Here is a 55,913-nt window from a genome sequence, read left to right on the forward strand (position 1 = left end):
TTAAAGAATATGCGCTATAACCCGGTACTGTCATTCACACACGAGTTAACTGCTTGTTTGAATTTTACTTAAATCAGAGTCCCAGTTCCTTTTTGCAATCACTATACAAGCATGTCAAAATTGAATTTAAGTTTCTTAAATATCTTTCAGATTTGTTACCCTGGGGGTTTGTACGGGATTGTAGTGATTAATTTCACACCCCATTTGAAAAGATTTGCTCTTAATTCCTCGCTGGTGAAGTAAGTAGCGTTGTCGCTTACAATAACTTCCGGCAAACCAAAGTTTTTTAAAAATATTACTCTCTAAAGCTTGCAACACCATACCTGAATTTACTTTCTTGAGAGGTACGATCCAATTGTACTTTGTAAAGTTGTCCACCATGATTAGGATATATTCATTCAGATCTAGGCAGAGGTCCAAATACATCCATGTAGATTTTCTGTAGTGGACGTATCGAAATGTTTACATGCAGTTCACCACGGTCCCTCCAGTTAGTAGGTTTACTGCTAAGACAAATAGAACACCTTTTAAAATTGGACTTCACAAACTCATTCAGATTAGGATGGTAAAACACCGCTGCAATTTTCCTTAATGTTTTATTAACTCCAAAATGCCCCCCCACTTGGGCTATTATGATAATAATCAAAGACCGCCTTAAACATTGATTGGGGGGAGAACTATTTTAGTGGATTTAGATCTCGAATTTGTATAAAATAAAATTCTTTTTTCTACCCAAAAACCTTTGCGCTCATTATCATTACTAATGTTTTTTAACTGTTCTTGTACAAATCCATCCTTATTCTGCTCCACTTCTAAATCTTTGGGTAAGAAAGGATAGAAGTTATTTACATTACAAGTTATATTTATTACACTATTTGTACACACATTTGCAGCAGAATTATTTGACAGTTCTTTCAACACCTGTCCATTAACCTCATCAGTGTCATCAAACAGCCGTGACAAACAGTCTGCAGTCACATTATCACTCCCCTTAATATGCTTTACAGTGAAAGGAATTGATAAAATTGTTTCCACCCATCTACCAAGTTTCCCTAGTTTAGTGTGGTTGCTCAAGACCCAAGAAAGTGCGGAGTTATCAGTGTACAAGTTAAACTTCCTTACTTCGAGAAATTCCCAGAATTTCTTTATTGAGCACACCACTTCCAGAGCCTCCTTGTGGTAAGTACTTAGTTTCTCTTGATTTTTCAGTAAATTTTCTCGAGTAATAAGCCACAGGTTTTAAGTTCTTATTATTATCTTCTTGCAATAAACAAGCTTGTATTGCCCTGTCACTCGCATCACACTGCAGGGTGAACTCTTTATTAAAGTCAGGAATAGCTAATACAGGGGGATTAGATATCCTATTTTTTAACTGTATAAAACGATTTTTCACACTCTTCGGTCCACCGGAATACTGCACATTTCTTCCTCATGGCGTTCAGAGGAGCCGCTATGTCCGCGTAGTTTTCAATAAATTTAGAAAAATAGGACGTAATTCCTATAAACCGCGCAATGTCCTTTTTGTTTTTAGGTCTCCTACACTGTTGAATATTTACAGTTCTTTCTGGGTCAATTTTTAATTTATTTTCACTCACAATGTGTCCCAGAAAATTTATTTCCTTGTAACAAAATTTAACATTATCAGCATTTGCTGTCAGGTTATGGTTCCTCAAACAGCGTAAGACTTCCCTTAAGTGGGCATAATGTTCATCTAAACCCTTAGAGTGTACTATAATATCATCTAAGTATGTTTAAAACACATTTAAATTTTAAGTGTCCAAGCACTGAATTTAAATAAGCAGTTAAAATGCCACTGCCCACAAGGAGTCCCACAAATGGCAATCTTTTAAATTTATAACTACCGAATGGCACAGAGAAAGTTGTCAAATTTTGGCTTTCATCAGCTAATCTAATTTGATGATAAGCTTTTGATAAGTCTATGATGCTGAAATAGCGTTGACCACTTAAATGCGGGTATAAAGAATGGAGATCCCCAACTGGAAAATGTACAGCCTCAATCTTATTATTTAATTCCTTATAATTTATCACCAACCTTTCTTTTCCCGGTTCCTTCCCACCAAAAAGGCCGGACTGGAGTACTCACTTAGGCTTGGCTCGATAACATCGTGTTCTTGTAGCTCACCGATGATCTCCTTCATCCTCACCATCTTCAGAGGGTTAAGTGGATAAGGCCGCAGTTTGACTATAGCATCATCCTTTAGTTGGATTTTGTACTCGAAATCAAGAGTTTTCCCCAGATGTTCAGAAAAAACTTCAGGAAACTCTTCAATGATTTCTAAAACTTGCTGTGTAGCTTCGGAAACTCCTTATCTTATAATTATGATTTATATTTAACACATTAGAGCTAGTGTTTTGAATTAAATGCACTGACTTGTTCAAGTTAAAATCGAATCTACATACATTGTTTTTTAAATCAATCAACAATCCAAGTTGATTTAATGAAGTTAGCCCCTAAAATTCCACATTGTGATAAGTTATTAATTACTACTAGACTAACCTTCCAGGATAAGTTGTCAATTTTAATTTTAAGATTTACTTCTCCTAGTACATTTAATTTTTGGTTTCCAGCACTAACACATTGTACCTTAGATTCTAATAATTTGTTAACTAAATTCGCTTCCCTTAAATGATTATAAAGTTTCGCACTGATTAAACTTAGTGTACTTCCAGTGTCTAATGAAAAATTTCACATTAACTTTGTTTTCTATATTTTCTATATTATTATATAATGATTGATTGGCCTACTATCCCTGCTTGAGGTGCCTTGTTGTCCCATCCGCAATTTATCCGCATACTCAATATTTTGGCACCTTATGCAGATTTCATCCAACTCTGAGCGAAGTAGGATTTCCCTTAAATATCATTTTATTGCGGGTGTCTGGGTTTAAACCCGTTTTAATAATATCTACGACTTCCCTCTCTGACATTGATGTGGCTAATATACTAACCCATTCCTTAACATCCAGTATAAAACCACTCAGGCTTTCATTGAATTTTTGGGGGCGATAGATCTTTTCAAATTTTAATTTCTTGCGATAACAAAGGGGTACAAAAGTTGTTAACAAATTTTCATGAATAACACTGACGAGTTGTCCATACCCTTTTGCTTCCAAAATTTTTGTCAATAATGGACCTTGGCAATAAGACACGCATATTTCCAGGATTTCTTGATCAGAACATTTCGTTTCATTTTTTAATTTGTTATCAACTTTTAAAAACTCTAATAGTTCATTCACTTTTAACCCGTCCGTGACCTTGAACATTATAAGATACCTTTCGAGTGGGTTAGGCAACTTATTATAAACAATTGAACGATTCTCAGGTACGAAAACATCATTACACACATTAACGGGAATTGGTCCTTTCGTAATATTTTCAAGTGCTACACTTTCATTTTCCGTCTCCAGGTTTGATTCTGATAGTCGGCGTTCTATTTCACTGCATAATTGTTCGTCTAGCTCTAATGATTTCAATGACTCTTCCTGAGCTATTAAAACCCTCAGACATTCTATCAATCTCTTTGATTAAGTTATCCGTTAACTTAAATAAACCCTTCAAGTTGTTCATTCGCCTTATCCAATGAGTGATTTTAAACCTGGCACCGCAAAATTTCCAAATTATTAGAACTCTTAATTGCCTTTTCCACTCGAAGAACCACACACTTCATACATTAGCAGCACATTGCTTATATTCCTCATTGCCACTTAATTTACTAGACAAATTTAGCTTTATTTCCAAAAATGTTGAGGACCTACTACCTGTCTCAATAACTTTCTAAGTTTATCTACAGTGTTATCAGTATTTGTTTCCACACCACAGAACCAAAAGTTCATAAATTAATTCGTCCTTACTTAAAAAAATCCACCGTGAGAGCCATTTTTGGTTAAATAAATTTAACTTAACTATCACAACTTAATTGTACACAACACAAGTTCTTGCCAAAGTTTTCTAACAAAGTTTATAACAGTTTGTATAAGTTTATTAAAAATTCACTGGATACTTTACTAGCAGAGTGGCGCAGTCAATATAACGACTTGGATTGTTGATATTAATATTCCAGAGTATTAATATTTAAATTATCAATGAGACATGCAGGGCCGCATTTACAAATTCGGCGCCCCTAGGCCTACAGACAAATAGCGCCCCCCCCCCCCCCAGAGGACTCTGATTACACTGACGTAGAAATCCAAGTAATTTTCTTAATTACGTAATTTGATGAAATATAATTACAATAGTATAAATATATATATATATATTTATATATATATATTTTTTTATAGGAGTGTTTTGAATAAATAAAAGCAATGAACCAGTTTGCAACATATATTCTAGCTATTGTTATAATAACAGTGGTCATTTGTATGGTGTAAAAATAAGTTTTAAAAACATATGAGTTTTTAAAGTCTTTTATTTTATTTCAATCAAAAAAATAATGAAAAAAACGTAAAATACAGCTAGAAATAATAACATTAGTACACATAAGATAATTTGAAACATATTGTATTTGATGAAAAAATTAATTTTGCAGCTTCGATATAAATACTTTGTACAAGATAAGAAAGTTTGGTGTTTTGGGCAAACATCCAATTGCCGAGCGCAAACACCACCCGCCGCCGCAACTTTTTTCTTTTGTGTACTTTAAAATTTATGTGCCCCCTAAAATTTTGCGCCCTAGGCCTGGGCCTAGTGGGCCTATAGGGAAATGCGGCACTGGAGACATGCAAGACGATATAAAATATTTTTTTAATTAGTAAGCTCCTAGTGAATATTCAGTACAATTTATTACTAAATTTGTTAACTATTAAATATTATCTGGTTTGTCTAAAATAAAAATCACAGTTCTAAATAAAAATAATGGATTTATTTTAAACTGGCAAATTAATAAGTTCAACGTTTCAGAATTTTTATCACTCTATTTTCCACAAAGAATTGACAAACCTTTTTAGTAAATTTAAAAGTTCCTTTGGCAAGAAATAAACAATATTAATCAAATATATCAAACAAAAATCAGAGCTCTCTTCTAAAATAAAATAATAAGGTTTTAAAATAAAAATCAAATACCACTTTGAAATTACTAAAATAAAAATGTTCACTTTCTAAGTACACTCACAATTCAAAAAATAAAAATTTAAACTTCTCTTTACACTAGTTGAACCTTAACTTTCAAGTCTCTGCAATTCAGATTACAACTCTCTCAAACAATTAATGATCAATTAATTTCCAATTAATAATTCACAATTTAAACAGTTCCAATTAAATATTAATAAATTACTAAATTTCCAACTTTCAATTAAAGTTCTTAACAAAGTTCAATTAATTCACTTTTCTTGTAAGCATGAACCAAATGTAACTTTGTATGATTCTATTATGCTCTATTGTTCCTCGAGAATAAGTTATTCAGATTGCTCTGTAGTTTCTATGAATTTAATTTTTTCCTATAAAAAGATAAAAAAATTAATTTAATATCAGATCAGGAAGACTATTTCAATAAAACGTTCAATAAATTTGGCGCTTACCTCAAAATCCCTCTTGGAAAAAAATGTAAGAAACACTGCGCACTGTAATCAACTTAACTCACTAAATGACCAAAAGAAGGGCGAAAATTATGAACGGGCGCTTAAATACTTCCCTTTCCAATCGACTTTGCAGGACATCCGCTGTTTTCTCTCATTGGTCCAGCTGTATCAAACAAGGAGAACAATAGTCGCAACAAGACAAGTTCTAATCAATTCAAGGCAGTCAACCTGCCTTCGTAACAATTTTAAAACTACCCAGTACTAACTTGCCAAAGGATTACATGTTCGCTTTTACCCTGACTTTTCACAATCAAATCTAAAATTGAATCCCAATATTTCGATCCCAAAATTTTTATTTAATTTAAGTTTGAATAAAAAAAAAATAAATCAATGTAGCTTTAAAAACGCTACATTACCCATGAAATGAAAATTTAAATACACAAGTCTTGGAAACCTACTTCGGTCAAAAAGTATTTACTTCTAGCCCTTATACCTACAGTCCAAGATATTTGCAGTACTATTGTAGAATTTACTTTGTTGTCCCGACATAGAAAAAACTGTTATATACTGAGAAGCAGGACTGAGAAGCCTATTACAGCCTAGAAGGAAATCCTACCAACTTCAGGTATAAGGGAAAATACTTATTAAGTTCATGTAACATACCAAAATAATTGTTTATATGATTTTGCATTCTAGATATCTTGTTGTTTTATGAACTTTATCTGGAAAGAATGGATCATTGAGCCAGGTTAGTGATTATTTCTCTGTTTTTCCATAAGCCACTATTAAACTACTGTACACTGCTGATAAAACACTATACTTAATATTTTACAAAATTAAATGTTAACAGTTGTCTCAGCCAATTTATCGAACTTTAAGTTAAAACGTTTAATTAGGTTAAAGCACTCATTAAATATATTCAACGCCACTGCTGAGTCTGCCTTCTTGTCCCGATTAAAAATACAAATAGTCTGTGAAACCTGTTTTGGTTAAAAAGAGGTTCAATTCTTGTCATGTACTTCTGGTTTGAGATATTTTCAGTGCTATAGAAGATTTTGCCTTGTTGTCCAAGTGAAAAAAATATGTATATATGCAGATCTGAGAAGCCTATTTCGGGTAAAAGGTACTTCTGACCATATAATATCAATTATGATGCCACAGTTGAGTTTGCCTTTCTTGCCCCGATCAAAAACTATGTATGCATGTAGCTCTCGAAAGTCTACTTCTTGTAAAAAGCGACTACTTCTAGCTTGTGTAATCTACTTTCGGTCGAAATCTATTTCCAGTGCCTTAGTTGAGTTTGCCTATTTGTTCTGAGCAAGAAAATGTACATACACAGATATTACAGAGAATCTTATTACAGTCTAGGGAGAAATCTTATCTACATAGGAAAAAACTCTTATTAAGTTCATGCAACTTGCCTAAATAATTGTTTATAAGGTTTTGTGTTGTGTACTTGTTTTTCTAATAACTGTAGTCTGGTAAAGAATGGATCAATGAGACTTGTTAGAGTTTATTTCTCTGTTTTTCCTTAAGCCACTGTTAAATGGCATATCACAACGTCAAGGAAGCTCACCAGTATAGAGTACCGTATGTATTCATAGCTTTGTTTATTAAGATTAGTTTTATGTTTAAATAATATTTACAATGCATTAAATGTTTTAAATTCGTCACTGATGCAACATGGAGTAAAAGTTAAATATTAACCTTACATTTGTTATCTGCATTACACTGCTGAACAAGCACTGTACATTTAATGTTTAATAAAAATTTAGATGTAAACAGATGTTTCAGCCTATTTGTCAAACTTCATGTGAAAGTGGAAACAGCTGTTTAGTATTAGTTAAATTTGGATTATAAAACATAAATAGTACATTTTTTCAGAATTCTAAAATATTGCAGGTAACTTTTCTTATCTACCTCTTCTTATAAACCTTTCTTGGATTTCAACAAGTATTTTACAAAAAGAATTAGCCAAATTGGTTCAACTGTTTTCAAGATTAGTGCTTAGCAAACACATGTTTGCGTTTCATTTTTATTTATAAAATTTGTTAATAATGCAAAAGCAACCTTAAAAATAATTTTAGGGTTATATTATTTTGGAATTGAATTGTAACAAAACATAATTTTTCATAAATTATTAAAAAACACAAATACAATATTACAATTGCTGAATCATTTCAGGCTTTAAAGCCGATTAGAAACTTTTTCTCTTATTGTATGGAAAAGAGGAAAAGAATTATTACAACTCTTCAGCAAGATTGAGAGCTCTTTATATAACATGGTTAGTACAGCCACTTTAAAATTAACATCATTCATCATGGTAGAAGTCTGATTATCCAAGTTCCTATTACCCAAGCTGACAGGTTAACTGAAACTATTTTTTTCTTTCTATTTGTAATTAAACTAAATGTATATAAAATTACGTTGAAGATACTAAGTTTGTTTTTAATGTGCTGAGGTGCAGGAAACTGTGGTGCCACTCTGCACTGTTTGGATGGCTCTATAAGTTGTTGTTAGGTCGAGGAGTAATGATATATGGTTAGAAGGAGCCTATTGGTCACAGCTGGGTAGTAAGTCACGTTTACTTACTACTCAATAAAGGCATCAAAGTGGCTTAATTATAGTCAACATTATCAGATGACAGACCAGAATATTACAGAAATATGGTTCACCATCCACAAAATAAAGAAGACAAGTTAACTTTTAAAAGAAGATTGATATTGGTATTGGAAGCAGTTAACATTTATATATTCACTTAAAAAAAGAAAATGAGAAAATCCTTCATTGCATTTAGTATTAAAAAGACTTTTATGTTGCTTCCAGAAGCATGGAATATTCAGGATGGTTGGGGGTAGGGGCTGTTTTCTGTTGAGATTCCATAAGGAGTTATTACAGGTACTATCTCGGTTATGTCACAGTTATGGTAAGACTAGCACTGTACCAAGCCTCATCCAGTCAAAGTGGGCACAGAAAGCCATATTCCCCTGTGTTTAGGCTTTACAAATCCCTTAACATTAAGGGAGTCCCATCCACTCCACAGTAAACAAGACCCATTTACCAGCACTTTTCACCTCATTATCAGAACATTTGCTGTTAGTGCTGGTTGTTGCTATATCCAGTCCTTGCCTATGAATCCTTATGAGATGATTAACTTTTCAATGGTATAAGTTGTTTCCGTTAGAAATCCCTCGACATATGTGCCACCAAACGTCTAAGACTAACAACGCCATTAGTGGCTGCCAAGTAGAGTGTCTTAGAACTAGTGCAGAGTGCAAACCAATGGTGAAGTGATGTTAACATACCCCGTGCACGCGCACACACTTGCCATAATTATTCGTTGGAACCCTTGATTATGAATCCTTCTAAGGCTGTAACCCTGCTGATAAGAGTATGACGATCAATATTTTCACGGATAGTCAGGCAGCACTGTATGTACTCTTGTGTGTTCAAATCCAAACTTGTCTGGGATTGCTATCAAGTCGTTTCTTCCCTTACCAGAATCAACAATGTGACTGTTTGTTGGGTTCCTGGTAATGAGGAGATCCCTGGGAATGAAAGAGATGATACCCTGTCCAACTGGGGCTGAGCATCAATTATGATAGGTCCTCAACTGTTCTGCGGTATTTCAAGGTGTGAATGCTTTGGGGCTGTATCGAAATGGATTCGCGCTGAACATGAGAGAAGGTGGAGGTTACATCCGGGTATGAGAATGAGCAGAATGGTACTACAGTCACCTTCCTCCAGGGTGGTGACTGACTTTCTCTCTCTAAGTAGATTGATGACTTCTCGGGTTATAGGTTTGGTTACAGGACATGGTCACCTGAGGAAGCATCTTTGACAGAGTTGGCATTCTTCGGGAGGATCCACTCTGTAGAGTGTGTGATGAGCAGGAGGAAACTGCTGAACACTTGCTCTTTGATTGTCCTGCAATAGCAAGGGAGTGGTATGCCATCTTTGTTAGTTTGGACAAGGGTAGTGAATTTCCCCAGGAGGACCTGATAGGTTGTTTTTGGCGGTTTGTGGAACTGCTGAAATCGTAGACTGGTAGGCCTCATGGTGTACTTCCGAGGTGCGCAAAAGTCCCTTGAGGCTTAAGTGCATGACAATAGGCCGCCCCATAGAAAAAGAAGAACCCTGCTCTCTGACCCCTGTGACCATATACCCTGTTATGATTCGGAGCATGGGTGCTCAAAAAGCCTGTAAAGTTGGCTTTACAAACATGAGAGACAATCTGCATATGCGATTGAAGACAACCAAAATCTTTGAAAATTGCAATTTAAAATCAACTTAAAAGCAGTGTGTCTATCAGTGTTGTTTCTATTTATTATGTAGAAATGAACCCTGGACCTCATTTTGCTTATTTCAGGATTCAGAATCTTTATTTCTTTCAAATCACACATTACATTACATGGATAAAGAGTGACATGGATCAAATCCTGTACGTAAACCTAATTTATATTTAATAAATTTAAGAATATTAAAATTGAATACCAGCAAATTTTAAATTGATGCAGTCCAAAAATAAAAAATCCAAATTCAACTTTTTTTAACATTTTGAATTTTTTTTACTCATATAATATACACTAACTTTACAAAACCTAATATTATAAATGTGAAAGTGGCTTTGTTTGTTTGTTTTATTTTTACACAAATTTTCAACCAATTGTACTGAAATTTTAGTTGGGCATTCTTAACATTCCTGATATGAGTAATAGGCCTATGCTTATTTCAAAAAATCCCTCAGGGCTACACCCCACTGGCCTCTAAAGTTGTGTAAAATCCCGTCTGTGTCTCTGAAGTTGTGAAATATTAATTAAAGTGTCTATTAACTCCAGTCTGGTAGTCTCCCTGCAATTTCCTTGTGTCTTCCTAGGAGCCATGGAAATGACCTTGTGGTAAATGAAAATAAAACTAAACAGCTTAGGAAGACACAAGGAAATTGCAGGGAGACTACCAGAGCTGGAGTTAACAGACACTTCAAAGTACCTGGGCATAATAATTGACGACCGCCTTACATGGACAGACCACATCTGTCCAACGTCTCTGTCCATATCTGTCCACAGACTCTCTGTGCAAAAAGTTGAGCACAACATTATCTGTAATTCACAGGATAAAAAGTACATGTGACACAGCAACAGCCAAGACTGCTTACCAAGCCCTATACGAAAGTCACCTTCGATATGGGATTGCTGCCTGGGGAGGCACCTCAGCGAATAACATGTAACGTCTCCTAGTCCATCAAAAGAGAGCAATCAGAATTCTTAGCAACCTTCAGCAAAGGGAATCCTGCAGGCATCCATTTAAAGATCTAAGAATTCTCACTGTTGTCAATCTCTACATCTTGGAAACTATCACCTTTCTCCATATTAAGTCACCTGAAGCAGCAAGAACCGGTGCACATTATCACAATTACAATACTAGGTGATGGTGGTTCAGCACAAAATCAAATACGAAAAGCCCTCTGAACTGTGGCACTGATTGTGTAATACTAAATTCAATGACACAATATGCCTATTGTTGCACAAGAGAGATTGGCTGCACGCTCAAGGTCCAGCGCTTGTAGCAACATAAAGCAGATTTTTCTAAAACTTTAGAGCATACCTATTACATCTAGCGCTGATTCAGTTACCTAGTGACATTTGTTTCAATATCATTATAAGTTAAAATCAGATTCTTCTTTTAGGGAAACGGTGCACATGTGATAAACATACCTCAAATGCAATTTCGTCAATTGTTAGTTTCCTGTTTGCTCGTACAACTTGCTGTACTCAATGTTTTCATTACTGGTTGCAGTTGAAGGTTGTCCAATTATCTTCAATACTCACACCATCTTCACAAAAACATTTGTGCCATTCATAAACTCTTCTTTATTGCCTCGTCTCCATAAGTATGAATTAAAAACTCAAGACTCCCAGTAGATAACTTTTGGAACAAAACATAGCATTGAATGTTTGATCACTGTTCTCTAATTGTCCTTTTTTTTATCGAGAAGTTTAACTTGCAGACACTTGAAAACAGTCTCTATAAGTAAACAATGGCAAGTGAGCGATATCAACACAACACATACTCTTTCTTTAGAAGTATTACCAACTGAATGTACTGGTATTCCCACCGACCAGTGTGCTGGATGTACGTTGTAAACGATTCCAGGAACTTTTTGATTGTACCCTATATTTATAAATAAGCTGTTTTCAATTTTTATTCATAAAATATAACTTAGATTTGTGTTCAATACATTTTAATAAATGACTCTCTTATTACAGGCCAGTGTAATCCTGTGGGATTTCAAAAAACTAAATATTTTGTTACAATATGAATCACACAAAGTACGTGTAGAAGCAGTTGTTTTCTCAAGTTGTGATACCTACCTCATCTCTCTTGGAGGACCAGATGATAGTAATATTGTTTTATGGAACATTGAAGTCAAAGAGGCTCTTTGTGGTAAGTAAGTAAATATCCTAGTGGTTATTAAAGATTCTGAGACCTGAAACCACTTGTTTTGTGATGGACACTAATATGTCTCAACTTTTTATTGCAGGCAGCTACGCATCAGACCGAACATCGGGGGATGCTGTCACATTGTCTCCTATGAATCTCAGAGGGCCCTGTTTTATGACAGGTGGTGAATGTACACTCAAAGTATGGACTTTGAATGTTTTAGACCGAAACCTCCGCAGTATGAATGTGTCACTTGGCAAAATCAAACGGATTATAACTTGTATTGAGGTATAGTAAATTGTATAATATAATTTGCTATCCCCCTTTTTAAATTGAGTTATCACATAATATTTTTAATTTTGTGCAATATCTAGATATTAATTTTTTACACTAGTTATGTTTTTTGTTTAAAGTTTGTTATTGACGATGTAAGGTTTGACAGGATAACAGGGTTTTGGACATTTGCCATTGTTGTATGTTACAAAAGGTATAACACAATGTTTCGAGAATTGGAATCTATCCTCTTCGTCAGGCGTGGGAGGTATTAGTAAAACAAAGAAACAGAAAAAAGAGAAAACAGGAAAGGAAAGGGTTCAAACATACCCAAAAGCTGCTTGGAGACTAGTCCAGGCGTTGTTACTATAGAGAATGTAAGTCCCGAGCACAAGTTACGAATACGAAAAACACAATCACACATCACACCGGCATGGATGAAAGTGGGATACTAACATAAAAATCGATGTTGATTCTTTCTTTGGCTCCATGTTGTGTTATCTGAAACAATGGGACAGGAAGGCGATTGGGAGGAAGGGGTAAAGGCAAGTTTAGTCTATATATAGTTTAGTCTATAGGAATGCGTTACATGTTACAAAAGGTATAACACAATGTTTGGAGGTGTTAAATCACTATCAGTGGAGGACTGTTACGACATATAGTAACAGATACAAAGCTATTAAAAGCACCTGTCTTCATTCGTATCTGTGGTACCATTGAAAGCATGTTAGAACATGTTTTCAATATCCATAGGGTATAACTCGGTGACAGACTTCCCATTAGACACACTAAACATGGACCTAGAGGGGCAGCCGCCAACAAAAGGTATTTTTTGCAGGTACATTTTAGGAACAGTAATAACCTAGTTGTATCGGTTTTTGTTAAACAGATGGAAGTTATTTTTTTCCTAGAGGTTTATTCAATTTCATGTTGTCAGTGGTGATGATGAACAGAACTAGCACCTCCCCTTGTTTCTGTTATAAATCAATCATTTCTGCAAGGCTGTTTTCCAAAAGCGCTAAAACTGGCAAAAGTTTATCCAAAACTAAAAAAGAACCCAGTCACTTTAATAGATAACTACAGACCAATATCCCTTATCTCTACCATCTCAAAAGTAATTGAGAAAATTGTACTTTCCCGTCTCATGAACCACCTTACAACTCATAACCTCCTTACAACCCAGCAACATGGTTTCCTAAGGGGCAAATCAACAGCCTCAGCTCTCATAAGCTTCACTGAGAATATACTGGAGCTACTGGAAGAAGGGAATTCCACCAGTGCCTTCTTCTTGGACTTCAGCAAAGCTTTTGATTGCTTGGACCACGCACTTCTTCTACAGAAAATGGAGAAAATGGGTGTGACAGGGAAAACTATGGAATGGATGACCAGCTACCTGAAGGAGCGTTCACAAATAGTAGAAATCTCATACACAAAAAACAATACAATCTACAAGGTCTCATCTACTCCACTATCGATCAATAGAGGGGTCCCACAGGGCTCATACTTGGCCCTGTACTGTTTATCCTCTTCACAAACGACCTACCGAAAGAGCTTCAGGACTACAGCCGGGTGATGATGTACGCAGACGATACTGCTCTAATTGTAGCCGACAAACAACCTTCGGAGCTTGAGGTGTCATCTTTTATTGCCCTAAGTATGGCAAAACAATACTGTCATCAGAATGAGCTTGTGCTAAACTCAAGTAAAACACAGTAAATAAATTTTGGGCTGAAAACTATAAAAACCTCTAGTCTTCCAGAAGTGGAACTTACAACTGAAGCAAAATACCTTAGGATTATTATTGACAGTAAACTAACCTGGACCTCACACATAAATCAACTATGTAAAAGACTTAACAGCAGTTTATATGTTATAAAAAGGCTAAAAACTACTTGCAACCTGGACACAGCCAAAACTGCATACTTCTCGCTGTTCGAGTCACATTTACGATATGGTGTGACAGTGTGGGGCAACTCCTCAATAACAAATCGGCAAAGAGTATTAGTTTTACAGAAAAAAGCAGTGAGAACATTAGCAGACCTAAATGCTTTGGACTCCTGTCGATCAGCTTTCAAAGATCTAAACATACTGACAGTTGTGTCCTTGTTCATTTTGGAAGTAATCTGCTATGCTGTCTCACAAAATCTTACAAGACTGGGAGAGACACACAACTATAACACCAGAAATGCAAACGACTTCACCCTGCCCAACCATCACCTTACAAAGTACGAGAGGCAGCCAAGCTACATGGGACGAAAACTCTTCAACCATCTACCTGACCATCTAAAGAAAAGCAGTAAAGTGAAGAACTTCAAATCTCAACTGAAAACATGGCTCATCAAACAGACATTTTACTCAATTGACGAATTTGTGACCTGGAACAACTAAAAAATCATTTTTCTTTTCTATCTCTGTATTGTTATTATTATTATTATTGTTATTGCATAGCTTAGCATACTGTGACGCCTATTCTGTACTCTATGTCCATGAATAAAGAATGTTGTATTGTATTGTATGATGACTCACAATCATACACTTTTTTTTAAATTATATAAAAATGAAAATAGTTAATTTCTCTTGTTTGTGTTAAGACAATATCACTTTTCAAGTGCACTAAATAAGACTAACACATTTTGAAAGTTGTCTTATCTTAAAACTTCTTCACCAATAAAGTGAAAATGAAGGTATGTATATATTCAAAACACATTAAAATATAGCACATAGTGTAATAATATCTTCTTATTTCTTTACTTTCTTTATATTATACATATCTAGAAAACATGTTAATAAAAATAAATGGTACAAAATTATATTATAACAACAAAACATATTTTAAGCAGACAAAGTTAGTTTTAAATATAGCCAGGATTGGGAACTAAATTATGTTTGGCAATTTATGTAGTCATATTCATAATGCTAAGACATACACAAATGTGTGTATCACAGAAAGATAAAAGCCTTTTATTATGTTGGAACGTTTCTTTTAAATTTCGGTGGAGCACAAAGGGGTAGCCGGCCGAATTGTGTCTAGGGGTGGCGGTCATTGGAAAGTATGCCACTGATAACCATCACTCAGTAGGTTAAGTGATGGTTGTACCATCACACAGTAATCATATTTTACAAGTATTAACCATGCATTCTCTTTCTTTTATATTTTTAGGCAGACAGCTTGTTCTATCAGTTTGTTCTTACTGTACCACAAGGCAATGTCATTATCCAAGAGCCATTTAAATAAAGAGTATCACTTTTCAATAAAAAGTTGGATACAAGAAAATAAAAAAAGCTCCTGATTTGCTATCACAAACAAAAAAATATTTGTATAACAAGCATATACGTAGAAAGACTGCTAAGTATGAATTTGAGCCTCTTTTTCCAAAAATCATACTTTTATCAATCACAAGACTTTATCTGGAAAAAATTTTTGAATAACATTTTGTTCTGGGTGTTTCAATAACTGTTCTTATCTTTTAAGCTTATTACCACTTCCTGAAAGTGATTTGTTATTCAAATGGAGCATCTTAAAAACAAGTTTTTATAAGGAAAAATTTAAGATTATAACAAAGGATCATTGCACCAGTATAATTTTATTGCATTTTTTACGTAAGACATGGGAACAATAAATTCCAAAAAAAATGACACATCCATTCAGTGTATGTGTCAGTCTAGCGTTTAACATTAGAAAATTCTTTTATGCTCTCAAGTTTCAGTTACTTAAGAGTTATTTTTTTACAATGTGTCAGTGTAATCAAAATATTGTTAATAAATAAATCTCATTTTCTTCAAATTCAAGTGACTTATCCAAAGTGAGACCTAAATTTAAATTATGAAATGTAACACTCTTGGGATAAAAAAATTGCTGTAATTTCGATAACAAATACAACATATATTAAACCCATTTACTGTCTAGATCAGGGCCAATCTTACGAGACAGGCAAGTCAAGTACTTTCATATGTATTTTATTAAAAGACAATAATATCTTTATATATGTATAATACTTGTAGAGTACCAAGAAATGTCCTTCAGTAACTGAGCCAATGCAAGTAGATTTCTAAAGAAAACTATCAAACAGTGTCATATAAAATACAATCATTTATATACTAAAATTAATATTCTTTAGTGTGTTGTTGACAAAACATTTGTCACATTTTTGTACTGAACCATCTCTTCCCTTTCTTGTGTATGTGAATGATCTGTGCAGTTGTTTTTGGGCAACAATGGTCAGTACATCTTGTCACAAATTTTTACATTACATTAACACTCCTATCACCAAAATATACTTTAGGAGTCAATGAAAAAGGTTTGCTCTATAATTTCATTTCATGTGTTGTAAGTTGGTTCACAGATATGTTGATCCAAAGTCTTAAAACATTTTACTTGCAAAGTGTTTTCTTCTCTTTCAACCATAAATATAAGGAACAATATGAGCCACCATTTTGTACGGATTGAACCATTTTAGATCTGATTAGCACCATTGTGTTCTTCTAGTACACATCAATAATTGGGTGTTACTACTCGACTTATGCTCTCATTTTAGGTTTTCTAAAAACACCTGACTTGAAACACTCACTCTATGTGGGCCGTCCCCTGATTTAATGTAAAATTAGATATTTCCTTTAAAAAGTAGACGTTTTTGAATAGTATTGATGTGTATAGTTTTAATTCTTTAACAGTAATGGTTCAAAAAATATAAAGCCATCCACACATGAACTGACTTGTTGGCTGTGGTGGTTGTGATTATTTTCAAAGTAGCATTCAATTGTTATACTCATATTCATTATTTATTTTCCCTACAGTTTTATTACTGAACCTGGACGTGATATTAATAGTCCACTTAACAAAAATGACATTAATTTTGTTATTACCTTTGAAATTACTCACATAGCTGTTCTTAAGAATGTTAAAACATGCCATTTAAAAAAACGTTCACAGGCTGAAATTCTTAAATAAGTCAGTCAACAAGAAAATTGCCAAGAATAAAAACCTTTTAACATATTGTTTTTATCTAAAATTGGTCAAATTTTGAAATTTAAAAATAATATTTTTGATTGTTACTAAAACGTAGATGAAATAGGTATTTAAACTTTCTTGTAAATTTTGCTGTTTTGAGATATCAATGATGGCACAGTAAATATGGACACCCTGTGTAATAATAAAATTATTTTAATTCAAGTAGCTGAGTGAACACACAATTACACAGAACAAGAATAGATGATTAGACACAAATATGTTTCTATTGGGAGTTCTAACCTACCTATAGGTGCTCTGTTGTGTTTAGCTAATAGATTGCATATGCTGCAATTCTCCCTGACCAATTCTCCCTGAGACACAAACAGTTGAACAACCAATCTTCCATGGCTGGTAGTCCAAATTTGATTGAACACTGCCAGTCGGTGGTACAATGAGGTAGCATTAATTGCCATGGATAATAGCGGCCTTAGGGGTTTTTCGTACAAAAACATACACCCTGGTTTCCTAACTAATTTTAATGTTTTATGTGTTATGTACAAAGCTCACTGTGCCATTTGTTATTTAAAAAAATGTTTAACTTTAGGGTTCCGCCCCACTTGCTTTTGGATCTCTAATGCTATACAAATAAATAGCCTGATAAATGGCCTGATAAATAGATTTTCAGAAGGTAAATGGCCTGATAAATAGATTTTCAGAAGGTAAACTAGCCGTAATTATTAAACCCATAGTGTAGCCATGTATTCACAGTAATACATATGTACACTACTCACATAGCTTATTCTACTATCTTGGCTGATACAGTATAAATTTAATATCTACAGTAAACAAAAGTTCCATAACCTAGCAACAGCTGCAGCTGTATACAAACATGTAGAGTTAGCTGAACAAAAAATAATTATACGTTTATATGGAAGAAAAATGTCAGTCAAATTGTGCAATGTGTAGTGGCACTAGGTGTCAAGCTTAAAAAAATAATGCAAGTCTTTACAAAACTTGTAACTTACAATGATGAGATGTCTACACAAAAATACATATATGTGTAATCATCATAAACAACAAACATTTTTATGTGATGAAAAAAATTACAATTTTATTATCTATTAGACCAGTATTTTGAGGTTATGAATACGGAAAGTGATGATGCCAATGACACAATTAAATCATTTAATGCACTAAGAATACTATTTAAACACTGCCATAAAATCAAATTTTAAAATTAAACTGCACATGTATGTCCTCGAAATATGGTTTTGAAGGTTTAATAAATGTGTTAATAATTTTGTTCAGTACTGATTACAATATTTATTTGTGCTATTAGATATGAATACTAGTTATTTACTATAGTTTCTCTTATTTATGTATTTGTGGAAAAGATCAAGATTGGAGGGAAACTATTTTCAGATTTAGTGGAAATTTTGGGTCACCCAAAAAATTTGGTAAAAATTTATTGATTTCGTGCATGGGTGCACTAGTGGTGTAATTAATACTATGAAGAGCAACAACTAAGTATAACTTCAGAACTTTGTAGGGTGAAAATAATTAAATACAATGTCTAGTATGTAAAAATGTAGATTTTCACTATTTGTTTTATCTAGTACTCTATGTAATTGTAAGCTATGTCCTTATTATTTTAGTCTCTTTAAACTTTTAAAAATACTTATAGAGTTATAAAGTTCCCTGTTGTGATAAAATACGTATGGTTTACTATACAATTAAATATTTAATTGTCTCAGAAATTATTATATGTACGGACGAATGTTTATCTCTGTACAAAACACATTGCTCTTTGCATTCAGAGTTAATTCATTGACTGTGGAAAATATCACCTACATAATATCATGCCTGTGACCCATCCTTTACACAATAACAAAGTAATAGATTAAGAAAAATTGCATAAAACTTTAAATGTATGATTTATAAGTAATATCTTAGTAATTGATTACTTTCTTTGTAAACAATTATGTATCTTGTTTAGATTGACTACAGAGATGAGTTTGCCTACTGTGGAACAAGTACTGGTGATATAGTGAAAGTAAAATTGAATTATTCACATGATATCAATATTTTAGATCCAATTGTAAAACCAGTATTGATTGGTTGCTTTGCTAAATTTCCCAAGAAAATATCATCCAAGCAACCTCTTGAAGCTGAGAGGTACAGTCAAGGTAATAAATACTTAATCTTACTAAAAATTTGAATTTGAAATTCTGGTTTTAGTATTTTGTGAATTTATTGGTAAGCATATAGACAATACAGGTATATACTGCATATAAGCCTTTGTGAGTTTTTACAATTAAGAAAGCTAAATATCAAATTTTTATAATATTGCCATTTTACATTAATTTGTTATTATGTTTTAAGATTTACTATTTAATTTATAACCTCAGGTGGTCTACATACTGAAAGGATAAAGCATGTCATTGACACTCTCTTCCAACTCATTCTATGGAAGATCTGGAGATGCATGTGGCGCTGGTTTAGAGCGTGCCACTGTTTACAAAAACGAATTAAAGCAAGCTGCAAGAAAACTTCGAAACAACTTCAGGCCAGATGGCTTATCCAGTGCTGAAGGTGGCTGTTGGAGGTGTGTTCCTGAGAATGTACAGCCGCTGCTTGGAAGATGGCGTTTTCCCAAAAATTTGGAAAAGACAGCGTCTAGTCTTGGCAATCTTAGCAAAGTAAGGGGGATTCCAGCTCCCCATCAGCGTACAGGCCTCTCTGTATACTCGATGTTGATGGTGGAGAAACTCCTCAGGCCATGTCTGACAAGGGCAATTCAGGAGGCTGGCGACCACTCTGCAAGGCAGTATGGCTCCAAGCGGGGGAAGTCAACCATTGGTGCCATCAGAGAAGTAGTAAGTGCGTTTAAGATCGCACATTAGAAGAACCATTACTCCAGGGAGAATGCACTGTTGGCCACTCTGGACATCAAGAATGCTTTTAATTAGACAAGATGGATTGACATGCTGGAGGCTTTGGAGAAACATTTCAGGATCTCATAGTATCTGCTCAGGATGATGCAAAACTACCTGACAGATCGGCAGCTGCTCTTTATGACATCAGATGGTGAACGCAGGAGGGAAGTCACAAGTGGGGCTGCTCAGGATTCCATTTTGGGCCTGACTTGTGAAATCATTTCCTACGATTGAATTTTGCGTTTGCAGATAACTCCAGAGGTTTTCCTCATTTGCATATGCAGATGACATCGCTGCAGTCATTGTCACTCGTAGCACAGAAGACGCACAGTTGGTGCTGAACATGGTAATGCGACACACAAGCTCACGGCTTCAAGAACATTGGTTAACACTGGCGACTGAAAAGACTGAGTTAGTTCTGCTCAAACCGAAAGAATTCCTACAGCCATCCAACTCCAAGTTGGAAGAGTTCAAATTTCAATTTCAATCTTTTTATTGTCGTAGACATGTATTACATGTATGACAAAAGTCAGTAGTACATTATTAATAAATAACATATAAAAATACAATATTTGTATGAAAGTCAAGCCTGAGTAGGAACTAATTTTACATTAAATAATAAAAGAATACAAATGATTATTAAAATAGAGTTTAGGCTAGGAACTCCCCAACCGAATAAAAACAACCCTCTAAATAGGTATTCTTTTAGTTGTTTTTTAAAAATTGTTTTTTCAGTTATATTTTTTAAATGACTAGGGAGCTTCCAAAAAAACCTAGCCCCTGAATTTTGAGGCAGTCCACCCGCCAGAGCCGAGCGATGTTGGGTTTGTCGCAGGTCTACTCGGGCTCGCGTGTTGTGGTCATGTATAGCAGCTCCATCTACTACATTTGCACAATGAAACCTGGCATAGATAATGGTCTCGTAAATATACAAAGATGGAAAGGTCAAAATGCTGTGCTCTTTAAATGCATTTCTGCATGAACTTCTGCGAGATATGCCAGCCACAACACGCACAATTCGTTTCTGTAAAACGAAAACCCTTTTTAGTAAGTACTGAGATGCCGAGCCCCCAAACAAGAAGTCCATACCGCAACCGTGACTCTACCAAACCAAAGTATATTATTTTTAATAACTGAACATGGCGATATTTTGCAAACTGGGAGATCAGGAAGGACGAAGAAGACAAAGAGGCACAAACAAAGTTTATGTGGGATCGCCAAGTCAAGTCATCGTCCACCTGAAGTCCCAAATATTTTACTGATAATTGGTGTTCTATTTTTTCTTCGTTTATTTCAACACATGGAGGCCTGAAGATGATTATTTTTTTTTAATTCTGTAAATTGTGTTTTTTTTTGAAATTAAGATGTAAATTCAGATTATTTAAAAATTGATAGGCCTGTGATAAGACTACGTTACTGTTAATTTTCGAGTTCTTCTGTACTGTAATTAGAAAATATGAAGGCAATATCATCAGCGTACATAACGGTATTTTCGTGGTTTATAGTGAGCACTAAATTATTTATATAAAGGTTAAACAAAATTGGTCCAAGTACTGATCCTTGGGGGACTCCAAATTTAATCTCAATCAGTTCCGAGCAGTGGTTATTGAGTTTTGACAAATTGTTTTCGATCCCTAAGATACGACTCTAGCCACCTCAGTATCTCATTTGCAAAACCTAGGCGTTGCAAACCCTCCATCAGTCCTGTCATGACTGACACAGTCGAACGCCTTAGTCAGATCCACCATTACACCAAGTGTCCGCTGTCTTCTCTCCAGTCCCCGTGACCACATGGATATAAAAGTCGCCAATGCCTCACCAGTAGAGCGGCCCTTGACAAAACCGAACTGCTTGTCTGTTAGAATATATTTGTAAGCAAGTACGGTGATAATCTATTTAAAAAAATAAGTTCAAAATACTTTACTTAGACTTGAAATTTGTGTAATTGGTCGGTAACCAGTCAAGAGACGTACTGTCCCCTCCTTTGAAATACAGGTATCACTAAACTAGTTTTTAGTAAAGATGGAAAAGTAGCTTGCTGGAAAGAAGAGCTTATTATAACAGACAGGGGTTTACATATTGCATATGAACAAGCCTTCAATAATCTATTGGATATGTCATCAGCTCCACTTGAATTCTTATTTTTTAACATTTGATGGCATTTACAACCTCAGCAGGGCTCACAGGATGTAAGAAGAAGGGATATTCCAATCTCGCCAAGAATGATCATTATTAAGTGGTGGTTCAGTTGATTTTTCATTTAAATTAGCTCCAATTGATACAAAATGGTTTATTCAATTATATTACATACTTCCTGTTTATCTGATTCTATTCTGTCGTTGATACGTACAGAAAATGTTATTATTAGCATTGCTACTATTTGTACTTTTCCTTTATTAGCTTTCCATGCATCCTTGCTTTTATTAGTTGATTGCGATAGTATGTTTTTTTAAATAGTTAGCTTTAGCCTGCTTAATTGTTTTAGAATATACGTTTCTTATACTTTTTATAATGAGCTTTATTCGCTTCACTGTTATCCAATTTTAAATTTTCATGTAATGTTTTTATTGTTTGACTTGACACTTTAATACCTGTTGTTACCCATCCTTTATCCTGGTTTCTTCGACCTATTGCGTATTTGTTTCTTAGGGCAAAGCAAAATCAAGAGCATAATTAATAATACTTATGAAAGAATTAAACTGCTCATCTACTGGCTCGGTAACATCGATAGCGTCCCAAGTCTCCTGACTTAGTATGAAGTTCAGAGTAGTCAAGTTACTGGATGTTAGACAGCGCCTAATACACGGGAACCGGTGCGGGCTCCTTCAGGAGGTTCATGGATATGGAGGACTAGCTGAGCGAAATGGTCAGATAACCCAGTACCCAAGACATCAACACTTACATCTTCGTCGACTATGTCAGTCATGACCCAGTCCAGCAATGATTGGCGACAAGCAATAGGATCCACTCGAGTTGGGGAGTTGTAACTAGCTGTCTTAAGTTAGAGGAGGCAAGAAGGTCCTGCATCTCATCTCGCGCACTTGAACCAGCCAACCAATCAATATTTATATCACCAGTGATAACAGTGTTGGTTTTATTGAAGAGTACAAATCTCTGAAAGAATTCTGCAGTTAGGCGTGTAAAATCTCTACAATTACCACTTGGGGAGCGGTATACACCAAAAATGTCAATTTCAAGCGATAAAATATATACAAAGCCTGCAGTGAAGAACCCTGTGTGTACCTGTATACCAAGCTCTTATTTTGGGAGCATGTTTGGTACTTATCAGAAAAAGCTACCAAGGTAACAGTAGCGTTGAGCACACATATCAGGGGTCCGAACATAGGGTGAAGGCGACTCGATTTTGATTACCGTCTCTTTTAATCTGTGGATGTGAGGTTTGGTGATACTGTAAAGAAAGGAAAGTATCGAAAAATAATGGCATCTGTTCAGAGAAAAGCTACTTGAGGGTCGTTAGTTCATACAGGATGATCTATAGGTTATCGCTAGTGTAATGCCTATCAATTTATAGGCGCAAGAACGTAAGTATGTTTTTGACAGCAAGGAAGAGCTCGGATTTGAGGAAGCAGAGCGAGTTTGCAAAAGTTGTGAGCATGTAGAGATGGCAAGTTCACTGGGATGCTCAATCCTGTGAAAATTGGACGAAAATCGCTAACATCACAACGACGTTTATCGCTAACATCATATGATGTTTATCACTAACATCACAGAATGGATCGAGAGACAGCATGGCGAGGTGGGCTTCTTCCTCACTCAGTTCTTGTCGGACCACTGTTATTTTGGATCTTTCTATTTATTATTGTACTTACATTCTACTGGATTTATGACCAATAAGTTTCCAATTTGTAAATTTGCCTTTTATTGTTTTCCATAGCTGGAAATAAATTATATATTTATAAAACTTAGCAAATTACCCATAATTTATATATTTTTATTGAGTATTAATGTTAATTTTTTTTGTCTGTGTTAAAAATAATATTTATATAATTAATGTTTTGTAGGTGTTGGGGCAATTTTGCTTCTAGATGATGACAGTATCATAGTTGGAGCTGGAGATGGGACTGTGGACATGGTCAGGGAGCGAGATGTTAGTCCTGACAGTCTGATACAAAAAAGGACATGGAAAATTGATCAATCCATCTCTTCCAATGTTGATTATGGTAACTATCATTGGCAAATACATGAGTACCAAATTTACTAAACTCTACCAAAATTCTGATCACCGGGCACTTGTCAACAGAGAGAGAGGGATATTCAATTTGATGTGTGCAATGTTGCCAAACTGCAGAAACAAAAAGGTTGCACTTCTGATGTCTAATTTACACACTATAATATAGTAACAACTAATATCATATTTACAATACAGTTAACTCTGCAAAGGAGGTATAGTCCTGGGTTAAAAAATAAAATTATGTTTAGGTTGTGGCATTCTGGATTTGGTTACAACCTGGCATATATTAAACAGGTCAATGACTATATGCAAATGATTGACAAAGTCAAGAAGTATTAATATGCCATTCCTCAAAATTATATTAGATGATCATAAATAGTAATTAACTGAGCATTAGTATAGCCTATTACTTGAGTAGCTGGTCAAATTTTATTTTTCTTTCTTTCTGTCTGTCCGCACAATATCTTAAAACCAAACAAATCTGCAGACTTGATATTTTGCATGAAGCTTCTTTATTTCAATATAGGAAACATCAAGTTCAACGATGTGCATGTCACTCCATGGGATTTGGCTGAGCGTTAGTGAAGATTTTTACATCGGGCTTGTGGGTAACCAACTATGGTGGCAATGAGAAAATCGTAGAATAAATAAATTTGGAAACAAATTGAGTTCAATCATTGACATTTTAACCTGTGACAGTAAAACATGTAACCTAACTGTCCATGTAGATTTTAGATGCCTGTTACATGACACATAGTGTGGCGTACTCTGCTACCTGTACTAACTAGACAACCTGTAGAGCGTTGGGATTGTTTAATGTTCAAGGCCAAATGTTGAATAAGAATTTTGTCTCGTACACAGCCCGTTGGTGAACATATCAATACCTTCCCCTTGCTTTTAAAACAATCAGTTGATTGAAGTCTATATCATAATATTCATATTCTTGTTTATTATAGATTCAAAGGGTATCATAATTTGTTTCCCAAAGATTTATTTAATCCTTTGGATGTTTTGAAGTAATATATCGTGGTGCACCTTTTTTCCATAAACTGTTTCACAACGTAATAGCGTTGAGTATACTTTTTCTGAAAACTGTTTTGCAATGATATTTCGTTGTTGTGTAATAATTTTTCTGTAACATTATTTTTGTCATAAAACTAGCATATCTATATACCAATGATTAAAGAATTAAATTCCCTTTACAATAAAAATAGTATTTTGTACTCTCTTTTATGTTTCCATAGAGTAAGGAGCATTTAATTAAAATTCATTTTTCTACAATAGTTATTTTAATTTATGGTATACCTCTTATTGTAACTTCAGTGTTTAATGTTGTTTTAGATTAGATCCGTTCATGTGGGCTCAACAGTTACATCAGCTCAAAAACTAGGAGATGAACTTCTAATTGGAACAATTCAATGTGAACTTTATGTTATTAACATGAAAACATTTTCTGTCAAACTAATGGCCACATGTCACACCTCTACAATTTACGACATCGCATTTCCTAGGTAAGTTTAATTTGTTGATTCCGTCAAGTCTGCACCTTTTTTTTATCTAACTCCCTATTGTGTAAATGCTTTGAAGTTATTTTTTTCTATCTTTTGCCACAGTTAAGCAAAAGAATAGAATAATAGGACATGTTGTGAAGAAATTAATAAAATCAAGTATTTATTTTAGAAATTATTTAAGGTACTGCATAAATAGCAGCATTGGATAATGAGTATATTGTTATATCTGGCAGACAAGAACCTACATGTTGCAGTTGAACTCCACTGGAAACACTAAATAAAATTAGCAGTGATTCATAACAAACCTGTTTGTTAGTTCTCTATGCGCTTATTTCACCGCAATGCCTTCATAGCCATCCAACCACAGAAAAGATCAGCGGCAGGGGATACCGATAGCTGGATTGTTGTCATCACTGATTGATGCGTTGACTGTTTTCTGGAAGTTACACGTCATTTGTTAATGGATTAGGTAACAATATCCTGTAATCTGAGACTATAAGAAGGGATATTTGGGCAAACCTGAATTGGATCTGGAGAAGACAGCGTCTTGTCACATTTCATTTTTAATAATTTATAAAAAGTAATTTCTTATTAAAACGTCTCACAAATTGTATTCCAGATAAAAATTTGAGAACAGTGTACCTCGTTTGCTGCCAAATTCATTCTCAGATGTGGTTTAATACTTGGAAAAAGTGATGTACTCTGGAAAAACTGGTAGAATCAGTGAGAGATTGATCATGCAGAAGAATGTTCTTTTGACAAAATCTAAATCAAGTGTATTATTAGATCAAGCCTATTTTTGAAATTTAATTCATCTTTATAAATAATAAATAATTCACAACTATTAAGCTTAATATTAATTTATAAAAATAATACCAGACACTTTTCAAACAATTTCATTACTATTAATCGGTTAAGTAAATCTTAAACACTAACCATAATCTATATAAAAATACAAACAATAAATATCGATACATAATATTAAATAAAACACTTGTTAAGATTTTGTTGAACCCATATTTTTTAGTATTATGTTTTCCATAGTTGTAAATTATAATTCTATGATTAATTATTCATTTGTAGGGCTGTAATTATTATAAAACTTATTACTAAGCTTAATATTAATTTGTAACAACAATACCAGACACTTTTCAAACAATTTAATGAGTATTAATCGGCTAAGTAAATCCTGATACAGTTATACCACAATCTAGATAAAAATATACAATAAGTTGTATCAACCATAATTATATAACTAAAAAGATTATCTAGTATTAATTTTTTGTCATATTTGTATGTAATTAAAAACATTAATAACAACATATTTGATATCAAAGGTTACAGTATCAATAATATGTGATGTGTTATTCAACATCTGTCACTGAGTCACTTGATAGTTAAAGTGTTAATCCTTACTTATTAGTTAAGATTAATATTGTATAAGCGCGAAAGTGAGTCAAGCAGTTTATTTGTTTGTCATGCCCTTGCTTATGAAACCTTCTGAGAAGACATATCAACCCTACGGGACAGTTTCGAACAGCCAGTGTACATGGTTCATATATATGTCATCAGAGTTGCAACCACGGCTTCACCCATCTGCCCATCCCTCCCCTAGTCCCTTGCCTACCCACAAAATTCATGAGCCTGTAAGAATGACGAACAGATGTTCGGAGTTTGTTATTGGTAGTCAGAACTGCTCAGCTCTGTCTACCTGCTCTTTCGTTACAAGTCAGGCCTGTGAAACCACATCCTGAGGCACTCATGCAAAATTCTTGTAGCAATCCACAGTCTGCACAAACTTGGAGACCAACAAAGTGGTTGTAGATGTTTCACACATACTGGACTATCAGATGATACAGGAAATGTTTTGCCATAGAGCTACCCCAGAGATGGTCAGTCAAATCATTTACAAAACAGGCATTCATATAAAAGAAATCTTTCAGAATAAAAACTTCTCTTAGTTGCTGAAAATGTCTTGAACACTGACAATGTCGATGAAGCATATAATAACTTTAGCAATACTGTCTCGGGGGATTTAGACAGAAAGTCATAGATTACCCTAATAATGCACAGAAAGACTGCATACAATGAAGCTGCAAAGATTCTGAAAGAAGAATTTCTTAAAGCACAGGAAAAGTATAGATTGATAACAAACTTGGAAGACAAAGCTAAAGATGCTATGAAAAAGGAAACGTATGACTTAAAACTTAGACATGAAACAAGCACAGAACACATCGCTCAGGCTAGTAACAAGAGTAAAGCATTATGGGACATTATAAACAGTGAACGGAAACAACACATTAAGCTTCAGAAGTAACTATGCCATGCTTAAAAATTGCTAAACAGAAAGTCTTGCATGTTACACCTAGGGGTAATGTGTGACAATGTGGCATCATGGGACAGTCATGTTGACAATCTATCCAAATAAACTAAGCTCTGCAATATTTACCACAAAGAGAAACTCAGCAGTCAGTTCACTAGAAGCTACAAAAGTAGGAGATCATGCTCTTTCCAAAATCACCTACAATATGGAACAGTTGTTTGGGGGAATCTTCAAGTGTCAACCTGCAGCATTTACTGAAATTATAAGATGGCTCTCAGAATAATGTAGGGCTCAGGGTCTACATAAGTAGAAGTCTAGAATAACTAGTAAGGCTCAAGAGAAAGGATTTGAGTGTAAAAAGACACTCAAAAAAAAAAAAAAAAAAAAAAAAAAAAAAGTCTTATTTCCATATAAATCTTGGAAAATTATATCTTCATTGTTACTAGTGACCTAACAATGTATTCTAATCTTGAAGATTATGTATGAACAATTTCTTATTTTATTGACTTGTACATAAATTTTGCTAATTTGGGCATACTGAAGATTGTTATGGACATGATATCATAAGCTTCTTATGCAATATGTTTTGTAGTCAAAATCCATCTATTTTTTGCTAAATGTACAAAATATTTGAAAATGCAAGGGATTGCATAATTCTTTATGGCATATTTTGATCAAAGTATAAGCCCAAATCTTCTGCAGTTCTTTAAAATTGTTTGGTGTAATTTCTACCTTTCTCCTTCCCGATGTGCTCTTTTTTATTTTGTTGATGGTCTGTCTTTAAAGTTATTATATTGCAAATTCTTGTTCTTTACAGTGTCTGAAAGTATTAAAATCCATGTCATTGAGTCACATCTATCATGACTACATATCTAGGCCTGTCATTTCTCGAGGTTTTTATAATAAAGTGGAACTTGGATAATTCAAAGCTCAAGCAAGGGACCAATACAAATTTTTTAAATATCCAAGATTTTGAATTATGCAGACTACTATTATAGAGATGGCAAGGGGCTGGGAAAAAGGTTTGAATCATCCAATTATGACTTTATTATTTAATTTTTTAATGTATGAATATTAATTAAAAAACGATAATGTAAAAAATACATTTCCAGTAACCGCTACTCAGATGGTTCTTAATTTAAGTTATTTTACTATTTCAGTCAATACTCTGATGTGTTTGCAACTGCAAGCAAAGATGATGTTCGTGTATGGAGTGTACAAACTTCTCAAGAGCTGTTGCGCATTTCTGTTCCTAACTTTACCTGTTCTGGAGTGATATTTACACATGATGGAAAAGCAATCATTACTTGTTAGTACAGTACTTCTTTCTTAACTTGAGTGGTCGTAGTTTCCTGTAATCTGTAGTGTTTGGTTTTGTTGATAAACTCACGTAACGTGTGTGGTGAGTAGTGCACTTCTGATAGATTCAAAACTTTACTGGAGGTTACATATCAATAACTTTAATATTAGTCGGATGATTTAAATTCAATTTTAAGAATTCAATGCAAATTGAGTATTTTAAAATAAGTAGTGGATGATAAATGTTTTTATTTTGAAAACAATTTGTTTCAATGTAATAATGTGTTAAACAACATCTGCTAATCCATTCTGATATAAACATGTTTTATTAGTTGTCCTCAACATAAATAATAATAAAGTTATCAAATACGTCCTTTGTGATGGTCAACAATAACAAAAAAATACTAGCATCAATATTTCTTCCTAGCTCTTATAAACACTACGTGTTTCTTCACACATACAGTCAGTGGGCTCGAGTGAAAACAAGCAGCAAAAATAGACCACCATATTTCTCTTACATGTGATTTGGAAAACACACCATTAGAATTATTACTGAATGTTTATTTATAGTAAATTACATTCAGTACTGCTCATAATTTGTGTGTGTTTTCATGCATAAGATCTACATGAAAAATGCTTGTGTGGCTGTAGCATAATTGACTAATTATCAGGTACTTTACTTGGAGTACTTAAGTAAATTATGAATAACTGACAATAAGGTAAATTTATATTTAAACTATCATCTAAGTTAACCTATTCAAACTTTATAAAAAATTGTTAACACAATTAAAATTTTTGTCAATAATATCAACTAGACTATTAATAAATCCCAGTCAACAAAACACAGTGAAAAAGGCCCCTTACGTAGCCATGAAGATAACATTGAAGGTTACAGGATTTTTCCGGACATTTGCCATCGTTCAGTGAAACAAGAAAACAGTAACACTACGTTTCGAGATCTGCAATCTGATCTCTTCTTCAGGTAAAGAACTAACCTAATACATAATTACAAACTAGGTTAAACTAAACAAATCTTACTAAAGCGTTGTGGCACGCCTAAGTCAGGAATCACAACATGTACGTTGTGATTCCTGACTTAGGCGTGCCACAACGCTTTAGTAAGATTTGTTTAGTTTAACCTAGTTTGTAATTATGTATTAGGTTAGTTCTTTACCTGAAGAAGAGATCAGATTGCAGATCTCGAAACGTAGTGTTACTGTTTTCTTGTTTCACTGAACGATGGCAAATGTCCGGAAAAATCCTGTTTCCTTCACAATCCTTCCATCGTCAAAAAATAACCTTTAAACAAAGAATTGAAGGTTAATCTAAAATATTCAAACTTTTTATAAAACCAACCAATCCAACAAATTAAATTCATCAAATATATTAATAAGTTACTGAAAACAATCATATGATTAACCTCTACAACACAGTGTTCATAAAGTCATGTCACACTTTTAAATAACCTTATTTACAAAAGTATACACATCACAAGAATGAAATTAACATATTGAATTCTTTAAACAGTTTTACATCAGTTTATCTGAGCTCAACATGAGCATCATGAATTACCCTGTAGACGTCCAAGCAAACTTTGCTCTCCCATATTTTGGTCAGGACTTCTGAGGTAACTGATTCAATTGCAGCTCTGATTTGTTGCTTTAAGTGTTCAATATACATGACGATGCACATTTCCAGACAAGTGAAAGGTAGCCTCAATGCTAAAAATAATTCAATTTATAAAATGTTGATCCAGTCCATTTTTGTACAGAATAATAACAGCAAAAGTCGTACCTCTAATTTGTCATGTGGCTTGGCTTCAAAGTATGCAATAGTTGATGTTTTTAACTATTAAATTTAAGTCTTTTCTTCAAACCTTGTGAATTGTATACTTAAGAACATTCAACTCACATTCATGTTGCCGCTTAGACATCTTACAAAACGGATTTGCATGTTTTCGACGGTTTGATCTCCTGTTTATAGCCTACCTGTCCGCATTTTGCCCAATAAACTGCCTGTTTCCTCAAACATCTTATTCCACAAAGTTATTTCCAAATAGTCTCAAGAGTCATAAGATGATAACTCTATGAAAGATGAATATTAAATGCTGTGTCTTTCAGAGTGATTTTCATGAAACACTCAATGATACTCACACTGCACTGAAACCACAGTTTACAACTTTGCTATCTACAAAATATAATGAACTTTCCTCTACAAACTTGCATTCTGGCTGTTTAAAAAAAATGTTAACCACAGATAAGAACGGTGGGTAACTCAGCTAATTAAAACAAAACTTTATAAACAACAGTTTTAATTTCTTTCTGTTTCATAGATCTGAGATCAATAATAGAGTAGCTATAATCAATTAAAAGTGTGACATGACTTGTGGACACACTGTATATCCTGTTTGAATACGGTACTACTACTTTGTTTATTTCGTATTTTGCTCGTTGCCTACAATATCAATTTAGAGATGCTTTGGTCACTAAAGGTCTTTCTCCTATCATTGAAAGGGAAAAATGGTCTTAGTTAATTTTAACTTCTTTATTCAATTTATAAGAAACAGCATAATATTGATTTTATTATTATTATTTATATTATACTAGACTTCAATTATGACTTTTACCATGATTTTTATCTTTATATTTGGTTTTAGACTCACTATTTCTTAAAACAAATTAATAAGTGCGCTGCTGAATAAATATGATTAATGCCCTGTTGTATATTTAAAGAATTTTTATAAAATAATAGTAATAACAATGCCATTTTGTATCATTAGCATATTTTATAAATGATATTATAATATACGGGTAATGCCAATTGCCGTTCAATGAGCTTTATGTTTAAAATATAAGGCACAATTTAAATAAAATGTAAACAAATAAAAATAATTAGAACCTTATATTGTGATACTAATTAAGCCAAACACATTTGGAATAATTTAATAGTGTTGGATGCTTGGTATTTTACCATTCCCATGAGAAATAGAAGTCCTACAATGGTTTAAATTTAGGTAATGTTACAGTATATACAGGAATTATTGTGGTGTGTAAACACTTCTTCAGCATTAGCATTAATGTCATTTATAATAGACTTGAGAAATGACTTATCGTTATATATAAATCGAAATACTCGATAGGGGTATCGTGTAATGGCATGGACACAAATAATACAGTGGGTTGATTAAATTTTAAAAATTCACTAAGTCATCATCCCATACTAATTTGGACAAAGAGTTCTTATTTGTAACCCCTATTTGACAGCTCTTATTGTTTAAGTTGCTCCTGAGAAATAGGAAGTGACCTACTACTATTGGACATGTCTGGGCAGCAATGCAATGTATCACGATCTATCCAGAATCACTGTTATAACTTAGTCCGTAGCACAACTACTATACCAACTCAGGCAGAATTGTAATATGTAATGGTTACACTAATGGTTGAATTATTTTGAATTACACATATTATGACTTTTATAAATAAAAAAGTGTTATGGATATGACACACGCGGGCATAAGACACACTCCAAGAAGATATCATCCATAAGAATCTACCTGGAGCGGATACAGCAAATCATATATACCAAACACCACAAGTAAACTCTATATCTAATAACGACAATGACCAAATCCTGGTCGAGGCTCAGATATACCAACCTGACAGCTACTCACCACCAGAACTGCTGAAGAAATCGTCTCGTCTTACACAAGAAGGCATAGCGGTAGGACCAAATGTGAAGTGACGCGGGGCAGAGACATCCATGACTACAACACTAGAGGGAGGGATGCATTAAGACCAGCGCAGCACAGGCTCCGGGCTTTCGAAGCCCTGCCATCTGAGGTCGGGGCCCAAACTTATCAACAAGTTGCCTCTTGACCTACAGGCTGAAAATGGGCAACCACTGTTTAAGAGGAAGCTAAGGAACCTATTGGTGCAAGGGGCCTTTTACTCCGTCGGCGAGTTCGTGGACCGGGGAGGTTAGTTGGTACAACCGTTGAGTGGGGGGTGCCAGGCTTTAGGCCTACATGATAAGCCATAATGTTCTCTCTATTTAAGTTTTGTTTTATTTGAGAATTAAAATTTTAAGTGCTTTCTTTAATTTGCTTAGTTTTACATATAACTTTGTAAACACTACAATATTATTTTATTTAAATATCTACATGACTTGACGCGTGCCATGCAATGTTGTAAAAATTGTTATTACGGCAATAAAGAAATTTATTATTATTATTTATTATTATTACCAGCTAAGCCACCAGTCACAGCACAGAAACTTGAAGAGGGAGAAACGTATGAAAAATTCTTTGAGAAAAATTTTGAACAGATTAAAATTCATACGAGAAAAGGAGGCAATAATCACAAAGATACCGATGACAAGCTTTTTGAGGACTCCAATAGAAACAAATCGCCTCAGACTTTTTTAGATCAACCACCCAGGAGCACAAGCAAACTAAAATACTACAAAACAAAGATATTCATAAATTCTCTACTGCACAACCAAAAGAATCCAACTTTCACAGAAAGTTAAAAATCCTGCACCAAAACATAAACCATCTCCAAAGGAAAACTAACAGACTGAATGACCTTCTTGAAACCAAAAAGCCCAGTCTAGTTGTCTTAACAGAACATGGTCTTAGAAGTGAAGAGCTGACCAGCACCAGGATTAATGGCTACACACTGAAAGCGGGTTTCTCAAGAGAAGTTAGTAGAAAAGGGGGTGTGGCAATTTATGTTAATGACAATCTGGGAAATACAGTTGAAAATCTAGACATTTCTGACAAAACAATTGAAAAGGTTTGTGAAATCTGCATGGTGCGCATCAACCTCGGAAAAACTCATTTCTTCCTTTTGGGAGTGTACAGACCGCCAAACAGTAATCTTGACATAGCCCTTGACACCCTGTCTGAGACACTCGACAAGATACCTACATGGAAATGTCCTGTTGTGGTCATGGGAGATATAAACATAGATGACTTGTCTGAAAATATAGGAAAAATAGAATTAAGAAACATGCTAGCTAGTCACAACATCCGAAGGCTAAGTCTGCCTCCAACCAGAGTAACCTATAACACTTCAACTTCCATTGACTTCATATGTACAAACATGAACAATAAAGACATCCAATCAGAAGTCATAACCACTGGCCTATCGGATCACACTGCCCAGGCCTGCCATATAAATATGCAAACACAAAATAAAGTTCTCCCCAATTCAACAAAAAGACTTTTCTCTCAAACAAATCTTAACCATCTAAAACTAGTCTTAAAGGATGAATTATGGCAGAATGTATTGAATGTCTTAGATGTTGACGAATCATACAACAATTTTAATGACACACTTAACTGGGCACTCAATGTCGCATGTCCCTTGATGAAATTTAGACCCAGAAGACGATCTTACCACAAGACACCTGATCAAGAAGCAAGCAGACTTAAATATATCTACCTCCAGGCTCTGGAAAATGAAGTGAGAAGTGGTGTACTGGCAGACAAGGAAATTACAGCACAAGCAAAGAAAGAATATGACCTTAGACTGAAGCACTCAAGAAAGGAAGCCACATCTAACTTCATTCAGAATGCAGAAAACAAAAAAAAGCCGTCTGGAGTATAATCAATTATGAGAGATGCAAGAACAGTGAGTCTACAAAACCGATTGAATTGACAGTTGATAACAGGTTGATTAAAGATCCACTCCTGGTGGCCGAGCATCTTAACAATCACTTTAGCACAGCTGCAGAAAAAGCCATTAGTAACCACCAAATGCCTAACCTGGAAAAAGAACCACCTGTACTCGCAAATACACCAGCACTGATACTAAATCCAACCACAGTGTCAGAAATATCAAAAATTATCTCTGACCTTAAGGCGAAGCCATCATCAGGATTAGATGAGATCTCCTCAAAGTTACTAAAACATTGCAAAGAGGAGATTATCATCCCTCTAACATACATAGTTAACCTATCTTTCAAGGAGGGCGTTTTTCCAAATGCCCTGAAAAAATCTAAGGTAATTCCAAAATTCAAAAAAGGGGACACTACATTAGTAGGAAACTATAGACCAATATCTATTCTATCAACTATATCCAAGGTAATTGAAAAGGCAATGCTTGTCCGACTCATGAGTCATTTGATCAATAACAACATCCTCTGCACTCAACAACACGGTTTTCTAAAAGGGAGATCAACAAACACAGCCCTTACAAACCTAGTTGAGCATATCATCGACCAATTAGAGGAAGGGGCATCGGTCACTGGTTTCCTCTTGGATTATAGCAAAGCTTTTGACACATTAGACCACTCCCTCTTACTGAATAAAATGAAGACAATGGGAATAAAAGGTAATGCTGCAAAGTGGTTCTCAAGCTATCTGACCGACAGAACACAGATAGTTGAACTAATGTACACTATGAAAAACACCGCCAGCATAGCAAGATCTTCTTCACTCCCAATCACAAGAGGTGTTCCTCAGGGCTCGGTAATGGGACCAATTCTTTTTATCCTGTTTACAAACGACCTGCCAAAATATCTGCATGAATATGGCCAAACAATAATGTACGCAGATGACACGGCACTCCTGGTTACTGAAAAACAGACAAACAGACTGGAAATCTCATCCTTCGTAACATTCAACATGGCCAAGCAGTACTGTCATCAAAATTACCTGATCCTGAATGAGAACAAAACTCAACAACTAAACTTTGGAAATAGAACTGCAGAGCTACCTGGGCTTCCAGATCTCGAACTTAAAAGCGAAGCAAAATATCTTGGCGTTACAATAGACAATAGACTCACCTGGACATCACACGTAGACCAGCTTTGCGGAAAGTTAAACACCAGCCTATATGCACTCAAAAGAATAAAGAGCTCTAGTGATCTAGAAACAGCTAAAATAGCATATTACTCGCTATTTGAGTCGCATATTAGGTATGGGCTGATAGTGTGGGGAAACTCCTCTGCCAGAAACGTCCAAAGAATATTGGTACTACAAAAGAAAGCAGTAAGAACATTATTAGGTCTTAACCCATATGACACTTGTCGGGGCGCCTTTGAAGAACTAAAAATCCTTACTGTAGTATCACTCTACATCCTAGAAGTGGTCAAACATGCCACAGAGAAATTTCATCAGAAACTAGGAGATAATCACCAATACAACACCAGGAACACCACAAACTTTGCCATGCCAATTCACCACCTGACTCTCTATGAGAAGAAGCCGTGCTATGCAGGAGTAAGGCTGTTCAATCTCTTGCCTGAGCAGTTAAAAAGGATCCACCAAGAGAAAAACTTCAAGAAACATCTCACCAAATGGTTGCTAGAACACTCCTTCTACACCTTAGAAGAGTTTGTCACCTGGAGGAACACCTAACCACATGAACAAAGAAATTAAAGTCCTTGATTCACATCATGTATAACTGTATGACGCAAATTCTGTTCTCTAAGTCCAAGAATAAAGATTATTGATTTCTGATTGATTTCCAAGACTTGTTTGAGACTGTTTAAAACTATATATATATATATATATATATATATATATATATATATATATATATATATATATATAAAACTATCCATAACATATCGTATCCATAACACTGTTACAGTTTTGTTTTGAAAAGTGAATAGTTCATATTATTTTATGTTTGTTTATAAAAGATTAACAAACATATGTTTAACTTACAAACAACAAACAACTTATTAACAAACAAAGATATGTTTAGGAAATATATTTATATATTTCCTAATATATATAAATACCACATACCACATACAGTACACACATACACAGGAATCCATACAAGAAGAAGAACATACACCCATGCAATTTTGATAACTTACAATAAACATATATAAATTAATAGATTTTAAATTTAAGAAAAACTAGCAACCTATTTTAGAGTTAAAATTAACATAAAACAAATTATCATATATATATATATATATATATATATATATATATATATATATATATATATATATATATAAGATAGAAATACATAAACTATTGTAAAATTTAATCATCAGATAAAAAAAATATATACATATATAATAATTTCTTAATAAAATCTTAATATCAAGGAGATTGTTATGCAAAGTAAGTTTACAACACCTGGAGTTATAAAGTGAATTTAGATCAGCTGGTGACTTTACAATAATGGAATTTTTATTCTTTTGAAAGATGGCTTAATAGGAGACTGAGAAGAAGCATTTCTCATCAAAGTTAATAAACATTTGAGTTATTAAATACAGTAATACTTTTATTATTTGTATTAAATTAGTGAATCTAGATTTTTGAATCCAAGAACAGAAAAGACATTTACTAGATGATGAACACTTGAATATTGGATGACAACCAGAACTCTCAGATCTGCAAAGATTACTACTACCAGTATTAAACCTACACTAAGCCGACAAGGATGATTGGAAGATGAATAAGTGTCAATGGAACATACAAAGTAAAACTGGATTTGAACTCAAGTAAGAACTACCCAATTTATAATTACAAATTTTTCAAAATTGAAACCTATTTTGTATAAATTCAAATTTAACACGTACCAAAATTTTTCCTATGTTGGATATAATTTGTTTTATGTGCCCATGGCAGTATAATCCACGAAACCCTGTATGTGACAAATAAACTCAATAGCAATTATTGTAAATCAAACGTTTATTTATTTATATCAATAGCTAGTAAAGCAAGGGCAAAGTACTGGTTAAATAAATAAATAAAGCAAAAAGATAAATTTAATAATTCTTTTTTATTTATAAAAGTCGTAATATACGTATTTCAAAATAATTCAACCATTAGTGTAACCATTACATATTACAATTCTGCCTGAGGTGGTATACACATAACATTACCACATAACAGGTGGTATTACACATAAATTTGCTCTCCAGGGTAGTTTTCCTTCTCTGGAAACTCAAACATGTAATTACGGAGAAATACCTTGAAATTGTGTACCATGCACTTTTTCACAGCCACCTGTCCTACGGATTGCTTCTCTGGGGACATGCTCCTATGTGTGGTGAGGTATTGCTGCTCCAGAAGAAGGCTATAGTAGTTGTGCTACGGACTAAGTTATAACAGTGATTCTGGATAGATCGTGATACATTGCATTGCTGCCCAGACATGTCCAATAGTAGTAGGTCACTTCCTACTAATGTAACAATACACTACAACAACATGCATAACAGTAACAAACACAATGAGAACAAAACATATTTACCAAATTGCATCTTATGGGAATAAATGGATCCCATAAACAATGCCTGAAAGGGTTTTATTTAAGTTATTTTAATTATTATAAAGACAGTTGTGCACAAAGGAAAATTATAACAATTTTATAAAAATAATAATGTCAGATATTTTATCACTGTATACAGTAATACTAAAGAGTTATAACATAAATTTCAAAAACCTTCTGCTAATGCCAATATTCTTTACTATCATTCTTTACTAAAGTCTTGCTTAACAGACCAATTAATGCTTACAAATTAAAACTGATAAAACAATGAAATAATTCAAAAACAAATACATGAAAAAATGTAACTAACATGATACATGTAAACACAAATAAATACAAATTATAACAGGTTAAAATAAATATTCCATTTGGTACTTTACAAAGCAACTTACACATGAATTACATACATACACACGAATATACATACAAACATACTCACACATACAGCATACACATGAACATATAGATACCCATACATATGAACAAAACTTAAATAATATCAACTCAACAGTTTAAATTGACAATATATCCTCAATATTTTCAATTTCACATACCCATTTTTAAATTTTCATGATGTAATTTAATTTTTTGTTGTACTGGAAAAATTTGCTTACAGTTAAGTTATAAGGACGTGGTGTATTGTAAGTGTAAAATTACTTGTATATTGTTAAATGTGGTCTTGGAAGTGGAATAGAAAAAATATTTTGTTATTCATATGGTTTTGTTAAATTAACATGGTTTGCAACACTTGAGGAAAAATATATTTAATCCCTTTTTTTAATCTTCTTCCTTCTGAGAAACTAAACAATCAGAAATAAAAATAATTTACTGTCCAGCTATAACAAAATATAATATTTATGTTGTTTTTGTACCTCTCCAAACCATTGGTTGTACATTATATGAATGCAATAACAATCGTAATTTACATTATTTTTAAGATAATGATTTAAAACTTTCCAATGCTTTGACATGTTATGGCTTTAAAGTGTAAAACAATCCATTCATCAAATATTGCACTAATACTGAAATGTGTAATTTGAAGAATTTTTGGCTAGCTGGGTGTTTAGATCATGTTTAATTATATACTGGTTAAAGCCTAGCTCAGTGGGGTAGGATGAATTTCTTCAACTAGCTACTTTTAGGATTTAGCTGTATATCTAGGTGCCCCGTTTCAAGTTAAATGGCTGATAGTTCTCTGTTTTCAATATTGTTATAGATTATTAACCTATTATCCAATTCCTATGTAAAAATTTATTTAAAATAGTAACTAAAATATTAATATATGTCATTTGCAACAAAATTAATTGATTTATTGATCTGATCCTGTAACCGATATTACAACCTGACTATTGTATGTGGCACTGAGAGGGTTAAGTGAGTACCAAGGCAATTCTTGTTGTTGAGTAGTTTACATTATTTTACTATAATTGAACCAAAGATAATCAGCATTTCTCATCTTATGGTAAACTTCTGTTTGGAATTTCCAAGATCAGTTTGATGTTTGTTTTATTCATTATACTACAAAACATTATCTGTTTGCTATCTGTATAATAGTATTCGTATATTATAAGTATTTTTGGTATATACAAGTTAGTAGACAGAGAGATTTTCTTGTAATCATAATTAAATACATTTTAAAACACATAATGAGACAAAAAGAAACATAAAGTAACACATTATACAGTGAAATGATGTTGTAGCTTGGAATGATGGGACTATCAGAGCATTCACTCCTCAATCAGGACGCCTAATTTTCACCATACTGAGTGCTCACAATAAAGGTGTGTCAGCCATCGCAATTACTACAGACAACTGCAAGATTATCAGTGGTGGTGGGGAAGGACAGGTATACAGTTCTACATTGTACATCTCTAATTACCTAGTAATAAAAAGATTATTCCCAAATGGCAGAAGTTGATTTTCAAGTTTCAGTGGAATTTTTTTTCATTTTGTGAGACCGAGATCAGTATAGAATAGAATAGAATAGAAAATGCTAAGGTGATATTAGGGTTACATGGCCTTATCTTACATTTATCCTTAACTATGTGAATCCTCTGGAAAATTCTATCCATTAGTGTATTTATCCATACATGGACTATGGCCATCTGATTGATGAATTTGAAGCTATCCAGATGATTTTTTCAAGTAAATTTGACATGTCTGTAGAACAAATAGATACATCCAAACAATATTATTTATTTCATTTAGGAGTTTAAAATTTAAAGAATAGCTTTCTTTAAATCTTGGTTTTATGGTTTATTTTTAAATCGTGTAAATTAATTAATACCAAATATGTTAGTAAACCATTAATTTTAATTATATTTCATTTATTTTATTGAAATTTTAACATTCCTGTCAATGTATTGACATATATTTACTTTTTCTACTATAGAGATGACAAAAATATAGTTCAAACTACATGTTCAAGAAAATTCTTGTTCAAAAGTTAAGAAAGATTGTATTTATTTTTATTTTTGATACAAATGTAATTAAAACATTAAACAGGGTGTCTGAAAATTATTCTATCAAACTTTACAATTTGATTTGTCAGGTCAAAATATGTAAGAAATGTTGTATAAATTATAGTCCTATCTTGCATAGTCAAACATTCAAACTTTTCAAAATGTTTAGTTTAACTTAAACAGTTATAGATGTAGCAGATGCCGGGTGGATTGCAGGCCACAGTTAGAGTATACTATGATTTGTCTAGTGCCTTTAGTCATATATATACATAATTTTTTTTTACAAAAACTATAATTCTGTGGAATAAATGGAAACAACTCGAACTTATTTGTTTAGGTCTTATCTTTGAAACAGAAGACAAAAACTATTATTTTTACCAACAACATAAAATATAAATGTGATTGGAAAGCATATTGAATTAGGGTGGGGACAAGGCTCTAATTTTGGTCCTATTTTGTTTTTTTAGTTTATATGACAAAAATTGACAGTAATTTAAACTTTATATGTTAATGGCACATCAGTAATTCTTAAAGAATCAAACATGAATCTTAGAAAAAATAAAATTATGGAAAATGTTTGGTCCAGTTTCAATGGCCTGCAAATGAAGAACACAGTTTATAAATTTTAGAACATTTCAAAATAATTAATTTAATTTAGCTATTTGAATATAATTTCATTGAGAAAACTGAAACTTTTTATTTCTTGTGTATTGAACTGAATGAACATTTAAGCTAGAAATCCTGTATAGAAATTTGAGAAAAAGACAATTCTGCTTGAAATGTATTAATGTTTTTACAAGATATGGTAAGTTTTGAATTCAAAAATGACATACTATATGTATTTCTACTCCACATTGAAGTATGATATTATACTCTGAGAATGTCCATTTATATCACAGTGTATATTCAAATTTTTAAAAAAGTACTGACCAAATTCAGCTCCAGTATAGAACTTTTTTAGAAGGCCACATAAGTACTGTCTTTATACAGGGCCTGTTCAATAAGTATTGGGACTGGTTCCAAAAATAAAAATTTATTGCAGGTATCATTACAATTACTTAATCTTCAAAAAAACTTTCAGTACCAGTTTCGTGCACACTTTCCTCATTGCAATTCTCTGTAACAATGTGTGGAAGGTTCAGACTGAAAGGCCGGTCTCCTCACTAATAAGGGCGATGGTTAAATGCCTGTCAGAATCCAAAACTGTTTTCACCCTTATCCACCTGAGCATCGATTCGACCGGTCGTCGGGCGTTCGATGCGGTGATTGCTTTCAACAAGCTCCCGGCCTTCCTTTAAACATTTTGTGCCACCCAAAAACTCTTGTACATCTTAAGGGATCATCCCCATAAGCCTGTTAAATGAGTTCAAGGCCCTCAAACACGGATTTCCCAAGTTTAAAGCTAAACTTCATAGTGCAATGTTGCTCAATGGTCTGCTCCATGTTGGCACAATAACACCATACAAAAATAACATGTTATAAAAATCCACCTCCTGTCTCAATGCACGCCCGCAATTGACTAAATTAAAATGCGCCTCAGTTATAGGGGGACTCCTCTACCAAGGCCGACTGGACGGACTCTCCTCCACCTTTTTGCATAATAGTATGGCAAGTAACAGAATAAAACAGTACAAATGCGTTGAGAAGAAATATTATGTCAGTAGCACAATTTTGTAACATTGCTCTGAATGGGAATATTTCATTAGAAACCGTTGAGGGAATAAAAAAAGAATGAAAACCTAAAATAATTGTAACATTTAAAGAAACACCCAATCTTTGAAATGTAGAGTTCTACATTTGTAACATTAACAATATCAAATGTCTGAAAAACCTCTTATTTTAATTAAAAATATAATATAACACCCGAGTTGTTCGGGAGTGCTGATGGCCGAGTGGTCTAAGTCGTTGGACTTTGAGTCTGAGTGAGAGATAGTGCAGGTTCAAATCCTGTCTGTGATCGTTGCACTTTTTATCAGTACAATCAACCTCGTACTGTATCGACTCTCTCCCTTATTCTGTTTGATAAGATCCTCGCACAGGCCAGTGGCCCATGAGGATGGACTAAATAAGGATTGAAAGGGGATCGGCCTCTCCTTGAAAAAAATAAATAAATAAAATAAAAAAATAAAATAAAAAATATACAATTTAATAGAATCCAGTTATCAAAGATTTAACACTTTCTCACAAAATTAATTTTTATTTTGAACCGTATTTGTTATATAGGTTAGAGTGTGGGATGTGAAACCATCCATGCAGACACTCCAGTTTGTGCTGAAGGAACACAAAGGTCCTGTCTCTTCAATAGACGTCAGCAATACCAACAAAGAGGCAGTGACAGCCAGCACTGATGGAACATGCATCATTTGGAATATTGAGTAAGACTAGTGTTACTGTACTATTTAGTAACTTGTAGTGTTACTCTTTTTATAACTTAAATTACTCAAATCGGTACACCTTCTTCCAACCTAAAAAGCTCTTATAAACAGAACTGTGAACATTAGAAAACTGTTCCCTCATATTTAATAATTATCATACTTCATTTTTAATTAAATCTAAAGATGATATTTTAAATACCAACATAAATCATGGCCAGTTTGGATTAATGTTAGACATGATGATAAATTTATTTGGCTAATGCATTTGTACATTCAAGGTAGATTAATAAAGAAAATTAAAAAAATAAAGTAGATGTAACTTTGAAAAACTCTAATATAGTCTGCTGGGATGAGTGTTACTTAAAGAATGAAAATGTCCATTTTTAAAATATTATCTCAAACTATAATATTGCTAGTTTTTACTGTAGATTAGAAAATGTCATCCATGGTGGTACTTCATGATCTGTATACTACTGGTGAGTATTCAGTTTTTTAAATATCTCGTGTGAAATTTAACTTTAAATATAATTATTATCTATTATTTATAGAGCTCTTAGTGCGGTAAATTTAAAATCTTTTCTTTAAAATATTTGAAGAGATAATACAAAATTTGGCAAAACGTAGCTATCTTGGATGATGATCTTGAAGGACAGTCACGTGTAAAAATAATGTTAAATCTAAATTACTAAACATTGGGTTCCACAAGTCATCAAACAATATAATATGTTATACATATGATATGATTACATTTTTTTAATAAAATAGTGAAAAAGGGTAAATCAATGAAGCCATAACTGAATTAAAGAAATGGTTTGAAGCAAATGGACTGAAATTTAAAAAGATCTTGGGTAAATTTTGTATTTCTCAAACAATAAATCATTCTTTAAGTGATTTAGAATTTGCTAATCAGAGATTTTCTATTAGGGTAAGCGCTAAATTGTTGGGTCTAGGACTTTGTTTGCAATTAAATAGGATTAAATGCATTGAAACTATTTCAAGAAAGTTAAACTTAGTATATTTTCAAATACCTATTTATATTTGATTCCCCAATATGGCTTGAATTTCTGGAGGTTATCAGACATACAATTTTTAAGTAAATACAATTTCATATTTTTATATAAACTTTTTAATATTCAGAAAATTGTTTACGCATAATGGCATTACATCTTGGAAGACTTCTTGTAAGTCTATCTTTAATGAACCTACAGTTTTTACTGTACCAAGTCTAATAATTTTTAAACACCTATTAAGAGTATATATTAGCCTTTGTGATGAAAATTCTTTACATAATCATAATACTAGGTTAAAACTAGTTTCCAATAAATTACATTCAAGGTTCAATAAACTATTCTCATAAGAGACAGCGAGTACTCAAGAACATCTGCAACAGTCAGCATGTTAAGGAATATATTCAAATGCATTCAGATATAATGTTAAGGATCTGTTACTTTAAAAAACATACTATAAAGTAAATGAATTTTTAAATTATGTTTGTTAAATTTTAAGCACAATATTACTGTTGTGTAATTTTGATTTGTATCTTTCAATAGTCTATGTGTTTTATTTTGATATAATTTTATTTCCATAAGTTAATTTAATACCCTGTGTTATTGAATGTATTCCTAGTCATTTTATTTAATATTAAAAAAATGGTGTTTATATTGAAAATTTTTGAAGTACATAACAAAAAGACCAGTATAGTTATAAAAACCTATTAGACACCAACTATTTGAAGAACTACAATTCCAAGTGAGCTCAACCACAGCAAATATTATATCTTTAGATAGGCATCAGCTGTATTACATCAGTTATAAACTATTTACAAGATACCAAGTATTTTGACATTTTTATAACAATTCCAATGGTACTTCTTACAATGAAATCCGTTAATGTATAAATAAGCACGATCACTTTAAAAATTCGCTTCCACAAGCTATGAGCAACAAATAACTTTCAATTGTGACTTGTTTAGTGCTTTATGTCTTTATTTTATATATATATATATATATATATATATATATATATATATATATATATATATATATATATATATATAATTTCAACAAACATTGAATCACAAAAAGTACTTGCTCCGCCGGGAGTCGAACCCGGATCTCCCACTTGCCGGGGTGAATGTGCTACCATTACACCACAGAGCGCTTACTTTTTCCGATTCAATTTATTTTGTATTTGGCCGTATCTGTCACATATGCGTTTTAAATAAGCAAACTACATATGATCGGAAGACCAAATACCTGTCAAACGACTTTTATTTTACATTTTAAACTGTATAAATGGCAATAGCATTGAAGACTAAATATAAACATTGAAGACAGTGGTAAAAAAATAACCAACCCTATTGCAGTAAGCAACTGCTTAAATGATTTTTTCGTCAATGCAGTAGACAGGCTTATAGTACCAAACATACATTTTAATCACACAAATAGGGTAAACAGTGAAACCCATTCCTAATATTCCTAATGGTTTAACTTTTAGATTTGAACCAATTGATGAGCTTAAATTGGAAAAAATTGTAATGGCCATTGAAAACAAGTCATCTGCAGGAGGAATTGACGAAGTGTCCCAATAACAATAATAAAAAAGGCCTTTTATTTAATCTTAAAACCACTCACTCACCTTATTAACTCCTCATTGATTTCTGGTATATTTCCTCAAAAGCTAAAAAATCGCTAAGGTAATTCCAATTTTTTAAAAAAGGAAATCTATGTGATCCTGCATCATATAGGCCGTTATCATTGCTCCCTGTATTTTCAAAAAATTTACGAAAAAGTAGTTTTTATTCAGCTGTTAAATTATTTAGAAAGGAATCAATTATTGGATGAACAACAATATGGTTTTAGGGTTGGAGATCAACAATAACAGCAAGTATAAATTTTATTGAAAATATAATTGAGTCAGTGGATAAGCATGATAAAGTAATTGGCATATTTTTAGATCTAACAAGAGCTTTTCGATAGCGTTTCACATGACACACTATTAAAATGTCTTAGCAAATTAAAAATAAAAAAATAAAGAATTTAATTGGTTTGATTCGTATCTTAAAATACAACATGTAGCTGATGATCCTTTATGCAAATACAAATATATTAAAACATATCGCTCAAAATTGCAAACAATGCAATATGGAGTACCCCAGGGATCGATTCTGGGTCCTCTCCTCTTTCTTTGTTATGTCAGGGGGTTGCCTGGATTGGTTGCCTGGGGGTGGCTCTGTCTGTATGTATGCTGACGACGTCAGCATCACTGTCTCAGGCAAATCAAAGGAAAGTATATGAAATATCCTCATTCGTTGGTCTTTCAAGGATACAACAATTTTTAGCAAGTAAAAATTTACTTTTAAATTCAGGAAAGTCTAATTTTATTTCGTTTTCCACAAAAAACAGGCGAGATCAAAGTTAAACCCTCATATCACTGTTTATAATGAAGAACTGCTTCAAGTGAATAGCACAAATTTTCTTGGATTACTAATAGATAATAATCTTAGTTGGGACCAACATATTGATAAGATACTTAAAAAAATGTCATCTGGACTTTACGCATTGCGTCAGATGGCTAAGGTTTGTAGCATTGACTTTTCTAAAAACGATCTATTTCTCATTAATACATTCACATTTGGCTTATGGATTAAATATTTATGGAGCAACGACAAAAAGAATTTAGACAGAATTTTAGTTCAACAAAAAAAAGGCACTTAGAATTATATTTACATTTGAAAAAATACAGAAACAGTTAAAAAATACTTTGAAGAGCTTGGAATTCTGACAGTTTATAGCTTATATATTTTCCAAACCGTTCTTTTATGTTAGACAATACGACAAATCAACAGACAATAACAATGAACATAAATATAACACAAGATTAAACAGAAGAGTAGAAAAAACATACATTAAACTTTTTTGAAAAGAAAACTACATTCATGGGAACAAAATTTTTATTTAATTTGCCAAGGGATCTGAGATTAGAACCAGATCTTGGCAAATTCAAAAGGAAATTAAAAGAACATTTGTTAAAACTTCCTTTTATATTCACTTGATGAGTTCTTTTCAGGAATAATTGATTTATATTTTTAATAATGGTTTTTTTGTGTGTGTGTATACATGTATGTGTGTGTGTGTGTGTGTGTGTGTGTGTGTGTGTGTGTGTGTGTGTGTGTGTGTGTGTGTGTGTGTGTGTGTGTGTGTGTGTGTGTGTGTATGTGTATGTATGTATATGTATGTATATGTATATGTATGTATGTTTATATATATATATATATATATATATATATATATATATATATATGTGTTTGGATAAATAAACTTTATTGGTAAAATAGTAGTAGTCTATAATACTTTGAACAATTAATTGTAAACTGTTAATTACTAAGCATAAATTATGTTAAACTAATTAATGTTATTTTGACCCTATTCAATGTACAGTGTGCATTTTTACTTGAATAAAGTATTTATTGATTGATTGATTGATAGATAGCCTTATTTAATTTCAATAAACATTGAATCACAAAAAGTACTTGCTCCGCCTGTATATATACATTTATACAGTTTAATGTATATATATATATATACATATATTTCCCAAATAAATCCCAAGTGTTAAAACTTCGTACAAAAATTAATTTTATAAATATCTTGGCTAATGTTCATGCCTTTAGCTTAGTACGTAATTTCCTTCCATTATGAGAGCCATTTAAACTTTATATAAATTCCAAACTGTGTTATTTATAAAGCTAGATAAGAAATACAGTGTTGTAGAATGCTTATAACATTTCCCAAGTTTTTGTATCTCAAACTATTTTCAAGATATTGAGTACATGTAAACCCCATAGGAATAAATTAATGATATTTCAGTTGTCACCAAATCCACCTACTTTTTCAGACTCAGCCGGAGAACTAACTGAAGTTTCTTTGTTAGTTCATTGTATATTTTAAATAATCCCTGTATAGTATTTATTACTATCTTTTGTTTCTCCAGCTTCATGTTTTGAGCACATCAAGCCAAACTTGTCATTTCGATAAAATCTCAGTGTTTCATCCTAAAGCTTCATCTCCAATATTCCACTATTTTAACAATGTTTTCACATTTTCTTGTGTGTTCTAGAAGTGGCTCAAGACTGGCCATTCTCTTCTCCTCAACTTTGTTCATGTGTGTGCGCTACCACCCTAGTAGTTGCCAAGTAATCACTTGTGGAACAAACAGAATGATTGGTTACTGGGAAATATTTGATGGCTCTCTCATAAGAGAAGTAGAAGGTTCAAAATCGTCAGCTCTCAACACACTTGATATTACAGCAAATGGAAAACACTTTGCTACTGGAGGAAGTGATCAAATTATTAAGGTAGAAAAAACAAATTTAAACTGTATATAGTTTTCATGAAAAATCAAATTACTAAGTAGCGTAGTAAACGTGTTTGTTTGTGTGAATACTCGTAGTTTAGATAGATCGAGTTATCAGAAATCTTTATTCCCATTCACGATGAAGGGAATATATGGAATAGTTGACAAACTAGTTTTATACTTTGAATTAAGTTTTTTTTGTTATCTTATGTTTTAGATGTAATTCTATGATTGATTCACAAAGAGCATGTAATCAAGTTAATTTTAATCTCCATGGCAAGAAAGGGATTTCAATCTATCTGCCTTAATATAAAGACTGTACTGTACGTTATTTTTGTCCGGGTTTGAAGCATTGTGAGAATGAGACAAATGTTAACTGGCTGACCTTTAGTGAAGCCTATCACTTGTGAGCCTGGAAAGTTTCATTACCGTCTGTCTGTCTGTCTGCAAAATATCTCGAAAAACTAACCGACCTATAGACTTGAAATTGTGCATGAAGCTTCATTTCTATATGAAGACCACTGAGTTCACTGATGGTGCATGTCATTCCTTAGAATTTTGCTGAGCATTACTGAATAATTTTACATTGGTTTTAACACTTTCACTGCCGACAACATCATTTGACGCCGCGCATGGAATTCTTTAGACTGCCGACAACGTCTTTTGACAGCACCGACTGTTACAGTAATAAAAATACATTTAAATGTATTTAGACTTCGGCATTGATAGTCATTCGCTATTTCCATCTTTTTATTTCTTACTCAATAGTTTATGATCTATGAAATGTTGTTGGCAGTCACCTGGAATATCGTAAAAAGTGGTTTGTTACGAACACGTCATGGTCACGGCGGCCGTATGGATCATTCTGCTATCGTTCTGCTAATTCGTCGTCTGCATTATTATTGATTTTCTTGCTATTACTTTAGTTTACATAGATTGTTTTGTGAGGAAAACAATAAATCATGGCAATATTGAAGGCAATCAAGTGCTAGAAGAGTTACTCAGGTTTTCAAGTGATAGTGAAAGTGAAGATTTATTCCCAGATGACACAGATAATGGTCCTGATTTTACTACTGCTGGACTTGCTGACATTTTTTTTTACTCAAAAAAGCAAATTTTCAGAACAATAGTAATAAAAACTTGTACCCTTGTGTTTTTATAAATAAATGGTTTATTACAGAATTTTACAGTTTTTTTCTTTACTTCCAGCTTCTTATGAAGATTTTGATGATTGTTGTAGAACTTAGTAGTAGATGATTGTTTAGAAGGATTAGGGCCCCATGATAAAAAAAATTAAACATGAGTTGATTTCAATTGTAAATATTTGTAGCTGTAGTGACAGGAATTAAAATAATGAATACAGCAAATATTAATGAGAAATACATTTATGTTATGACTAGTACATGGTGATGTTTTTGGTCAACTTTTTTACAAAAACACAATATTTTTATGTTTAAAAAAAAAACTTTCTGTTTTCAAATATTTATGCATGAGCATTTGTGTAGAAAGAAAAAGAACTCAGCTTTGAAAAAATGTAAGTTCCATTATTATATTTTTTATAACACCACTTATAAACCAATTGTCCACCAACGTAACAAAATGTTGTTATAATTGGTTAAAAAATTATATTTATTTAAAAAATCATTGAAATGGCCGGCAGTGTAAGAAAGTTGTCAAAATGAGGAGGCACCAGTGAATGTGTTAATTATGATAGCAACGAGAAAATAGATGAATGAATAACTTTGTAAACAAACTCAATACACCCATAAGAGATTCAAACATTTGACATATTAACACATGTAGCCTAGCTATCCCAACACAAACAATATAATTTTATATTAACTTGGAGTGTAGGCTTTTATTATTTAAACACTGATATGGAACTTAAATTAATGAACACAAATCTAAATGATTATGGTAAAATATATTTTATAGGTAGACTTTAAAGTTTGCTTGAAACTTAATGTCTACAAGAATGACGGGATAGATCATGGATCATGGATCTGTGTCACCTCTTTTTTGGATGTCAGTCTCTCTCTGCAGAACATTTTATGAATGAAATGAGCTAGAGGTTTGAAATTTTTCATGCAACCTAAGTGAAGCTTGTTATGACACATGGTGTGGTATACTTCTACCGTGTATTTTATAAGGCCACGAATTATCTACAAACACACTAAATTGTATGATTGTTAAAGTGATCACATAATACCACAGTACATATAAAAAGTAACATATCTTATTAAAGCTTGAATTATTGCCATTGTCAACTTGAAACACCTAATTTGATTAATTTATCACCTTACTCAGTAACAGAATCTTAAGAGGAGTCACGTATTAGGTAATATATGTTTTTAAGTAGTAGTGTTTGTATGGCTTATTTATTGTATTATTTTAAAGTATTATTTATCTTATGTTATATTTGTGTGTGTGTTACATTGTTTTAGTTTTAGTTTGTTAATATAGCCATAGTATTTGTATTTGACACTATTCATTGTAAGCTGTACAAACATATGAATAAAGCAATTTCTGATTTCTGAAGTACTTATTTTAAAGGTGAATTTGAAGGATAAAGCATTGGTACTAGCTAAGAATGATTTTTAAGTCTTCTAATTAATGACACAAAACCTATTGGCAATGAAAAAAATCTTACAGTTTCACAGAGTATGAGGATAGCACGTTAAGTGTAGTGCACTGGTACTGTACAGTTTATAGTTTATTCTTCCATCTGTACCGCTACTGATATATTTGTCAGTCCTTCATCTTGTGTGAGTGCAGATAGCATGTTAAGTGTAGTGCACTGCTACTGTACAGTTTATAGTTTATTCTTCCATCTGTACCGCTACTGATATATATGTCAGTCCTTCATCTTGTGTGAGTGCAGATAGCATGTTAAGTGTAGTGCACTGGTACTGTACAGATTATAGTTTATTCTTCCATCTGTACCGCTACTGATATATTTGTCAGTCCTTCATCTTGTGTGAGTGCAGATAGCATGTTAAGTGTAGTGCACTGGTACTGTACAGTTTTATAGTTTATTCTTCCATCTGTACCGCTACTGATATATTTGTCAGTCCTTCATCTTGTGTGAGTGCAGATAGCATGTTAAGTGTAGTGCACTGGTACTGTACAGTTTATAGTTTATTCTTCCATCTGTACCGCTACTGATATATTTGTCAGTCCTTCATCTTGTGTGAGTGCAGATAGCATGTTAAGTGTAGTGCACTGGTACTGTACAGTTTATAGTTTATTCTTCCATCTGTACCGCTACTGATATATTTGTCAGTCCTTCATCTTGTGTGAGTGCAGATAGCATGTTAAGTGTAGTGCACTGGTACTGTACAGATTATAGTTTATTCTTCCATCTGTACCGCTACTGATATATTTGTCAGTCCTTCATCTTGTGTGAGTACAGATAGCATGTTAAGTGTAGTGCACTGGTACTGTACAGTTTATAGTTTATTCTTCCATCTGTACCGCTACCGATATATTTGTCAGTTCTTCATCTTGTGTGAGTGCAGATAGCATGTTAAGTGTAGTTCACTGGTACTGTACAGTTTATAGTTTATTCTTCCATCTGTACCGCTACTGATATATTTGTCAGTCCTTCATCTTGTGTGAGTGCATATAGCATGTTAAGTGTAGTGCACTGGTACTGTACAGTTTTATAGTTTCTTCTTCCATCTGTACCGCTACCGATATATTTGTCAGTCCTTCATCTTGTGTGAGTGCAGATAGCATGTTCAGTGTAGTGCACTGGTACTGTACAGTTTATAGTTTATTCTTCCATCTGTACCGCTACCGATATATTTGTCAGTTCTTCATCTTGTGTGAGTGCAGATAGCATGTTCAGTGTAGTGCACTGGTACTGTACAGTTTATAGTTTATTCTTCCATCTGTACTGCTACTGATATATTTGTCAGTCCTTCATCTTGTGTGAGTGCAGATAGCATGTTAAGTGTAGTGCACTGGTACTGTACAGTTTATAGTTTATTCTTCCATCTGTACCGCTACTGATATATTTGTCAGTCCTTCATCTTGTGTGGGTGCAGATAGCATGTTAAGTGTAGTGCACTGGTACTGTAACAGTTTATAGTTTATTCTTCCATCTGTACCGCTACTGATATATTTGTCAGTCCTTCATCTTGTGTGAGTGCAGATAGCATGTTAAGTGTAGTGCACTGGTACTGTACAGATTATAGTTTATTCTTCCATCTGTACCGCTACTGATATATTTGTCAGTCCTTCATCTTGTGTGAGTGCAGATAGCATGTTAAGTGTAGTGCACTGGTACTGTACAGATTATAGTTTATTCTTCCATCTGTACCGCTACTGATATATTTGTCAGTCCTTCATCTTGTGTGAGTGCAGATAGCATGTTAAGTGTAGTGCACTGGTACTGTACAGTTTATAGTTTATTCTTCCATCTGTACCGCTACCGATATATTTGTCAGTCCTTCATCTTGTGTGAGTGCAGATAGCATGTTCAGTGTAGTGCACTGGTACTGTACAGTTTTATAGTTTATTCTTCCATCTGTACCGCTACTGATATATTTGTCAGTCCTTCATCTTGTGTGAGTGCAGATAGCATGTTAAGTGTAGTGCACTGGTACTGTACAGTTTATAGTTTTATTCTTCCATCTGTACCGCTACTGATATATTTGTCAGTCCTTCATCTTGTGTGAGTGCAGATAGCATGTTAAGTGTAGTGCACTGGTACTGTACAGTTTATAGTTTATTCTTCCATCTGTACCGCTACTGATATATTTGTCAGTCCTTCATCTTGTGTGAGTGCAGATAGCATGTTAAGTGTAGTGCACTGGTACTGTACAGTTTATAGTTTATTCTTCCATCTGTACCGCTACTGATATATTTGTCAGTCCTTCATCTTGTGTGAGTGCAGATAGCATGTTAAGTGTAGTGCACTGGTACTGTACAGTTTATAGTTTATTCTTCCATCTGTACCGCTACTGATATATTTGTCAGTTCCTTCATCTTGTGTGAGTGCAGATAGCATGTTAAGTGTAGTGCACTGGTACTGTACAGTTTATAGTTTATTCTTCCATCTGTACCGCTACCGATATATTTGTCAGTCCTTCATCTTGTGTGAGTGCAGATAGCATGTTAAGTGTAGTGCACTGGTACTGTACAGTTTATAGTTTTATTCTTCCATCTGTACCGCTACTGATATATTTGTCAGTCCTTCATCTTGTGTGAGTGCAGATAGCATGTTAAGTGTAGTGCACTGGTACTGTACAGTTTATAGTTTATTCTTCCATCTGTACCGCTACTGATATATTTGTCAGTCCTTCATCTTGTGTTGGTGCAGATAGCATGTTAAGTGTGGTGCACTGGTACTGTACAGTTTATAGTTTATTCTTCCATCTGTACCGCTACTGATATATTTGTCAGTCCTTCATCTTGTGTGAGTGCAGATAGCATGGTTAAGTGTAGTGCACTGGTACTGTACAGTTTATAGTTTATTCTTCCATCTGTACCGCTACTGATATATTTGTCAGTCCTTCATCTTGTGTGAGTGCAGATAGCATGTTTAAGTGTAGTGCACTGGTACTGTACAGTTTATAGTTTATTCTTCCATCTGTACCGCTACTGATATATTTTGTCAGTCCTTCATCTTGTGTGAGTGCAGATAGCATGTTAAGTGTGGTGCACTGGTACTGTACAGTTTATAGTTTATTCTTCCATCTGTACCGCTACTGATATATTTGTCAGTCCTTCATCTTGTGTGAGTGCAGATAGCATGTTAAGTGTAGTGCACTGGTACTGTACAGTTTATAGTTTATTCTTCCATCTGTACCGCTACTGATATATTTGTCAGTCCTTCATCTTGTGTGAGTGCAGATAGCATGTTAAGTGTAGTGCACTGGTACTGTACAGATTATAGTTTATTCTTCCATCTGTACCGCTACTGATATATTTGTCAGTCCTTCATCTTGTGTGAGTGCAGATAGCATGTTAAGTGTAGTGCACTGGTACTGTACAGTTTATAGTTTATTCTTCCATCTGTACCGCTACTGATATATTTGTCAGTCCTTCGTCTTGTATGGGTGCAGATAGCATGTTAAGTGTAGTGCACCAGTAATGAGTGACCAATAAAATGAATGTAAAAGTGACAAATGAAAAGAAAAAAATCTGTGATAACAAAACAAAAATCGTGAGGTAATTATTTTATTTCAGTAAAAAGTATACTGGTGGACTGCGTGCCGTTTCCTTCTTCAAGGATTTACACACAAAAGTGAATTACAGTTCAGTTTATATAATCTCGTCATGTACCAATCCAGTATGTCCAATAATTCGGCACATTTAGATGTCCTTTGGGTTGGTCAGTTGTTCTTATTTTCATGCCTATGTGTTCATGAGATTGAATTGTGATGTACAATAGCCATTCGCTTCAACCCAACATTACTGAATGCAATGAATATTTGTGATTCAGATGTAGTTACATTGTCGGTAAAACAGATACATTAACATTAAAGTTTGGAGAAAGGAATCTAATATGGTTATATGGTGCTTTGACGACTATTTATTTTTACAAAAATAAACTGAAAACCTACTAAATACCAGAGCCTTTATATTATTTGAGATTTTGTGTTATAAATATAACAAAAAAATAAAGTCTCAATTAGAGTTTTTACCTTTAATTTATCACTAGATGCATGATTTTGGAGATGGGGCTTAAATAACTCTGGACTAAATAACTTTTTTTATCTTTCTCCTTAGTAAGATTGGGATTTTTAGAGGAAATTTTCTCAGTAAAAGATCAGTCTCATACTAAAACTCAATCCCAGTTTTTGAAATCTAGAGCTTTTGCCGATGTATGTACCATGGAAAAATTTTAATGCTGATAGTACTGAGAGATATTGATTGCATTTGAACGTAACTGGTTTGACTGTAGCAGTTCTTTAACTAGTGTGTCATCAGTAGAGCATATGAAGTAGTTATTTAGTTGTCCTGCTACTTTAAGAGGATCGTTCAGTAACTTTCAGGTGTTCACACTCAGC

The 55,913-nt window shown here is 33.4% G+C and overlaps 1 protein-coding gene across 1 annotated transcript; it reads left to right on the forward strand.

Moving 5' to 3' along the window:
• Window positions 1-11,785: 11,785 nt before the first annotated feature.
• LOC124372615 (cilia- and flagella-associated protein 52-like) lies at window positions 11,786-48,895 on the forward strand (the record flags this gene model as incomplete). Its single annotated transcript, XM_046831020.1, is given in 10 exon segments — window positions 11,786-11,981; window positions 12,079-12,266; window positions 19,196-19,385; window positions 24,158-24,276; window positions 24,278-24,316; window positions 25,669-25,838; window positions 29,322-29,470; window positions 40,403-40,548; window positions 43,388-43,539; window positions 48,658-48,895. Coding segments are annotated over 10 exon segments (1,587 nt in total), but the record flags the coding sequence as incomplete, so codon positions are not given.
• Window positions 48,896-55,913: the final 7,018 nt, after the last annotated feature.

Source organism: Homalodisca vitripennis, unplaced genomic scaffold (genome assembly GCF_021130785.1).
Source record: "Homalodisca vitripennis isolate AUS2020 unplaced genomic scaffold, UT_GWSS_2.1 ScUCBcl_3631;HRSCAF=9282, whole genome shotgun sequence".
Taxonomy (NCBI): domain Eukaryota; kingdom Metazoa; phylum Arthropoda; class Insecta; order Hemiptera; family Cicadellidae; genus Homalodisca; species Homalodisca vitripennis.